Consider the following 69,630-nt stretch of genomic DNA (forward strand, 5'->3'; position numbering starts at 1 on the left):
ATCATGGATATGAACCACTGCACTGTGCTTCCGGTGTGCTTGCAATAAACATTAGACTCCTCCATGGCAGGTTTCCTGAAATGAGCTGGCCCTTCCCATCTCTGTGAGGCTGGATTCCCCTTATTTTCCACGGTTCATCTACCCTGGCCTTTGCAGGATTGCCTCTACCTGGAACCCCAAACCTTTGCACTGGGAACTCTTGGGGGATCTCAGCTCCAGGACCCCTTTCTCAGCAATGCCCTTCTTCATCTCCATGACTGGGGTCAGATCCCTCACTTGGTTTTCTAATGCCACATACTTAGCTGTTTATGGGCTATCAGGACTGTAATTACGGATCTGTTTGTAACATTCTTAGTTATTAATGGACCTCTGTTAAGCTAAGGACTACATCAAGTTTTGCCCACTTCAAAACAATCTCCAGGGCATGTGAGGTGACTGGGTAGGTAAAATGCCGGGGCGCAAACTTGGGGCCTTATCAACATGTTCCCAGTTCAGTGTATCTAGTTTGTTTGGTTTGGTTTTTCCAGACAGGGTTTCTGTGCCTTGGCTGTCCTAGAACCCGATCTGTAGACCGTGCTGGCCTGAACTCCCTATGTAGACCAGGCTAGCCCTGAACTCAGAGGACCACCTGCCTCTGCCTCTTTGTGCTGGGATTAAAGGTGTGCACACCAGTCCAATAACTTGTTCCTTTGACAACTGACTACATTGGTTGCCCACTTTCTCCTTATCTCCAGGGTAGGCCTGTGGCACTTTTTTTGTCTGAACCTTGATGACCCCTTCTTGCCTCCTGGTATATAATTCACCCGTTGATCAGTTCCCTCCTCAGAAGTCAAGAGTATTCTAATGACTCTCTAATTTTATGTCACCATCCTTACTCAACAGTGGGTCCTTGGGGTCCTGGGTATAAAACCTAAGGCCTTTCAAGGCCTGACCTGTATGGTTCCCCTCACAGCAGCTCCTTTTTTTTTTTTTTTTAAATTTACTTATTTACTATATATAAGTACACTGTTGCTGTCTTCAGACACACCAGAAGAGGGCATCGGATCCCATTACAGATGGTTGTGAGCCACCATGTGGTTGCTGGGATTTGAACTCAGGACCTCTGGAAGAGCAGTCAGTGCTCTTAACCACTGAGCCATCTCTCCAGCCCACAGCAGCTCCTTCTTAAGGATCTTGTCTAACTCAACAAATAGAGTGCCTGCTCTGCTGGGCACTGGGTACTGCTTTCATGGGAAAACCCCAGACCCCACTATCATATTTATCCCCAGTCATGTGGATACAGTCATGCAGCCATTTCCCACCCAGCCCTTATGCTTGCCTTGCCTAGAAAGCTCACCTTTCTCCTTTCCACCTCCCTGGCCTTGCCAGTCAACACCCAGTCCCCCAGGTGAAATCCACCAGGCTTACTGGCCTTCTGGGACACGCCCTGCTGCTCTGAGTTCTCACAGCACTGACCACACACTTCACTCTTTCATTTGTGTGTGTGCTTGTCTGATTAATGTCTGCCTCCCCTTTCAGGAAGCTTAGGAGTGTCTGGGCCTGGTTTCTGCTTAACCACCGTATCTCTCTGGCACTTACCAGGTGCTCTGCCATTTACTGACTGAACAAATGAATAAATGCTTTCCTAAGAGTACTCAGAGGGCACTGCCTTTCAGGGAGATGTGAGCTGCTCTGCCTCGGCTGGGAAGAACTTCCATTGTGGCCCAGAATGGCTAACCGCTTCCTGGTGTCTGTGTCCCCCTCTCCCCCTCATGTCATGCCTGTGACTTGCACCTTGCGGCCTGCCCATCTCCTCAGCACTTTGTAGCTACTCTCTGGAGCACTGTTCACAGCTCTCACCGAGCCAGCTCCTGCAGGCACCCACGGAGCATCCCACATGCTGACTCCTGCTTCCTAGGCAGGCTGTGCCAGCTCTGACCTTTGAAGCCTCCTTCCTCAGCTTCCTAAGTGCTAGGATTAAGGCCAGGCCAACATGCCCGCAATTCCTTAGTTTCTTTTTTTTTTTTTTTTTTTTTTTTTTTTTTTTGGTTCTTTTTTTTTCGGAGCTGGGGACCGAACCCAGGGCCTTGCGCTTCCTAGGTAAGCGCTCTACCACTGAGCTAAATCCCCAGCCCCCAATTCCTTAGTTTCTTAAAAGGGAAGGAAACTCACATATTTGTTTATTTTATGTGTCCCCAGATGAGTTAGAAGCTGAGCCACATAGAAAATTCACTTTGCATTGGCTTAAACAGTGAGGGAAATCATTTAGAGATGTGTGCTTTAACAGCAATTTTTGGCTTTGAATTTATTATTGTGTGCATGATATATGTGTGGGCACATGGAGGTTAGAGGCCAACTCCGTGGAGAGAGGCCCCCTTTACCTGTTGTGGTTGGTTAATTCAGTGGTTGGTGTTCAAAGACTTAGGTTTCTGGGGCTGCAGCTCAGCGTTAGATTTGCCTGACATGCATGCACCCCAGATCCAATCCCCAGCACTAAACACAAAGGATAGAAAGAACGGCCTCCCAGCATTCATCGGCTTCGGCTCTGAACACCGTCGTCTTTGCTATGGGCTGATTTCAGGCTGGTTAGTGGGGTGTGAACCACTCTTCAGCCTCACAGCGAGATTTTACATCACAGAAGCAGGGCGTCTCTCCTTATGGTGCTACCATAGCATGGCAAACAACCACAGAACAGCAGTTTAAATTGCTTCACGTTTTGAGGTGGCTGAACTAGCTGTTTCCAGCTGTGGTGTTCTATAAGGAGATGGTCACACTGTCGTTGGCCAGGCCTAAGGTCATCTGAAGGCTGGACTGAGGTTGAAGCATCCGTTTCCAAGTGTAGTCTCTTTTTTTTTTTTTTTTTTTTTTGGTTCTTTTTTTCGGAGTTGGGGACCGAACCCAGGGCCTTGCGCTTCCTAGGCAAGCGCTCTAACCACTGAGCTAAATCCCCAACCCCCCAAGTGTAGTCTCATAATCACTGGCAGGGGCTTCAGTTTCTGGGTGTACAGGGCTCTTAGAAGGGCTCTGACTTTAACCCAGCGTAAGTGACCCAAGAGCAGGAAGGCAACTGAGACAGAGGCCTTGGCTGAGCAAAAACCATGCTTGCTGCTGTATTCCACTGGCTAGGTAGGCCAACCCAGTTACAGCTCAGGAGGAGACTACAAGAGTGTGAACACAGGGGATGCTGGGAGGTCACCTCAAAACTATCTGCCACACAGGGTTCCTTTACAAGTCTTCAGGAGACAGACTTCCCTTCATGCCTGCTTGCCAGAACTGTCACATGCACAATGCAAGCCAATCAATTACCCACAGGACCATCATTTTTGGATCACCACAACCATGATTCACTGCCCAGAGGTGGGCTGGGAGCCACCTTTGCTGAAGTGAGTTAGTGCTATAGAAGACCCTGGCTACCTGCAGAGTTCAGGGTTGTAGTGGACAAGAAGAAGGGGCAATGGAGGGATACCAAGCAGAAAGCACAGTATCTGTGACGCTCACTGTTTGAGTGGAAACTCCACAAACACACAGGCTGTGCCTTTTCCTACTACTGTACATCCAGGTTATGTACAGCAATTAATATCTGTTGGAGAAATAAATGAAGGAATTCATAACTAAACTAGAAAAACATAGGGCAAGGGAGGCTAAAACTGCTACCACCAATTAAGGGTGGACAGGCCCAAGCCCTAGGCTCCTTAGGTCACCTACCTGTTCCTTCCCCCTGACTCCTCGTCCCCCGGACACACAGGTTTGGCAGAATTATTCTCACTTTATTTCTGGAGATGTTTGATCAGATGTAATAACACTGATTCCAGGCCAGGACAGAGGGTATTGCCCCTGAAGCAACCAGTATTCTGTGGCCCAAGGTGCCCCTCCGTTCCCAGACCTGAGTTCCCCGTCGGTTAGTTAAATAGAGGGAGATCTTCCCAGGGAGTCTTGGGAGGAGGGTCCGAGTCCTGTACCCGCCTCGTCCACGCAGAGGTGTCTGAGCACAAGCTATTTACAGTATTCACATCCACTGTACCCCACCAAACCAAGGCAAATACTACAAGTGGTCCTTCCCCGTGGGGGGAGGCCAGAGAGGCTATGAGTGTATGTGTGTACGGGGAAGGTGGGTGTCCGAGCGTGTGAGCACATGAACGTGCTGAGGGACAGGACCTGCTTTCAGCCAAAGACATCATCAGTCTGTAAGGTGCAGATTGAAAACAAAGAGGAGCTCTGCCTCCGGGAGCCCAGGCTGCGTCCATCTTTGTTCTGTCTCTTTCTCTTCTAGACACCCACGAGCCGACACGAGGAACCTTCACAGCTGCACCCGGGTCCAAGGCAATGCTTAAAGAACTTCTACAGGAAAGGAAGGAGAGGTGGTAGAAGTCAAGGCTGGGGAGTCCCAGGTAGGGATGGGTGGGGTGCAGCTGGGTCCAAGAGCCAGGGTCCCTACAGTCCCCACCTGTGACTTGTGGAGGCTGCACCACCGCTTTCTTGAGAAACGCGTCTGCCTCTGCGAATGGGAGGAGTCCCTCTGCTGCTCGACCCAGACTCTTGTCCCCGGCAGTTCCCTTTGCGGGGAAGCCGTTCTCCTGGTGCGCTGGGAGAGGCTGCAGGCCATTTACCAGGGACCCTGGCATCTCCTTGCTTGGCAGGCTGTAGATGTAGGGGTTCAGGGTTAGCACCTCACCTCCCTGAGAAGCCCCGAGGGGTCCAAAGCTCCAGGCTGCAGCTGCCTGCCTGGAGTCCCTGGGGTTGGGAGCTGGTACCTCCACTGTGGCTCCTGGGGGGCCAGCTCCTCTTTCTGCATAGAATCCTTCTGTAGCCCAGAGGGCCGAGTTTCTACAGCTTTCACAGGGTCTATCACAGCAAAGAAATGGCCATCAGTTAGGGGCTGGTGAAGGGTGGGACTGGAGCGCAGGGGTGACCAGGGCACAGGACGTGAGTGATGGCTTTACCTGGGCCAGAATTGTTAGCCATGGTCTCCTTTCCATCCTGCTTCTGTTTTGAAAAGGAAGAGCCATCAGGTGCCAGCTATGTGGACCGGTTTACCTCAGTACTGAATTCCCTCTTGGCCCAGACACAGGAAAAGCCCCCCGCACCGCATTCTTCCTCGGCTCTGGAGGCTTTTCTGCAGCCTCCTTTCTTCCCCCATCTCCCACTCCCCAACCTGAGAATCCTGACCTTGGTTTCTGCGGCTTCTGACTTCCGAGTCCTCTTCATTATCTCCTCCAGCCGCTGTGTGGAGGAGGCCCCACATCAGTTAGGCCCAAACCCAGACCTAATTCTCAACTTCCCACCCGCTGGCCCTATTCTAGAGCTCAGTTCCCTCCCGACCCACACCAGTCCTTCCTTATCTTATCTTCTACAAATCCAAGCCTGGGCCCACTGGTTCACTGATACAATCTGCAGGAACTTGAACTGGAGCCAGGGCCAGGCCCCGCCCCCTGGCCCCATCTGCCCTGCACACCTTTCTTCGCTCTTGTCTCTCCTGTTCCTCCTTCTGAAAGTGCTTTTCCCGCTCCAGGCGCTGGCGCTCAGCTTCTTCCCGGGACCGAGCTTCGGCTTCCTCTTTCTGTCAAAGACCTCCATAAGTTTTGGGCTCTCTGCTTCAGCCTTCCCACCCTGCCAAACCCACCTAGAGCCAGTCAAGCTCTGCCCGCCTGCCCTGGCACCTGCTTCTGCAGCCGCTCCTGCTCCTCCTGCTCAGCCTGCGCCTTCTCTCGAGCCTCTTGCTCCTCCCTTCTCCGGGCCTCAGCCTCACGTTCAGCCCGGGCTTCAGCCTCCCGGGCCAGCTGCTCCTCCCGCATTCGCCTGGAGGACCCAGGAAACTCAAGTTTGATCTGTGTCTCTTCTTCAGGCACTACAGGGGCCCTCAGTTCCTGAGGTCACACTTACTTGTCCCTTTCAGCCTGTAGCTTCCGCTCCTGTTCTTCCCGTTCCCTCTGTTCCCGAGCCTGGCGCCGCTTCTCTGCCAGGAGCCGAGTGGCTTCTTCTCGGTCTGTGGTGCCGGCCATGGGTTTGCTAGGGGTCACCGAGGGAGCAGCGGTAGGAGGGGCAGTCGGGAAAGTAGGGACAGTGGGGACAGCCGGGACAGCGGTGTCTGGAGAAAGATCCAAGACCAGGAGTTAGTGTACACCAGTACAGGCCCCTCCATCAGCCCTGCACGCCCCATCCCCCGCCACACTTTCTGGACTTCCGCGATCCACTCATTCAGTTCAGTTGTTGCCATCCCGGTGTCGGAGACTTGGGCAGGAGATCCCTCTTCTATTGGTCCACTCCCAGACACAGGAAAAGACTGCACTTCTGCCCTGCCCACTCTCACTTCCTGTGTACCTGGAGGGATCTGTGTGGAGGACTGCTCCTTCTGAGGCTGGGCTGGGGTGGGTGAGGGCACTGGGGAGGGCGCCGGTGAAGCTGGGGCAGCTGGCTCCTTCTCCTCAGCGGTTCTGCTCTTGCTGTGGTTCTTATCCTCCGGTCCCGATGGGCTGGGGCTCTCTTTTGCCTCCTCCTTCCTCCGAATCCGCCCCTTGGGTGATGCAGTGGTGCCTCGGGGAGATGGTGGTTTTGGAGGAAGGGTATGGCCTGGTCCTGGGCTGGGGCAGGGGGAGGCAGGTCTGTGCCAGGTTGTAGAGGGAGAGGTTGGCCGGGCCTTGGACTTAGTGCTAAGAGAGAAGAAAAGGGTTAGAAAGGAAGGCAGAGCACCTGGGCAGGCACTCCCCTCCCCCAACATGTTACTTCTTTGGGGAAGTGTTCCCTTAGGGGAAAAAAAGGCTATCTGTTATTTAATTTCTTTCTTTCTTTCTTTCTTTCTTTCTTTCTTTCTTTCTTTCTTCGGAGCTGGGGACCGAACCCAGGATCTTGGGCTTGCTAGGCAAGCGCTCTACCATTGAGCTAAATCCCCAGCCCCCCGTGTATGAACTCTTGTATGCAACAGCACCTGTGTGGAGGTCAGAGGACAACTTTTGGGAATTGATTCTCTCCTAGCGTGTAAGTTCTAGGAGTCAAACTCAGGTTATCAGACTTGGTAATTCCTGCCTTTGCATACTGAGTTATTTTGCAGGCCCAAGTACATATTTTCTCAGTCTCTCTGTCTCTCTGTCTCTGTCCCTCTGTCTCCCCCCCCCTCTCGTGTGTGTGTGTGTGTGTGTGTGTGTGTGTGTGTGTGTGTGTGTGTCTCCAGGGCTTCTCTGTGTAGCCCTGGCTATCCTGGAACTCACACTGTAGACCAGGCTAGCCTCAAACTCAGCCTTATCTGCCTGCCTCTGCCTCCTGAGTACTAGAATTAACAGTATGTGCCACCACTGCCCGGCTTACATTTTTTTTCTTTTCTTTTCTTTTTTTTTCGGAGCTGGGGACCGAACCCAGGGCCTTGCGCTTGCTAGGCAAGCGCTCTACCGCTGAGCTAAATCCCCAACCTGCTATCTGTTGTTATTGTGTGACGTGTGCATGTGTGAGCAAGCGTGTGGAAGCAACTCTGTGGAAGTGGTTCTTTCTTTCCATCTTTCCATGGACTCCAGGGACCTAACTCAGGTCGTACTGTGTGCATGGCGAGCACAGCCAAGGCCTGCCTTTGCTCACTGAGCCTCTCACCAGCCTCAGCCTCCCTCCACATGCTGCCTTCTGCAGGCTGGGTGGGAGCCACCTGCTCACTCAGTGTTACCACTTCCTCTTGGTGCATATATCCCGGTTTGCAATTACAAACTCATCACTGAGAGATTTTGATTAACAGCTGCCTCCCCCTTGGCATGTACACTTGGTAGAGCAAACACCAGGCCTGCTTTGGCCCACCAAAGTATTCGAAGCACCTAGAAGACCACCCGGTGAGTTGTTCACTTATGCACTGAGTTTTATGTGTTACTGTTTCAGGAGCTGGGGGCTTCCATTACCTTTAAAATGAAAGGGAAAAGGGGGGTGGAAGATGAGAAAGAGAAGTAAAAAGAAGTGAAAGCTAGGGGTTTGTGGCTAGCCCAGGCAGTACAATTAGTTCCAGGGCATCCTGGCCTACATAATGAGATCTTGCTTCCTAAAAGCAAAAAAACAACAAGAGGTACTGTTGACATGTTTTTGTAGAATGTTTCTCAGTTGGTAGCATGTTTGCTGGGCAGGCACACAGGTCCCTAATGCCAGCACTTGGGAGGTCGAGGCAGAAGGATCATAAATTCAAGCTCATCATTGGCTACATAAATTCAAGCTCATCATTGGCTACAGAGCTAATTAAAAGCCAGTCTAGGATGTTAAGATATTCCTACTCAACAAAAAAGGACCAGTGAGATGGCTCAGCGAGGACAGGCGCTTGCTACCAAGCCTGACAACCTGAGTTCAATCTCTGGACCTACACGGCGGAATGAGAGCTGATCCCTCTCACCTATGCATGCACACACACTCTGAGAAAGAATGGTAACACATAGGTCTGTTGTAACCCCAGCTACCTTAGGAGAATCACAGATTCAAGGCTGGGCAACTTACTGAAAAGAGGGGAAGGGAGGGTGGCACAGGACTTTAATACCAGCGCTTGGGAGGCAAGGGCAGTCACATCTCGTGAGTTCCAGGCTAGCCTGGTCCACAGCAGAGTTCAAGGGCAGCCAAGGGTACAAAGAAAAACCCTGTCTCGAAAAAACAAACAAACCCAAAATACAAAAAGGACTGGGTACATCGCTCAGTGATGTGGGTGCTTGCCTAGCACGCAGGAGGCCGGAGAATCTATTTCTAGTACTGAGCTCATGTAAGTAAGAATATGGTGGAGGCTCAAGAGTTGGAGACCATCTCAAAGGGAAAAAAAAATTAAAAAATGAGAACCGAGGAGACAAGAAAACAGAAAAACCTGCCCTCCAGTAACTCAAAAATATCTGTGAATGATTGATGAGTGAATGTCCAGGTGAAGCACGAAGCCCCGCCCACCTGAGCTCAGCGCCTGTGGAGATCCGGGGTCTGATGGATGCTGGCAGCGACTGGCGCTTCTTGAGGTTCCGTTCACGGGCCAGGGCGCTCTTTTCCTTCTCGTTTTCCCGCTCCTTGTCCTTCTTCTCCTTTTTCTGCACCTGGAGGGAAGGGATGGGAGGGAGGGAGGGAGGGAGGGAGGAGGAGGAGGAGGAGGAGGAGGAGGAGGAGGAGGAGGAGGAGGAGGAGGAGGAGAGGAGGTTAGCAGTGCCTGCACTCCAGCCTAGAAGCAACCTCTTCCCATCCGAGCTGTGGCCACTCACCGGCGTGGCTTCCAGCCGGCGACGCACCAGTGCGGGGCTGCCACCGGCGCCGGGCTTGCGCCGTTCTGGGCGCTCCCCGGACGGGGTGCAGCGGTGCGCGCTCCGAGGGGCGCTACAAGGCGTCAGGGGGCTGGCGGAGGCCGAGCGCGGGCACACTGGCACGGCTGCAGAGGGATGAGTGCGGTCGGGGTGTGGCCCGGGCGCGAGGCTGGCCCCTGCCCGGGCCCTTGTGGGGCGTCTCCCAGGGCCGCTGCCCCTACCCTGGTCCCTGCCGTTGCGGGGCAGTGTGACCGCGCTGCGACTCCGAGCCAGGAAGGAGAGGGTGGGCGTCATCAGACGATCCACAATGCTGCTCTCCCATGCGCTCAGCTGCAGGCTGCGATCTGGGGGGAGAACACCAGACAGAGCAGGTCAACGCAAGCAGGGGCACAGGTGGAGGAGACTAGGCACTGAACCCACGATGAGCCCAAGGACTCTCAAGAGGACTGTTACCCCCACCCCAAGTCACGCGGGGTCACGCTTATTTTTTCCTAAGATCTGGTGCTCCTTTTGCAGACACAGGCGACAACACACTGCGCAAGGGACTGGGACTATATCTCAGAGGTAGAGCGCTTGGCTGTCATGCAAGAGGCCCTAGGTTCAATTCCCAATACCAAAAAAAATAAAAACCCTAGGCCAACACCTACTGCATTTACTTTAGGAGTGCCTCCTACCAGTGTCCCCCCGTGAGAGGGCTCAAAATTCTGAGCAAAGGAAAGAGCTGTAAATAGGTTCTAAGGAAGACCCGACTGCCCTCTCCCAGGTCCCACAGTAGGGCCTGCCTCTCCTGTTTTCATCATGCTGTCCTGGGGGAGGCATGCTTCTTGGATTTGGGGCAGTGAGGTCCTTTTGCTCCTCCAACCAGCCGTTAGGAGTATGAGACAGAGGCAGCTAGAGGGCCTGGCTGCCCTAGGCCACCCTGCTCTGTCCCTTCAGCTGCTGGGTTATTTTTAAGCTTCAGTCAGGTGGGGTTGGTACAGCAGCTGATTTGGTTGCTAGGCAACAGAGCAACCAAATAAAAGCTAGAGAAACTTTATAAATAACTTTAACCATGGTTCTTTCATATGTAAGCACCGGGGCATGGTGGGAACGCAGGAGCTGTGCCACCTTGGTTGGTCCCAACTTCGGACCCAGCCAAGGCCAAAGCAGGTGCTCTAAGGGCAGAGATGGCAGGGTTGCATGGCCCTCCAGGGTGGAGCCAGAATACCCACGCCCTAGGATCCAGGCTTGCCTGACACATGGGGGCACAGCCACCTGTCTAAGGTTGGCTCAAGCCAGCTAGCTGTGGTTGGAGAGAAAGCTGATTACCTGATGACACCCCAGCCCCGAGCCTAACCTTCTCTTGAGGTCACTGCCAGGCTTTCTGTCCTCTAGGCCACTGTCCCTGTCTCTGTTCTGTCCTACAGGACACTACTATGCCCTGGAGGTCCAGACCCAAATGCTGGCTCCCCGAAAGGGCACAGAGCCCTCTGTGGAATAGAGCAGGGCTGGACCTGGAGTACTGTGGAAGGGCTCCAGGGATGAGTACTTTTGCTGAGCTCTGGAGGGGGCTGGCTACGAGGGGCTCTGGAGGGGGAAGGCTGAGCCTTCTCTTACTTCTACTGGGGGAGTTCCAGAGCGTGGCAGAGGACTTTGAGAGCCGCTTGTTGATTATAGAGTCCACGTGTTTGGGCAGGTTTACTGCCGACACGGAGCACCTGCTCCCACCTGGAGGGGAAAAGACACGGCATTAGGGCCGGGCCAGACGGGAGCCAGGGGGGGCACTGAGGCCTTCCATGCAGGATGCTCTGAGGGCAGGGTGGGAGAGGAAGGAGCGGGCAGGCTAGGATGGGGAAGAGGCTTGATTTGGCCCTGGGAGAGGGAAGGGGACAAGGGAGATGATCAGAAACAACCTTGATTGAAGGAGCCAATGGAAAAGGAGCAGAGGGAGGAAATGGTGGAAAACTAGAACTACAGCCTTCTTGGCCAGACCAAAGGAAGCCATTGCCTAGAGCTGGGTGCTGCAACCCCTCCCCACAACCATCCAACACTGGCACTTGCTGACACTGCCCAGCCAAGGCGCTATGGATACAACACCTACATACTGGGACAATGCAAAAAAAAAAAAAAATGCTCCTAAACAGAAGACCCACACAGTTCACAGTTGCTTGCACAAATCCACATACCCACGTATTTATCCAGACACACAGAGACAAAGACATGCACACACAGGCATTCACAGTGATGGAGATTTATGCATGCACACATGTATGTAGACATGCACAGACAAACACAGGTAATATGCACCCAGGCAGGAAACATGAAGTAACCTAACATGACAGTTGATGACAGCTTACCATGGGCCAGGCACTGTGCTGGGCACCACATACATGTCACCTCACTTGATCCTCCAAACATCTACCTACAACCTTGGGGGCAAGCAGTGCTGTGATCCCCATTTTACACATGAAGAAAGTGAGGTTTGAGAAGTTAAAGGTCATACAAGGTCAGAGTTTGAACCTAAGTCTGACTTAGGAGTGAGCCCTCACTGAGGTATGCAAATCCCAAACACAGCCTCACAGAGGGGGCTACACGACACATCTATGAGCACACACAGCAGGCAAGATACATGAAATACAGAACCTTGTCATTGTAGAAAGACAGCCAAGCACAGTGGTATATACATGCCAGCAAGGAAGCAGACCAAAATCCAGAACGTGCCTATTAAGAAAACTCAGACAAAAAAAAAAAAAACAAAAAAAAAAAAAAAAAAAAAAAAAAAAAAACAAAAAACAAAAAAACAAACAAACTACCTTCCAAAACAGAGGGCAGCAATTCTCTTTAAGTATCCAGGTCTGCTGGGCATTAAAGTCATATATACAGATATATGACTTTTCATATCATATATATATATATATATATATATATATATATATATATATATATATATATATATCATCAACAAACAGTAACCAACTGGAGCAAAGCATTTAGCAATTCCTAAGACAACAGGTTTGAGGAGCAAACCGAGTTGAGAGAATCCATTTCTGGTTTGATAGTGGAGGTCCTTAGGACAGGATGAGTTGGCTTACAGACCATTCCAGAAGATACAAGTCACACGAAGCAAGACACACCTGCTGCGAACGCCTTGTGTACAGTGTTCCTTTCCCAGCCCTGCCCGCCCACCCGCCAGCACTGCCAGCCCACTCACTGGTCTTACGTCCAGGGGAGTTGTGGTGCAGGGCCCCTGCCCAGGACCAGCGCTGTTGCCGGATCTCAGCCCATGTCTTCTTCACTGACCGCTGGATTGCTGCTTCATAGCGCTCCTGGGGGCCAATGAGGAAAAGGTCTGGGCTCAGGATCAGCCACCATACCTGGAGAAAGTCCTCCTTAACTAATCCCAAGCTCTTCCTGACTCACTACAGGCACCCAAGTTACTGACTTGGTTGTGATTCAAGCCCATGTGTGATAGATCCCTATCCACATTTTTGGAGACTTTTTCCCCCATGGGTTGAGTCACTTCCTGGGTGTATGAGCTGCTTCTCTGATGACAGATGGGACTCTCCTTGCCTGGGATTCCTGGGCACGGTCATGTCTCCCTAGTACTGAGGGTCCTGATCTTGGGGCTTTTTCTTCTTGGCTGAGGCTACCAGACGGGACTAGGCTATCATGTCTTTCAAAGCCTCAACAATGCTCAAGCTATGGTCTACATGTATAGATGTAGGGATGTTCACAGACACGCATCTACACACATAGAACAGACTCTGGGACCTGTCACAGGCACGTGTGGGAGCAAATGCATCTGTATGGACACTGTCACACAGGGACGGAGTCACAGAGGAAAATGCAGTTGGGGTTGTCTAGAACACGTGGGGACATGTGTGGGCATGGATGTGCACTTCACTACTGCACAGTCCCTGGGCACAGTGCAGGCGGACCTGTGGGAACTCTGTTGAGATTGCTAGGACCATACCTTGTTTTTCTCAAGCTTCTGTCTCTGCCGCTCCTCCAGGGCAGCCCGGCGCTGTTCCGCTTTAAGCCTCTGCTCCTCCAGCCGTCGGCGACGCTCCTGGAGTTGCTTTTCCCGGAGCGCCTTGGCCTTCTCCTCCTTCTCCAGCCACACTGCTTTCTTGGCGGCTAAGGTGGGGATGAAGGGGCATGACCTGAGAGGTTCTGCGGCAGGCCTGGGCCTGGGCCTGAAGCCACTCCCAGCAGTGGTGTCCTACCTCAGGCCTGGGCCATCCCTCCCCTGCCTGTCTCTGTGAAGCCTCCACTCTCAAGATGCCCCATTCATATTTCAGGGCTTCGGTGGAGATAGACCTAGGGAAATCTCTCCACCATTGGCTGGAGGATAAATGAGTTCATCAGCGTGACACCCCACCCCTCCACAGGATTTGGAAGCCAACTGGACAGATTTCAATACATGGTTAAAAGAACAGTGTGGCTCTCAACTTTCCCAAGGCTGCGACACCTCATGTTGTGGTGACTCCCTGACCATAAAATTATTTCATTGCTACTTCAAAATTATACTTTTGCTACTCTCATGAATCATAACGTGAAATATCTGATATACAGGATATCCAATATGTGACCCCCCCCCCCAGGTTGAAAGCCATGAGCACAATGCATGGGTCTGAGGTAAGTCTGAATCTCAGCTGTTCACTAGCTCTTAGGCAAATGATGTCATCTTTTTCCAACCCGATTCTTCCTCAAAATGTGCTGAGTGGATTAAGTGAGATCAGCGCACACATGGTATTCCAGAAGGGTCTGTACTGTTGACCCACAGGAGGCTGGGGAGCGTTGAGCCGATAACATCGCTACACAAACACTCACCCAGGTACTTGGCCCGCTCTTCTCGGCGCTCTTTGGCAAGCTTGTGTCTCTCTCCTGCCTTCTTTACGTCTAAGTAGAGGGTAGAAGAGAGTCAAAAGGTTTCCATGGGGCAACTGGCTTCAGGCTTCCTTTTCAGGCCTCACCCCCACCCCACCTTCTTGTCCTCACCCTTCACGGCAAGGACAACTCAAAGTGAGCAACCCACATGGTCTGACCCTGGGGACGTCACATACCTTGCTTGGCAGAAGGGCTGTCAGAGGCTGGCACTGCTGTTGGGGATGGTTGGCTGCTCCTTTGAGAAGGCTTGGCATCCCGTGGTCCTGTGGCTGTGGGGGTGGGTCCCCTGCTCTTTGCTTCTGAGGATGGGCATTCATCCTGTGGGGGAGCTGGCTGAGGTGAGACCTGCCCAGTGGGACTCACTGGTTCCAGGGGGAGCTGCTGAGGGGTAGAGGCATTCTTCATGGCAGGAGGGGTGTCCGGGGGAGTGTCAGGAACCAAGGCTGACATCGGTGTTGGTGGCGGTGGAGGGGAAGGGTCACCTTCTGGAGAGGGTCTTGGCTCTTGGGGGATCCTGGCTAACACAGCTGAAAGATGAGAACAAGAGAGGAGAGAGGGTCAGAGTTTACACATGCACTGTCAGTTTATACAGCAATCTGCCCTGTCAGTGGACTCATTCACTCATTCATTCACTCATTCATTCATGGATATTCTATCCATGTGCCAGGTCTAGTGTATTCCAGATATTAAAGGCATAATGGTAGGCGGCAGTCAGGATTCCTGCTTCCAGGGAGCTCAGCCTCTAGGAGGGCAGACACAGGGCAGCAGAGAGGCAGAACACACAGCCTTTCACATGGTTAACCCGAACACTGACAAGTCTCAGCTAAGCTATGGTCTGAAGGTGAGCTGGGGCTGGCAGAGCAAGGAAGACGCCTGGCAGAGAAGAGCTGTTGCGAAGGGACAGACGGAGCATGGTGTGTTGGAAAAATAGACAGCGAGTTTACAGCACTAAGTGGACCTCTCCTTCTCTTCCCTTTTAAAACAAAATGACATTTATTCATTTATGTGTCTGTGGGTGTGGGTATGTATGAGGAGACCTGCCACGGCGTGTGTGGAGGTGGGAGAACTTGGGAGAGTTAGCTCTCTCCTTGCGTTGTGTGGATCCTGGGGACAGAACTCAGGTCACCAGGCTCTGAGACTGGTGCTCTACCCACTGAGCCATCTTGTTGCCCATCCATTCTCTGCCTCCAGTCACACTCTCCAACCCGAGGTCTGGTTCACATGGGGCCAGTCACAAGGAAAGGCAAAGGCGTGGTCCTGTGGGATATGTGCACTGCCAAAGTCATCGGTGGGGTAGACAGCCAGTTATAGATGTCTGTCTGTGTGCACCCTTTTCTCCCTACTCACCCTTAGATTTAGTCTTTAAAGATAGGAATATTTGAGGCTGGAGAGATGGCTCAGTGGTTAAGAGCACTTGCTGCTCTTGCAGAGGACCTGCCAGAACTCACATGGTAGCTCACAGCCGTCTCTAATCCAGCAGTCGCAGGGTATCTGATACTCTGTCTGGTCTCCACAGCCACCAGACACCCATGTAGTATACATTGATAGACAAAATATTCAAACACACAAGAAAATAAATCTTAAAAAAAGAGAAATGAATAAGGTATGAATATCGGAGCTGGGCGGTGGGCAGTGGTGGCGCACACCTTTAATCCCAGTACTCAGGAGGCAGAGGCAGGTGGATGTCTGTGAGTTTGAGGCCAGCCTGGTTTACAGAGCAATCCAGGACAGCCAGGACTACACAGAGAAATCCTGTCTCCAAAACAAAACAAAACAAACAGAAAAAGAAACCCCACATATGAATATTGCTAAACAATGCGGTGGCACACACCTTTAATATTAGGAAAGCTAAGACAGGAGGACTGCCGTGAGTTCAAGGCCAGCTTGACTACATAATGAGTTTGAAGTAAGCCTGTGTTAAATTCACACACCCATGCATGGTGTCATAGAATTATAACTCTGGCACTTGGAAGGCTGAGGGAGAAGTGTTGCAAACAGGTCAGCCTAGCTACACAATGAGCTGCAGACCAGCCTGTCACAGAAAGAGGACTTGTTAAACGTTACACCAAGGGATAGGTTAAAAACGTGTTAGTCCTGTTCTAATTTTTGCTGTCTCAAGGCAGAGGGGTAAGCTATTCACATTCCAAGCCTCTGTTTTCCCATGTGTGAAGTGGGTCCAAGGAACCCAGGAAGGTCAAGGCTACTTCTGTCTCTTTGTAGGTTATGTCACTTCCAGTCTTCCCAGAGAGAATTCTCTTCAGGTTGAGCCCTTATGTCATCTGCAGGAACCCTTTGGCTACTTGGGGAGTTAGTGAAGACACAGTACTGACAGATGGGGAACTTTTTTATTCTTCCTGGGGACCCCTGCCACACTAAGTCCTCTGTTCTAGGAACTCCGGCTCTCTCAGCACATGTAAACTCCTTATCCCTGGGACAAATGTTCACAGGGAGGAGACACCCCAGGGAGCTGCCTTCAGGATTCTGGAGATCCTCATCTAAGAGGTAGGCATTTAACCTTTGGGCTCAAAGCCAGATACAAACAGGGATCCTGGCTCTCCTGAGGACTGAGTGACTGAATTGTTGCAAACCTGCTGTGTGCTACAGCTGCTCTTCCACAAACCATGGGTACTACGTACATCACAGCATTGTGAGATTAGCCACCAAGATTCACACATGCATGAAAATATGTACACACACACACACACACACACACACACACACACACACACACACACACACACTGAGAACAGGTCTCTATCCAGCCTGGCTGTTCTGGAACTTGCTAGCTATGTAGACCAGGCTGGCCCTAAACGTACAGAGATCTTCCTACCTCTGCCTCCAAAGTGCTAAGACTAAAAACACAGACCATCAAGGATTTTTTTTTTTTAAGATTTATTTATTTTATTTATAAGAGTACACTGTAGCTGTCTTCAGACACACCAGAACCAGAAGAGGGCATCAGACTCCATTATAGATGGTTGTGAGCCATCATGTGGTTGCTGGGATTTGAACTCAGGACCTCTGGAAGAGCAATCAGTGCTCTTAACCACTGAGCCATCTCTCCAGCCCATACACCACCATCAATATTCATTAATACTCCTGTTTTACTGAGTGCTTCCTACATGTAAAGCTGTACTCTCTTTACATGCCCTGGTTCTAACCTCGCTGTTTATGAAGAAGGTGTTAACATCTCTTTCACAAAGACAGAGAAAATAAAGCCCAGACTGGGAAGAGTCCTTTTAGTTTCCTTTGAGACAGGGTCTCACTACGAGGTCTAGCCTGGTCTAATGAGAATTGCTGTCCTCTGGCCTCCTGTTTTTCAGTGCTGGGATTCCAAACATATGCTAACACATCCAACTTTGATATCACGTGGCTAGTAAGGGACTCAATATGGATTTGAACCTAGTAGTGTCACTGGCAGAGTCTAGGCCAGCAGTTCTCAAACTATGGGTTGTGACGCCCATAGGGATCACATATCAGATATTTACATTACGATTCATAACTAGCACAATTATAGTTATGAAGTAGCAATGAAATAATCTTATTATTAATAAAATAATTATTAATTATAATGGGGGGGTACTACAACATGAAGAACTGTTAAAAGGTCCCAGCGTTAGAAGGGTGAGAAGTGCTGGTCTTGGCCCTTCTGCACAGACATCTCGCATCAGTGTAAAACAGTGTGAGGAATGGATGTTAGGCACACGCTACCATCCCAGTTTCTACTTTCCTCACTCTTCCCTCTCCCCCTTCCTGGGCTGCAGGCAAGAGCCCTAGCTCAAGCAATGTCTTCCCTCATAACCTTCAATCCTGCCAGCCCCACAGCAGGTGACCCAGCCCTTCATACCAGCCCGAGATGTGCCTGGTCACTTCCTAGGCAGCTGCAAATCTCTTAACTAACTTCACCACACAGCACTAGTGGCATTCACTCAGGGAAGCCGTGCTGCTCATTCCATGAGGCAAGCAAAGGTCCTCCCATGAAAGGATTTGCTCAGGGCTGTAAAAGTCATATTTACGGGAAGGAGGGGGAGGAGGATTTGAACCCGGGGCTGTCTGAGGCCAAAGCTTGGGTGGGTGAGTCTAGGCTTAAAGGCCGAGGGTGAGGCTTATGTAGTAGCCTTCCTCAAGCACCTGGATGTGCTAACAGGTGTTGCAAGGACATTGGTAGGCAGGCGTTTTGTCTACACCCAGGCAGATCATACCCACCAGGTAGGACTCAAAGTGGGGCCCAAATCCTGAGAGGCAGAGAAGCCGGGAGGAGTGGGGCATCAGTTGTAGTCAAGGTTTCTGGCTGCAGAGTCGACAGGCTAACTGATCCCTTTGTGTGGGAACCCTGAACCTATCTGAGCCTCTGTGTCCTCACTGAGTTGCTGGTACAAATGCTAACTGCGGACACCATCTCTGCCTCCTCAAGCAGCACCTGTCCTGAAGAACTTCCCCTCTGCCAGCCCTCCTCCAGGTCAGGCTTCACCCAGGGCCTTGACCCTGTTCTCTGAGAGGTCAGCGGGCACCTCCAGGACATTAAGTCACTGGTTACTTGTCTCATTCTTACTTGCCACAGACACAGCAGGGTTGGGCTTTCCTACTGCTTTGCTGGCTGGGACTTGTGTCTCTGTCTGGCCCCTCCCTGACTTCCTAACCTTTCCATGCTGCTGTGTGCCCCAGGGCTGTCAGGAGCTTACCTTTTCTGTCCCCACACTCTAAGGTGATGTCATCCCACATCATCCCTGTGCTGACAGCAACCAAATTTGTTTCTCCAGCCCAGACTTCTCCCCAGAGGACCAGTTTCAGTCCTGTAACTCCCTACCTGACACCCTGGATGTTTCATAGATGCCCCACATTTAACCACGTCAGTTCTTCCCAGCTCAGCTACTGAAGCTTCTCAGATCTGGGAGTCATTTCAGACCGTCTAATCTCAGCAATCTTTTGGGCTTTTATTTTCAAAATGTACCCCAAATTCAATCACTTATCACAGTCTCGTTCCATTCCTTGCCCCACCCCCTTGCTCTTGTCTCAACACAGCAGCAAGAGAGATCAATTAACAGTAAATCAGATCACATCACACCTTCCCTGAAATCCCCGAACACACCCCATCTGGTGAAAATGAGAACCCCACGTGGCCGCTCCAGTTTATGGCGCTCTAGGACAACACCCCCCCAGCCTGTTACTTCTTAGCCACCATCCCCTTTCCCCTTTTCCTGAAGTTCAGACCCTCTGGCCACAGTCCCTTATGCCCCTCTGCCTTGGGGCTGCAACTTGCAAGCCCTCTGTAGCAGAGTCTTTGCTCCCAGATGCAACCAGGCTCATTCCGTATCCACCTCCATGTCTCATGTGTTACTGAGATATGCCTTGATTTAAAACTACAAATGGAGGGCCAGTGGGATAGCTCAGTGGGTAAATACACTGCTGAGCAAACCTGGTAGGTAACCTGGGTTTCGTCCCTGGATCCCACAGAATGCTATGTCAGTGCACACACAAGTGAGCGAGCGCATGCGCGCGCACGTGCACACACACACCAATAATAATAATAATAATAATAATAATAATAATAATAATAATAATAATAATAAATGTGTTCTACGTAAGCATTAAGTGCAGTTTTGTTTGTCTTTCAGTTCTGGGCTTGAACCCAGAGCCTCTGACACACTGAGCAAGTACTCTATTACTGCACTGTCTTCGGATTTTTGTGACTTTTATCTTGAGACAGAGTCTCACTAACTTGCCCAGCCTGAGTTTTGAACTCACTCTAGAGCCCAGACGAGCCTTGAGATTTTGAGAGGTCTGCTCCAGACAGATGAGTAACTGGCGTTCCAAGCCTGTGGCATCGAGAGAGAGAGAGAGAGAGAGAGAGAGAGAGAGAGAGAGAGAGAGAGAGAGAGAGATATCCACATAGGCCATAAGAACGCACTGGAACTCCTGGAGCTAGAGTTTCCCGGCAGTTGTGTGCCGGCTGACAAGGGTGCTGGGACCAAACTCTGGTCCTCTAGGAGAGCAGCCAGGAGAATTTTCCACTGAGCCATCTCTCCAGTCCTGTTTCCTTTCTTTATATCTGTCTGTTATTTTGTGGTAAAGTCATTTATTCCGAGGCATGAAGGTGGGAAGGAGCAGAGGTCAGTGAGATCTGACGTCCCTGGCAAACAGGATTTTCTAGAACTGGTCACCACAGAAAGCCTTTCTTAGATACAGGGCCCTGATAGGTTGCCTGGGCTGGTGTCACCCTTGGCGGTTCCAGCCACCCTCGTGCCTTAGCCTCCTGACAACCTGGGACAACAGGTGAGCGCCAATGCATTTGACGAACAGCATTTTAACAATATCCCCACTGCTACCTATGAGCCTCAGGGGGACAACTGTCTAATCTCCAGTACCAACAGAGCTGGGGACCTAAACGCTCAATAAACACTTAGGAAGTGAAGGAGCCCCACCCTGGCAGACAGCATCGCCATTTCTTACCTGGAGGAGGAGCTCAGAGTCCCGCTCTACCTCACCCATCCCTGCCCTGTTCCCCACTGAACATTTGCAACTTCAGTGGTGTCCTACTGCTCTGAGGACACAGGTGAGATGCTGAGGCTGATCCCCCAAGTCTGAAGTCTGAAGACCAGCTCCCTCTCGGCCATCCCTTTAAATCTCTACCTTCCCCACCCCTGCTTGTCCGCTGAACTCTGCCTACAGACCTCTCTTTAAAGTCTGGTAACTATCCAAGCTCCTTCTGGCCACAGGGCCTTTGAGCCTGTGCTCTTTCCCTTCTTTTCATTGTTAACCCTTCCCTCTCCTCGGGTTGAATTGCCATTCCCTCGAGAGGTGCTCCCTGGCTTCTCTCATCAGTACAAATTCCTTTATTTCGTACAGCTGTGGCTTCATGGCTTTCCTTTGGAGCGCTGTCAGTCAGGCTTTGCTGTGTGGTTCTGCCCTCCTAGCCTGTGAGGAGCCACATCTGCTTTGCATTGGCAGCAGCTACAACAATGCCACGTTCGAGGAGACAGTCACAAGTGTGCTTTGAATGACAATGAAATGCCACACCAGGCAGCCACCCTAGCCTAGAGCAGGTGCACATGAAGGAAACATGTTTCTCTCACAAAGAACAGATCTGCTGGATGTGGTAGCATCTGCCTGCCTTTCCTCTCAGCACTCCGGAGGATCTCTGCGAGTTCAAGGCCAGACTGGTCTACATAGCAAATTCCAGGATAGCCAGGAGAACTACATAGCAAGTTCACGACAGCCAGAGTTATAGAATAGCCCAGACAAAAGAAAGAGAAGAAAACAAACAAAAACCAAACAAAAGCCAAACAGACCCGTGGCTATGTATTTTGAAATGATAAATGTTGAAAGGACCCCCACCATAACAGAGTTTGGCCGGCTCCCCGGACAGAGGCACTCAGGTAGACTTTCACAAAAATAATGAATGTTTACTCCAGCAGCTGAACAAGAAAAACTTCTCAAGAGGCAAACAGGACACTTGGAACTACTTTCGTGACCTGGCAGGCTACTAACCCTGAATACAAATATTCCCTCAGAATTCTGCCAACTCTGACAAAATGTCACCAGGATGGCATTATCTGGACCGACTTGTGGTAGGCCAAATTAATTCCCGGGTTAATTATCTATACAATATAGTCGATTCTTTTCCGATTATTCACCTCAATCAAATATGATCTTAGGTTACTTAACTTTATCTTGCTTTTGGACTGTGCCAGGCTGGGAGGTTTCAGCCACTGCCAGCTTTCTTCTGCTATGTTGATAGCCACCAGAAGTATTTGCTAAGAACTGGATAAGCAGTAGATAATTTGTATTTATTTCTTGGCACACAGAATATTTGCAGGGCAAAGGTGCAAGACCTGGTTTTGTGACGATGTCAGAAGGTCCTTCTTTCCAGGAGCCCGCCGACCCTCTGACACCATCGGGGTCGGCTGAGAGATGGAGGTGGAGTCCCCAGTGGGCCTGCACATGTGTGAGGTGCTACCTACTCACAGCCCTTTCGGAGAGGTTTCTCTCTCACTGGTCCTTCACAGCTCTGGTAGCTCAGCTTCATTTGCCTGCCTGCCTGCCCTCTCCACCCTGTCAGTGGAAAAACTCACTCACAGGCTGAGCCTTAGTTCTTTCTGTAGCACAAACAGGACATGCCCGACATATAGTAGGAACCCTGGGTCTGACCAATGAACACCATTGATGGACAGACAGACAGATGGAAGGATGGATGGACACACACATAGGAAACTACATGTACAGTGTATAGTCAAGCCAGGCAGAGTAGCACATGCCTATAGTCCCAGTACTTGGTAGGTGAAGGCAGGTGACTCAAGTGTTCAAAGCCAGCCTCAGCTCCAAGAGACCCTGTCTTAAAAAATAAAGCAAATGCAGAGCGGTGGTGGCCCACACCTTTGATCCTAGCACTCAGGAGGCAGAAGCAAGGGGATCTCTGAGTTCAAGGCCAGCCTGGTCTACAGAATGATTTCCAGGACAGCCAGAGCTACACAGAGAACCACTGACTCTAAAAACAAAACAATAACAACAGAAACCCAACCAACCAACATCCCAAGCAGACAGACAAACGAAAAGCAAAAAGGAAAGTAGACAGTAAGACCTCCGAGGTACTTTCAGGCATAGATGTCTCTCTAAATCCTACATGTCATGGTTGTTTCAGGGCCCTGCTGTCCTCTGCCAAGTCCTAAGCCATGTTCTCCTATGTCACTCAATTCTCGTAACTACCCTAAAGGGAAAGTGCGAAATACTCCTCCTTCCTTCACAGGTAAGTTAACTGTTAGTCATACTAAACAGTGTGTCCGTGTCAGGGGCAGGGTTTGAACCCTGTGTTGCCTGATGACAAGATCCTATGTCATACTGTTCCTGCCCTGTGTCGTGACATCCTTCCCTAAGAAGGAAGGGACTCTGCTGGCTCCCCCAGGGAGGTTCCCCCACAGAAGTGAAGGGTGCAGGTGGGGCATGCAGGCCCTGAGCTAAGAGCTCAGGAATGCAGGGTAGGCAGGCTCCTGCCCAGGCTGGCCAACGGGAGGCAGGGAGTGAGGCCCCAGACCAAGGAGTGGAAGGGAGGTCCATCTCCATGGCGGAGCAGTTTGTCAGGTGAGAGCTGAGGGAAGCAGCTAGATCCTGGGAGGGGAACAGCAGGGAGGCAGGAGCATGATGCAGACAAAGGAGACAGGATAGACAGCTAAGAACCTCCAGGTCTTGCAATGGCTTCTGAGGTGTCAGCATGAGACCTGACAGATGAGGACAGGAGGACAGGCAGGGAGAGAGCAAAGACAAACAGGGAAGGACAGATATACACATCAGAGAGAGACAGACAGACAGAGAGAGGCAGAGGACAGAGACAGAGAGAACCCAAGAGAGAAAGTGACAACACAAACAAGGGTACACACAGTGATGGTCAGGACACACTTGTGTCTCCCTCAGGTAAGAGACTTGGGATTCAGAACTTCACACACACAGAAACATACACAAGGCTGTGTCACGTCCAGCTATGTATAGAACTTCATTAGTTCATTCTAGCTTTGTTTCCATCCTGGGGGGAGGGTACACTATTACCCCGCTTTACAAACCAGAAAAGCAGATTCTGAGAGTTGAGACACTTGCTAAAGCCACACGGCTGGTGAAGGGTAAAAGGTGGGGTTTGCACAGTCAGGTTAACTGTCTCCAGCTAACCTCCCTGCTATGGGGGACAGGAGGGAGAGTGTACCAGGTTTCTACTCCTGGAGAGATCTGGGCTGGAAGAACAGGATGCTAGGAAGTACAAAGCCTGAAGGGTGTCTGGCTGCTGGGCTAGGCCAGGTGTTTCTTAAGAGCAGTATTAGCTTGGACTGGAGGAACTAGGCAGTTGGAAGCAGTACACTGGGAAAGGCCAGCCTCCCCCCAGAGGTAGGAGGCAGGGTCCTGAAGCTAGGCTGATGCTTCTGTAGCTTTAGTGAGACAGGCTCTGAAGGAGCTCTCTGGCAGGACTGGCGGCCATTGTTTTCTAGCCTCCAATCAGGAGCACCCACTTCCTGTTATTTTAGGCGGCAGGAAATGACCCCATCCAGCAGCCCGGGGCTCCACCATGTCCCTTCCTCAGCCCCGGCTCACGGCCTGGAGTACTGAGTCTTTTAGCTCATTCCCCAACTTGAGGCCAATTTGCTCAGTCTCCAACCTGACAGGATTCACAGGGAACCCATGAGCTACCAGTGTCTGCAAGAGAAAATGACCAGCGGTGCCGTGGGCCACAAGGCCCACAGAAGTATGTTTTGGAAAAGAAGTGGGCCAGGCCCTCTCACTGGCTTGCTTGGTCCTGATAATTCTGTAGAGATTTGGTGCTGAAACTTCAAATCCCGCGGCTCCGAGTTCCTAGCTATGTGGCTTTGGGCTCATCTGGGTCTCATCTATAAAATGGGTCTCATCTATAAAATGGGAATAAAATTAGTCCCTCCTCACCGGATTGTCGTGAGGAACAAGTGAGAGAGGACACTGCCTGGCACAGAGAAGGTCATGAACAAAAGGTGGGTGATGGGTCAGGAACAAGAAATGGGAGTTTGGAGATCCGAGGAATCACCTCCTTCCCTAGGTCCACGTCTCCCCTGACAACTGGGGAGGAACAGCAATATCATGCTCCCTACTCCGACCTCCCCATCTCCCTTGGGGAAGAGCTGCAGCTGAGCAGTGATGGAGGAAACACTGGAGGCTGTGCCCCGGGGTGCCAAGCAGAGCTACCACCGCCAACAAAGCTACATTATCTAAGCCTGCCTCTCTGACTCCCTCCCTGGCCCTGAGGGGACCCAAGGACATGATTCCTAGCTGCTTACGGCCTCTGCTCAGCTCAGTCGAACTTGAGACCTGCACTAACCACTCTGAGTGCCTCCACTCTGGTCTGGGGCCCTGCTCTCAGCTTCCCGTTCCTCTGCTCACCTCTGCCCCCATTAATAGCCAGTGGCCATCTTTAGGGGGAAAAGGGCTAAGCTGGCCTAGTGCCCTTATTCCTCATTTGCATATGCGTGACTGCACATTAGAGGCTCATTAAAGACCTCATTACCGAGCCCACCAGTCCAGTGAGAGGGACTGTCCAGCAGCGGGAGGTGTCAACCATGGTTGGCTGTCGCATGGAAATCTGTGGTCATTGGGCTGGTCGTCTACGGGGCCTGCTGCAAACAAAGCCCACACTCTGCAGTACTGACTAAGCTGGCAGACAACTGTAGTGTTTGTCCTTCAGAGAACACATCTGCTCCCCTACTAAGTCAGAGAAGGTACCGACTGAGTTCACCACCTCAGCACAACCAGCACCCTGCTGTCATATCCTGGGGCCACAGGACAGTGTGTGAGACCCGACCAGTTTTCTCTCCTCCTGCCATGGCCCTATATTGGGTACAGCAGCCTCTCTCCTGTCCAGATGCCCTCCAGCTCCTCACATCAGTCTAGATGTCCCTCCCCTGGTATTCTGCCCTATTTATACTGTCTCTTGCCTCTGATTCTAATGATGTCCCATCTCTGGTCCTCAGACCTCTGACAGAACGAGAAATGATATCACTAAAACACAACCTAGGCTGGCATTTATTGAGTACTAACTGTGTGTTGGGAGCTAAGTTAAAGAGCCTGGTGCCTCTGAGGGGTCATTTCTAGTATTATTTTTACTTTATACACGGGAAAACTTGAGACTCGGGTTATGAACACACACATACCCCTGACCCCCAAAACACACATCATACAGTGGAGGTTAGTGCGTGGAACTCATAGATTCTAGCATCTACACTCTGAAACGATTCCCAATTCCCACTCTCCCCTCCCCCACAGTTCACGCCTCCCTGCTGGCACCAGTTGTAATGAGTCTAACCACAATAATGGTAATCACACTTTACCGAGGGTTTCTGGTGACTGCATGCCAGCTTCCCTTAGGTTCATCATCTCCCGCCAACCACAAGAGGCTCATAGCACAAACCCTGCTCCCTGTTTTCCCAGGGGCGGAATGCCTGGGTCCCGTGCAGTAGCCAGGAAACAGCTGTCTGGGATTTCCATCCAGGCTTCTGACTCTAAAGTGGGTGCCACCCTTGTCCCCTACCCCATGCTGTCTGTTACAGCTCAGTGTACAACTAAGCATCCAAAGAGAGGAGGGTTATGTCACCAACACTCAGAGACTCAGACCATTGCCCCATATTCCCCTGGCACATGCTATGGGCCTGTCATTTATCCCCAGGAAGCCGTTGCTTCGGTCACTTTCAGATTCTCAATGTGTAGGGACAAGCCATGATCCTGACCCAGCTTCTCGTGTAACTCCACCTAGATCCCTGTGTACAGAAGAGTCTTCTCATCCCAGGCCTCTGCATCCCACTCAGCTAGGCCCTTAGTAGAGTCAAGCCTCTCATCCCTGCCCTCATACTCAGTCTGGGCCACCCACCTAAGTGCCCTAATTATAATCCAGCCACAGATAAGGCTGTGTCTCTGCCCTCATTCAGGCTCTTGTGCACACCCCAGTGCCAAGGACTCTCAGGTGCAAAGTACCAGTAAGCAGATGGCTAGACCAGGCTGAGCCTCCCTAGGTGTTCCCTCTCAGGCTCCGTAGAGCCAAGACAAACCCAACCACCCTCATTGCCAACACAGTCACCAAACCTCCAGAAGCCTACCACTCTTCTGTGTCCTCTTACAAGTCATAGGTCCCCTCCAAGCACCCAGACTGGCACAGGGAGGAGCCCACCCACAGCCAAGCAGCCCCACCTCATCCTGGGTGTTCTCCACACCTATAGATACTCTTTTATTCTGGGCCCCACACCCCAGGGGGCAGGGAAGTGACAGGATTAGGCTGGGAACTCTTTGGGGGTGTGGGGATGACTGTGTCAGTGGATCAGGACTTGGGTCTTCATAATCATGCTTTTCCCTCCCCTTCCAGGAAGAAAGAGTCCTCCCTCCAACACCAGGCCCAACCAGAATTCTGTCCCCACCCCCTCATCAGCTGCTCCCAGATCGAATGGGATTTGCAGAAGTCCAGGACACTGGTGGTTGGTGGGGTGAGGGGTGGAAAGGAGAGCTTTGGTGGTCTAGCACATTGAGACAGTTTGTGTGTGTGTGTGTGTGTGTGTGTGTGTGTGTGTGTGTGTGTGTGTGTGTGTAAGCATCCAAAAACCTCAGTCTGGGGGAATGATGTGGCACGTCGGGGGTGCCATCCTTGAGCGTTCACCTCATTCTACAGACTCCAGCCCAGAAAAGTGACGTGGTGCCGGCAGGACCTCTGTCACTCCTGTCCCAAATCAGACTGGGTGGGCTCTGAAGTAGGCCTGGCTTTTGGGAAGGCGGCCCACTCCCCAGCTCCCGCCCGCGCCCCAAACAATACCGCCTCCCCCTCCCCCTCGCCTTTATCCGGCGGGTTACTTGGCAGCCACCGCTAGAGACCTCCCCCTCGTCTCCCTCCCCTCCCGGTCGGCCCGCAACAGCAACAGGCCCTTTGCGCGGCAGCTGGACGGATGGGGTGGGGGCGAGGTCTGGGCCAGGGCCTGGGCGTGGGGGTACGAGGGCCTAGCTTCGGTATGCATGGTTCCAGACCTGAGAATCTGGTCCCCTAACACACACAGTAAGGCTAAGGTCACACGTGCCCACGGAGGATGGAGAAGACAGCAGTTCCAGCTCAGTAAAAGAGGATCTTCAGTCTGGGGTGGATCTCGAAGGAGAGTGGGGGTGGGGAAGAGAGGATGGCACCGGGCTGCGGCAGAAGGGTCACCCCATCGATTCCCTAACCGGTTCCCACGGATCCCGATGCCCCGTGCGTCCCGGCGCGGAGGATGGGGGGAGGAGGCAGCTGTCAGAAGATGCGTCCGTGGCCCCGAGCCTCGGCGGCCGCCGCAGCCTTTATTTTTAAACTTCTAAGTGGTCAGAGGGCGCGGCGGGGGAGGGGTCCCCGCCCAGCCGCCAGCCTCATCCTTGGCCGCCCCGCGGCTACTCGGCCTCCCTCCCGTTCTCTTGTGTGGCTCCCGGCTTACCTGCGGGTGCGCCCGGGCCGGGCTCCACACGCGGGCCACTCTCCATGGCTGCGGCGTCACAGGAGGTTTTGGGGGAGGGGGGGTCTCAGCCGCGGCGGCGGCGACGGCCGGAGGCCAGGACCGGGGTCCCGCGGCGCATCCCGCCCGGCCCGCCCTGCGGGCAACGACTCAGAGGCGGCCGCGCTCGGAGTGGGAGAGGTCGAGGCCGGTAGCTAGTAAAGCTCAGAGTAGCCGGCTACCCGGGGCCGGTCCTCCGCGACCGCGATTCTGCTGCTTTGCCCCGCGCCGGCCGAGTCCTCGTCGCGGCCCAACCCTATTGTACCGCCCGGGCTGGGCCTGGCCTCTCCGAATGTACCAAGTGCGCGGGGGACGACCGCCCCCGCAGTTATGGAGTACGGAGCCACAGCGGGCAGCACCAGAGGGCTCCGACTCCGCCCTGCGATGCAGCACGGAGAAACTCGGGACGCTCCTTCTGTGGTCGCCGCAGGGCAGACGCCGAGCTGGGGGCACGCTGCCGGCCACGCTGCCTCCCCCTGCGGCCGCGGGTTGGTACGTGCCGCGCGCCTGAAGACTATGTAGGGAGCTCTCGGGTGACTCACCGGCCGCTGGGACTGGGGGAGTGGGGAGCTGGGTTGGGATCCCCCATTCTCTGGATGCTGGAGGCTTCAGCGTCAAGTCTAAATTCTCTCCCAAGCCTGCCTCAGACAAAATCTTCCTGGGGGACGTTGCAACGCCTGAAGAACGGTCTCATGGAGACTCCTAAATGGGCTATCCTTTCTCTTTATTGGTGATAGCTGCAAAGGCGCTTTTCCTCTTGCACCCTAGGGTTGGTGTCTTCTCTGTTTCTCTGGGAGTAATTACAACTCTGTAAGGCTCTTTTACTCAGGTCTCTAATCTGTTGGGGCCCTCCCTGCTCCAAACTGGGTGGTCCTAGCCTTGAACCTCCCTTACCTTCATCAGAAGACCCCACCCCACCCCCATATCTCCCCAGAAGGATTTTCTTTCCAATGGCACATCGCGATAAACAGTAGTGAGCCTGTCACCTTCCTCCCCCAAAATATTACAGCTCTGTGCTCTGGAGTGGGCTCTCCTATCTCCTGGTTCTATGCCCGCTGAGGTGAGGGCCTCGAGCCAAGTCAGGCTTGGCCTGGGACAGGGTGCGGGGAGCTTGCTGGGAAAGTGGATCGATAGTGGAGGTGCTGGTGCAGAGAGGACCAGACTGGAGGGAGGGAGGAGGGGCCGCTGGGCTTTGCCTATCCTGGCCCTGCTCTTTGTCCTGACCTGGAGGTCAGTTCTCTCGTTGTCCACAGATTAGGGCCAGTGAGGCACTGTCTCCCTGCCCCTCCTTCCCCTTCCAAACTACTGGACCCGCCTTCCTTAGAGCACCTCCACAGAACAGTCATTCAAAGGGAGAGGGCAGAGAGTAAGATGGCAGAGGTTTCAGGCAACCTAGAAGCCGTCTCTATCCTAAGAAGTGTAGTAGGTAACTGGAGCTTTGAACCCTGTGGGAGTTGGGAAGCTTGGACAGGACTGGAGGCCGAGTGACTTTAGAAAAGGGTGGGGCTAAAAGGCCGGCAACTAGCGCTAACGGGTGACAAATCTCCTGAAACTAAAGTTGATAAAATAAGAGGAGTGGGGCTGGGGGGTGGAGTTCTGTCCACTGGAGTGGGGCTGGGGGGTGGAGTTCGGTCCACAGGAGTGGCGCTGGGGGGGTGGAGTTCGGTCCACAGGAGTGGCGCTGGGGGGTGGAGTTCGGTCCACAGGAGTGGGGCTGGAGGTGGAGTTCGGTCCACAGGAGTGGGGATGGGGGTGGAGTTCAGTCCACAGTGCCTGCCTAGCATGCATAAGCCCTGGGCTTGATTTGCAGCGCCACATCAAGCAGGCATGATGGCACAGTCAGGCCTGCAATCCCTGCACTTGGAAGGCGGAGGCAGGAGGAGCAGAAGTTCAAGAGACGCTTCAGGGAAATGGCTTGTTGGGTAAAGGTGCTTTCAGCCAAACTCAATGATCTGAATTGGATTCCTGGGGCCCACGCGGTAGAAGAGAACGAATTTCTGCAAGTTATTCTCTAATCTCTGCACTCATATTAGAATTAAGAATATAGTACATCTCGGGACGCAGAGGTAGGCAGATCTTTGAGTTCGAGGCTAACCTGGTCTACAGATGGACTTCCAAGACAGCCAGGGCTACACGGAGAAACCCTGTCTTGAAAAACAAAACAAACAAAAGAAAAAAATATATATATTTAGACAGGATAGTCCCGGCTGGCCTGGCACTCATTCTGTAGACCAGGCTGGCCTTGAATTCACAGAGTTCTGCCTGTCTTTGCCTCCCAAGTGCTGGGATTAAAGGCATGCACCACCTTGCCAGACAATGCGTCCAGTTTTTAGAAGTAAAGAATAGGGGTTGGGGATTTAGCTCAGTGGTAGAGAGCTTGCCTAGCAAGCACAAGGCCCTGGGTTCGGTCCCCAGCTCCGAAAAAAAGAAAAAAGAGAAAAAAAAAGAAGTAAAGAATATAAGAAAATCCCTTGAAATAGTACTATAATAAATAAAAATCCCTGGCTATGAGGCAATTATGAGGGCAACTGGGATGTATGAGATGTGCTTCACAATAAATAAATAGTGCCAGGAAATATTTTGAGGGTCGTTGTAAAGACCAAGTAAGACAATGCAAATGGAGTGCTTAACATAGAGCCTGGTATACAGGAACTGCTGTGTAAAATGATGATGATGGTGGTGGTGGTGGTGGTGGTGGTGGTGGTGGTGGTGGTGGTTTTGATGACGTGGGAATTCAGATGTAAAAGAAGATTAAGATGACCTTCCATATTTGCTGTTAGTCATCCCATCTGCAGGATGAGGTGTTCATATGGATGCTAGAGTCTGTGACCGTCCTTTGTGAAGCCAGTGGTCTAAGGCCTGCATTGTCCAGAGCTGGACATAGGCTCACGCTGACAGTTTATATTGAATACTTCCGGAGCAGGACCCTGCAAGGGGCCAGCCCTCTGGGGTGGTTCTTCTCCTACCTCCCAGTCCTGGGATGAAGATGGGAGCCATAAGAGTCCCACAGGGGCGAGAGTTCAGGAATAAAGAAGGACAGTGGATTTAAATGGGTCGAAGAACAAGAGGTTCCAAGCTGGGGAAGATATGAGAACTGGAAATGTGTGCTTGTATCTGATCATCTAGGATTGACTTAGGGAGTTCTCTGAACTGGGCAGGGGTAGCTCAGGTGTGTGGTGTCAGGCTGCATCAACGGCCCTCCACCAGTCACCTCTGCATTCACACAGACACTCTGAAAGGCATCTGTCAGTGTTTAAGGACACTTTGATTGTTACAGCTGAAGGCGCTGTTGGCATCCAGGGAATGCAAGACAAGACTTAAAAATCCCACAGCCCTGTCTGTCACAACAACAACAACAAAAAAAAAATCCACGGGCACAGAACGTTTGAGGTGCCAAAGTTGAGCCCTCGCCTCCTGAACTTCTTCGCAACCTTTAATACTGCAGACTAGCTGGGCATCTGAGAGTTAGCCAATGGGAGGGTAGGTTTCCTGGCCAGCAACAGCTAGAGAGTTCTGGCACAGCTGAAGGGCTTATAAGGACCCTGGGAGGATGCCTTGGGGAGCCAGGGCAGTGTTACAGCCTATGATGAGTTTCGGGTAGGCAGGTGGAGTAAACACTTCTCTTTTCTTTTCTCCCTGTAACTGACCAGCACCCCAAGCCCAGCAATTGAGAATTAACAGATTTACGAGGGCTGGAGAGATGGCTCAGTGGTCAAGAGCACTGACTGCTCTTCCAGAGGTCCTGAGTTCAATTCCCAGCAACCACATGGTGGCTCACAACCATCTGTACCTCTTCTGGTGTGTCTGAAGACAGCATAAATAAAACAAACAAAAATAAGAGAATTAACAGATTATTCGTCTGCTTATTTAGAAAAGACTGGTACCGTTATGTTTGGGGTTATGTGGGGGCTCCACATGCCTTCTCACAGAAAGTGCAATCATGGGTATGTGTAACATCTGGGTCTGAAGCCCCAAGAGGATATCCTGCTCGGTCCTCGTGAGGCAGGGAACTTTGTCGCCTCAGCTGCCCAGGGCAGTCTCCTCCCCCTCCACGGAAATAGACAAGAGCGAGTGAATCTTTAGTATCTCCACGAGGCTGGGCTGGGGCTGGGGCAAATCCCTGTTTGGAAGATCAGGACGATGTCCTCTTGCAGTCATCCTAGGAGGAAGGCTAGAGTAAAAGCACTCCCAATCGCCTAGGTTTGATGGGGCAGAGCCCAGGGTGAACCCACCCACCCAGCACTGAAGAAAACGGCCTGGAGATGTGACTCAGATACAAATCTCAGGACTAGGGCCTGGGACGCTGCCTCCACCCCCACAAAGTAGGAAGTGGGAGGAGCCTTTTGGGGGGCAGCGGAAAGTACAGCTACCAGATTCTCACTCCCGCTCCACCCCCACCGCACAGCACAAAGAAGAGGAGGGGCTGTGACTTAGCCTCTCCTAAGGAGCCTTAGCCTCCAGGGCCCACCGCTTGAGACTGGGACTGGGAAAAGTCCTTCAGGGTAGTGGTGACCAGCTGCTTCCCTCCAGCTCTTGAGGAGGAGGAAGGGAAAGGCAGCGGTTTAGAGACAGGAGGAACTAAAATTCAGCACTACAGAGGTCAAGCCTTTGGGTCCCTTAGAGGAAGTCTGTTTAAGGTCCTACCAGGGATAAGACACTAACTACTCTTGGAGTCTCTTTCGTCTCTTCTCTTTTCTTTTTTTTTCTTTTCTCTTCTCTTTCTTTTTCTTTTTTCTCTCTTTCTTTCTTTCTTTCTTTCTTTTTTTTTTTTTTTTTGTGGATACAGGGCCTCTCATAGCCCAGGCTGGACTTTTACATGATGTGTGGCTGAGGATGACCTTAAGTTTCTTCCATTCCACCCCTATTGCCTTCTTTTCTAGGGAACAGGAGATGAGGGTAGGGAGGGGTATCTGGTTTCCTAAATGTCTTAACTCCCTACAGGTGGTAGAGAGGGAGGGATTGGAGTTCAAAACTGACGGGAGGAGTACTGAGTTCTTGGGACCTGCTGTGTAGGGAGTTCTGTTTTGTTTGTGCTGGAGATGAAACCCAGGGCCTTGCCCATACCAAGCACGTACTCTACTCCTGAGCCTTAACAGGCAACCCAAGGAGTTCTTAGGTTTCAGTCTGAGCAAGGATGAGAACTTATAGATCAATACATGTGCCCCACCCCCACCCTTAATTCAAAACTGATGACTCTGAGAAGGACAGTCCCAAAGAGAAGGCTGGGCCAAGTTTGGGAATCACAGCAGAGAAGGGAATAATCAGGCTGTGAGAAGGCAAGGAGAGGCTCCACCTCCAGTCTGTCCAGAACCGCCCTGCCTGACAGCAGGCTGGGTGGGGTCAAGCAGCAGGCTGTGACTGTGACTCAGGTTTCTGTGGGCAGCCAAGGCAGCCGGCAGGGAGGAGCCCAGACCCAGAGACTGGCTGGCCAACTGCTGTTTTCACCTCAGCTGTCCCTTCTCCTGGGAATGTAGGAGGCTCTTGACTAGCCTCATGCTCTCCCAAGGCTACAGACCTCTGTTTTCCTCTACTCCCTTTTACAGACCCTCATTGCAGTCTCCTGAGGTCATGCCACAGGATGGAGAATCATCGATCTCTGCCTCTAGGGAGGCCTCAGAATGTCCATGCTACAGGGAGAAGACTATAAGAATGGTTGGTGCTATTATACCCTCAGGGAGAGACTGGAAGAAATCCTTGGCCCCTCCAGCCTTCTCCCAGCCTAGCTGGCTCAATATCTGGACAGACCAGTTGTCATGGTGAAGGCGGGGTGGTACACTATAGTTCATAGTAGCTGTAGAATCAGGCAAGCAGGCCGAAGTGAGAAGACCTTAATTCCAAGCACAGTGCCCACAGGGCTGACCACTAAGGAGAGACGGTGGGAGCCAAATCCAAAGGGCTGTGGTCACTGATGACAGGGCTTTGCCTCGGTTGATGGGTAAGAAGGGATTGGTCAGCTAGCACATTCCTCAACGATTGTTGGGCTGTGTTTTGATTTGTTGAGCTGTCTTGATAATGTAGCTCGAAGGGAATCACATTTACTCTGTGCCCAGTGTCTCGTTAATATTTACAGCCACTGAAAGGACTCTAGCACCTGGCCTCAGATGACAAGCCTGGGATTAGAACCCAGTACTGACTGCCACCACAGCTGGCATCTTTGTTTTTCTGGGAACTAGGCAGTATAGCTGTTCTGGGGGAGGGAGGGTAAGAGAGTGACAAGTGACTTGGATTTGTTTAAAAGGCCCGGTGGTAGGATGCAGGGCCTGGCTGTGTTTGGGGTTTGGCAGTTGGGAGAGAAAGCAGTTAACTAGCCTGACACAGAGTATGTGGTCATTCAGACTTTTTATAATAAACTTTAGACCTCTATGTGAGCCATTGCTAGTTTTCCTGGACATCCAACGAGCTTCTGGAGCTGAGCTACAGTAACAGAAGACAGATCAAAAGAGGGACTTTCAGGCTGGAGAGATGGCTCAGTGGTTAAGAACACTGACTGCTCTTCCAGAGGTCCTGAGTTCAATTCCCAGCAACCACATGATGGTTCACAACCATCTGTAACGGGATCCGATGCCCTCTCTGGTGTGTCTAAGTCCGAAAACAGCTACAATGTACTCATAAATAAAATTTAAAAAATTATTATTTTTTAAAAAGTTTTTTTTAAAAATGGGGATTTTCCATACCAATCCGGGAGAGAAGAATTTCACAGAGCATCATAGGTCGTGGGGGAGGAAAATAAGGACAGTCTGTGGACAATATAGAACTACCACAAGGTGCGGATGCCACCTAGCGGCCAGAATGGTGAAAGCAGCCTGGCGCTCGTCGCACTCCGGACCTGCAGCTCTCGCTGAACAACGGGTGGGACTTCCGGTGGAACAACCGGATGCTGTAGTCTGATTTTGGTCGGCGGAACCACAAGACCCGTGGTCCTTCGCGCCACACCGCGCAGGCGCAACGAGGCGGGGCCGGTCAGTCCTAGACTCTGAGGGGCCGCGGCTGGGTTGAATCGGCTTCTCCCGGGGTCTGGGATCTGGGTTGTGAGGAGGTGAGGTGAGGCAGCACTGAGCGGTGGGCACCATGTCGAGGCAGGCGAACCGTGGCACCGAGAGCAAGAAAATGGTAACTGAGCGCGTGACCCGGCGGGCCGGGCGGAATTGAAGCTTCCTGGGAAGGGGCCTGGTGCTGGCGCTCCAAGTGATTGTCAAAAGAGTCCTGCTGTGAGCTGTGGGATGGGGAAGTCCCAAAGTGGGTCAGTCCCTAGACGTCCGGCGCTGGGGCAGGTTGAGGGACCCCTGAGTTGCCTCCCCCGCCCCGCTACGCCCGGGTCTCTCGAGGTCAAGTGCATCTCTGTGCTAGACCAATAATAGTGACGGTAGTCAGTAATAGTAACAACCATTTACTGATCTCTTACTGTGTTTGTACTAAGCTATTGCTTCCGTTATGTCATTATTAGAAGGTGGATACTGTTTTGGCATCTTACAGCTCAGCGAAGCTTATGTGATCCAGATTTACACTTAGGAAGAGTTAGGATTTGAACCCATGCCTCTCTCCATTTCCAGAATGAATATTTCAGACAACTGACTATTGTGAGTATTGTGAGACTAACTTAGATAGTGGTCCTGTTAGAAGGAACTTGCCATCTAACATTAAGGAGTGAGCCTGCCTAAGTCCTCAGTTGCCCTTATAATAGTTGAGAGGGTAACTGTGGTTCCTTTCCTTACCTGGGAGTAGTCGGTCCGGAGAGTCAGATCGATGTCAGTTTTCTCCAAATCCCAAGGAAAGAGGCTTTCTTGTCAGGTGTTTCTTCTTTGTGGTTTGGGTTTTTTTTTTTTTTTTCCTTTAGTATATTCTTTTGCAGAATACCCATGCTTTATGCCTTTGTTTAGGAACTTAAAACTGAACATCTGGAGTGGAGATGTAGCTCAGGTTGGTAGAGTGTCTGCCTAGCATGCACAGGACCCTGAGTTTAATTCCCAGTGCCACATAAACTAGGTCATGCACGCCTGTAATCCCAGCCCTTGGTGGTAGAGAAAAAGGGTCAGGAATTAATGTTTGTCCTTGGCTCGTGATTAAATAGAGGCCAACCTGGGCTACTTGAAACAATTTTTAACACAGAGTGTTGTGGGGTGGGGTGGGGTGGGGTGGGGGGTGGCTGTGCCTCAGGTTGGGGATGTCACTCAGTGGCAGAACGCATATGCAGAGTACTCTGAATTCAGATGTGACCAAACACCAAGCAGACCAATCTGAGGTTGGGCTCTGACTAGATCTCGACTCTGGACAGGATGATAAGACTTTCCTCACCTTTGTGTCTTATACCAGGAAGAGGCAGCGTAAACAGAAACCCTGTTGTTCCAGGCTAGTTTTTTTTTTTTTTTCCTTTTCTTTTTTTCAGAGCTGGGGCCCGAACCCAGGGCCTTGCGCTTGCTAGGCAAGCGCTCTACCACTGAGCTAAATCCCCAACCCCTCCAGGCTAGTTCTTAATAATCCTTTTTCTCTCAGACCACTTTTTAAGACACTGATGACAGCAATGATTCATCTCTACACAAATATTAAAATACACAAACACAAACTTAGTAACCAAAGTTGGGTTTGATCCCAGCACCACAAACACAAAATGCAAAATACCTACATCATACACATACATTGGTTTGCATTTTCCAGGGATTTGTGGGCCTCAACATACTCTGGGGATGACAAGAACTACTTTTGGGGGACTGAAGATGTGACTGAGAAGTACACACATGCATAGTACACATCACACACACACACACACACACACACACACACACACACACACACATCCATACCCATGATGGGGGAGATTTCTGGAAGAAATAACAATAGTGGAGAATGTTGTGCTAGAAAACGTTATCTAGAAGAAAATACATGTTCCTTGGCATTTTCAAGTGACTATAAGTTTCTTTAGCTACGAAATGGGGGCAGTGGTACCCAAGATTAGAGGAAAGAGTGTTAACTCCTTGGTGATAGGAGTAGACACCTATTCCTTAGGCTTTGTTTCCTATTATCAATATTTGTTTGATTTCTCTTGGAATCAGTATTGACGTTGTTTGTGTGAGCCAAGGTCTCTCTACATTGCCCTGACTGACCTTGCTCTGTAGACCAGGCTAACCTGGAAACCAGAGATCCCCCTGTCTCTGCCTCCCAAGTGCTGGGATGAAAGCAGTGCACCGGGGTTGGGGATTTAGTTCAGTGGTAGAGCGCTTGCCTAGTAAACACAAGGCCCTGGGTTCCGTCTCCAGCTCCGAAAAAAAAAAAGAAAAAAAAAGAAAGCAGTGCACCATCATACCTGGCCGTTTTGAAGTATTATATTTTGTTTGTTCTTGTCTAAGATGTATTAGTGTGTGTGTGTGTGTGTGTGTGTGTGTGTGTGTGTGTGTGTGTGTGCTCGCCGCGCCTGCATGAATTTATGTACATCATGTGAGTGCAGGTGCCCTTGGGGCCAAGGATTTATTGGATTCCCTTCCATGACAGGAAGTTATGAGTCGCCTGATGGGGTTCTGGGAACCGAACCTGGGTTCTCTGCAAGAGCAGTAAGGATTCTTAACTTCTGAACCATCTGTCTAGCACCAGTATTGAAGTCTGTAGCATCCCTTGGGTATGAACCTGCAGTCACCCCTTCTAGTATTCTTGTGTGGTAACTAGGGAGGTCAGAAGCTCCTGCTCTCAGAGCTACAGCCGCTGCTGTCTCTGACTGGAAGAGCCTTCCCCTAGGTCCTCATGCAGTGCACGCCTTCGTTCACACGTGCTCAGATCTGACGCCCTGCGAGAGGCCTTCCCTGGACAACTGACTGGTTCCGCATATCACTGTCTTCTTCATTTTTTTTTTTTTTTTTGGAGCTGGGGACTGAACCCAGGGCCTTGCGCTCGCTAGGCAAGCGCTCTACTGCTGAGCTAAATCCCCAACCCCTGTCTTCTTCATTTTAAATACCTCATTATAAATTATGTGTTTCCTTTTGAATGGGGGAGGGTTCGAGTTTTCAAGACAGGGTTTCTCTGTGTAACCCTGACCGTATAGACCAGGCAGGCCTTGAACTCAGCGATCCACCTGTCTCTACCCCAAGCTCTTAGACTAAAGGCATGCTCCCCACAACTCCCAAGCTAATTTTGTTTAGTCAGTCCTATGAGAATGGAACTCATGCGGGGCGAGGGTTTGTCCCTTCCAGCCCTCCAGTCCTAGCGTCTAGAACAATGCCTGCCACGGACAGTCTGTCTGTTGAGTGAATGAAATTAGGGACTGCATTTCTTTTTTTTTTTTTTTTTTTTTGGTTCTTTTTTTTCGGAGTTGGGGATCGAACCCAGGGCCTTGCGCTTCCTAGGCAAGCGCTCTACCACTGAGCTAAATCCCCAACCTGGGGACTGCATTTCTTACTCAGTTCCTGCTGATACTACTCTGGGCTTGCCATATCGTTCTCCCTGTGGTCACCTCTGTGTGTTTGAGACAAGGTTTTTCTAATTATCCAAGGCTCACTTCCAACTCCTATTTCTCCTGCCTGTTTCCCCAGTGCTGGGGTTACAGGCATGCCTAGCTATTACCTTTTTTCCTTACATAGATTTACTTATTTATTGGGGGTGGGGTATCTTAGTTAGGTTACTGTTGCTGTGATGAGACACCGTGACCAAAAGCAACTTGGGGAGGACAGGTTTATTTCATTCTCAGTTCATCATCAAAAGAACTGTGGGCAGGAACTCCAGCAGGACAGGGACCCGGAAGCAGGTACTGATACAGAGGTCACGGAGGGGTGCTACTTACTGGCTTGCTCATCGTGTCTTGCAAAGCCTGCATCTTATAGAACCTATGATCACCGGCCGAGGACTGGCATCCCCTACAACAGGCTGAGCCCTCCACCAGTCATTAGTCAAGAAAATGCCCTACAGTCTTATGGAGCCATTTTCCCAACTAAGATTCCTTCCTTTAAGAAGACTCCAGCTTGTATCAAGTTGATAGAAAACTAGCTAGTACAGGGAAGATACACCACAGTATTTGTGGAAGTCAGAGGACAACTTGGAGGGGTCCGTTCTCTCTTCCCACCATGTGGGTCCTGGGATCTAACCTAGGTTATCAAACATAGCAACATAGGCACCTCTGCCTCCTGAGCCAGTGCCTGCTCTGACTCTTTCCCTTCCGCTGTTTGGGAACAATGCCCTCTAGTGGCCCTCTTCCAGGTAGCCCAGCCTTGAGCACACAATTACTGCATTTCACATAAACCTTCCAACACCTAAAGGGTCAATGCACCCAAGTTATCTGATGCCTATTTTTTTAGTTCCTGCCAAGCAGTCCTACAGCAGTCCATCTGTCCAACACACTCTACCTGAGCCCCAGCTATGTGCAGAGCTCCCTGGAGTTCCAGCCTATATGCTGTGGTAAACGCAGAGATGGAGTCCTTGACTGTACCTGTTCCCAACAACAGGGATATTGTACTGACTGGGACTGGGGCCTGTTTTATTGCTTCTTTACTGACACCCCCTTCCCCTCATTGCTGGGGATTGAACTTAGGGCCTAGGCACGTGCTGGGCTAGTGGCTACCACCGAGCCCCATCTTCAGTTTCTCCATTGTTCCAAACACCAGCCAGCCTCAGCATCTTTTGAAATTTTCCTGACCTTAGTAAGGTAGTGGCAGTAGATATGACATTATAGGGCTGTGGAGGAGTAATTGAAAATGTATGTCAAGCTGGCAGCGTACTGGTAACACTGTCAGCCGGCCTCCTTAGGAGCATTATTAATCTTTCCCTACATTCAGGTACAATATCAGTGAGCCTTCCTGACATTTGTTCTTTGTTTTTCCTACCTCATAGCTCCACTTCTATTTATTTCATGTGTGTGTGAGTGTTTTGCCAGCATGTTTGTCTGTATACCGTGTGTGTATCTGGAGGAGGCCAGAAGAGGGCATTGTATCCCCTGGGACTGGAGTTACAGACAGTTGTAAGCCTTCAAGCCTTCATGTGGGAATCGAACCCAGGGCCTCTGGAATAGCCGCCAGTGTTCTTAACCACTGAACCATCTCTCCAGCCACACACTAATTCTGTTTTAAAAGTATGAAGACTTTTAAGTTATATATTCAAATTGTTCTAAAGAGGCTGGGTTCATAACAGGCTGGAGACAGTCTTGTGTATTAATAGAACATGTGGAGAACCTGAGTCAGGAACCCCATTCCCAGGTCCCAGGCATGTCTGTTTTGTGGCACTGAGCACAGTTGTCCAGAACCCTGCCTTTTCTTACTGGTGCCCTGGGGGCTGCACGTGCAAGGAGCTGCTAACATTGTGATTTGCATATAATTTGGCAGTCATGTGGGCGGAGGCTCCTGGAGTCTTCATCCAAGGACTCATTAATAATGGAAGGAAAACTCTCCTGACTTAACGCTCTCGTGCCAGCTTCCCCGACTGGTAACTGCTGGATTGTCTCCATCCATTCATGCTCAGGCTGTTCCAGTGCCAAACCCCTGACTTTAGTAAAGAACGGTTCCCTCCTTAATAGCCTCCTTTCAGTTGGCGTATCTGGCAAATGGTCTCTTGGAGATACCCAGGTCTGACTGTTTTAGTTGCGTTCAGAGAGCTTCCTGCTCCCAGCATTGATTTTCTTTGACTCTAGTGCAGCGAAGATTTGTTTTAATTGAGGGGGCTTATTAATATTGCAGTTGTGGGGTAGAGTGGACACGCTGAGCATTGCCTGGGAAACATTTGGGTTTTGTTCCCCCCCAGAGTACTTTTTCAGGTCTTAGTTGTTTAACCTTGAGCTGATCACTCCTCAATCCGGTCTTAGTGTCTCTTCTGGATTGATGCCTGCCTGTGGTTTACTGAGTTCTTATGGGCTACGAAATGAGATAAAGAAGCGTCCTGTTCTGGTGAGGCATGGTGGGGGATCCTTTTAATCCTAGCACTTAGGAGGCAGAAGAGGTGGCTCTCTGTGACATCATGGCGTGTCTGATCTACAGAACAAATTTCAGGTCAGCTAGGATTGCACAATGAGACCATCTAGGAAAAAAAAAAGAAAGAAAGAAAAAGAGAGCATTGTTCTTGCAGTGACCCCACCACAAGGCATGTGATGTGGGAGAACACAGGGTTGTAAGGTCTTAGGCCTTAATGCTTTAGTTTTTTTTTTTTTGTTTTTTTTGTTTTTTTTTTTTTTCTTGGAAGTCTTATACAAGCCTCTATTCAATGGCAGGGAGTAGAGGGAATAGCTCCAAGGCAGTCTTTTTTTTTTTTTTTTTTTTTTTTTTTTTTTTTTAGGAGCTGGGGACCGAACCCAGGGCCTTGCGCTTGCTAGGCAAGCGCTCTACCACTGAGCTAAATCCCCAACCCCTCCAAGGCAGTCTTGATCAATGACTCACAACACCTGTAACTCCAGCTCCAGGGGAATCCAAGACCTCTGGCCTCCTTGGGCACCTACACTCAACTCACATAGACATAGCCACCAAAGACAGACACACATACACATAATTTAGGGAGGGAGGAGGAGAGAGAGAATATCATGCCAGGACTGGGTACTTTACTGCAGTCCATAGAGTACTGAGTTTGTTCCATAGCAACACATGCACACACAATAAAAATAGAAAAATGGGGTCAGCAAGATGGCCCAGAGGGTAAACACCCTTGCCAATAAGCCTGATGATCTGGTTTGATCCTTTGGCTCCACATGATGGAGGGAGAGAGTGAATCCTGCAAACTATATTCTGACTCTCACAACAGGCACCATGGCACATGCGTATGCACATAAACTAAATAAATAAACAAATAAATGTAAAACACACACACACTCACACACACACACACACACACACACACACACACACACACACACACACACACACACACACACACTGCAGTTACATGAAACAGAAGTGAAAGAAACTGCAGGTACTAAGACCAAGAATAAAAATACCAAGTCTGTGGCAGTAGAAAAGACGCCATTGGAGTTAGACTGAGGAATGTTTTCTGGTGCTGAGGATCAAACCCAGGGCACTGGGCACGCCAGGTGGGTTTTCTGCCACTGAGGTACATCCCCAGCCCTCAGAGACAAACATGTTAACAGCACATTCAGTCCAGTGGATTCCCTCAGAAATGGCCCATTTTAGCTTCTGAATAGAGACAAAGAGACCTGTCGTTTTTTTGTTTTTTGTTTTTTCCCTGGAGCTGGGGACCAAACCCAGGGCCTTGAGCTTGCTAGGCAAGCGCTCTACCACTGAGCTAAATCCCCAACCCCTGAGACCTGTCGTTTTTATTAACAAGCTGCAAGCACTAAGCTGGACAGGTCTGAGTTGTTCTATGTCTGTAAGGCTGCCCCTTTCCCAGCCGCGTGGTCCTTTCTCTTCAACCTGAGTCTTGCCCTGGCTCAGTCTGGTCCATGTGTGTCCTCGTGGCTGCTCTCTCATTGTGATCTCCTGGGGAATCCTGGTCCCCTCACACGGTCTCTCCACACCTCCTTCTCGTGGTCTTTCTCTATTTCTGTGGTCTCTCTGGAACCCCCTCACTGGAATTGGAAGTCTTTCTATTCTTTTCTGCTCAGCTAATTGGCTGATCAGCTCTTTAGTAAACCAACTGGGAGAGAGAAGAATTTGTATATAACTCTGAGACAGGTGCTGCTAAATAACAATGTTAGGGTCTGCCCTGTCCTCAGGCTCCATCCAGAAAGCAGCGTTTGGATAATGCACAGACCGCCTTTACACGGTGCACAAACCATCCCCAACACGTCCTCCTTTTAGTCCAATGATCTCTTATACTGATCAACTATATACAATAGTAACAATCATGAAAACTTGTCGAGTAAAATTACATTCAGAACGTCTAGTCCATTTGTATTTGGTAACCTTTGAAAGAGTACTCGATTATCTATCCTATCTTGGTGAGCTTAGAGTTCTGAACTTAAAACATTTTCTATCAAAACTTGTATGTATAAATCTAAGAATAGCTTCTTAGACCTTAAAACATTTTCTCAAATCCAAAACAATTTAAGGCTGATTGTGAGACTATAACTACTATAACTGTCTAGTCTTCAACTCCATCAGAGACCTGAGAAAGAATAACTATTCCCTGAGTGCGCAGGAAGTACAGGCAAGCAGCTTATAAACTACAGAAATGACAGGGAGCTGGCTGCCTGGACAGTCACCTACTTTTTTTTTTGTCATTGGAGCATCTATCTTCGGCCTTCTGGCCCGGAATATAAAAGACTTTTTTGTGAAGCAGGAATATTGAAGGACTTTCCCACCTTGTCCTTGCAAAGTTCAGCAGCCAGCTTCCCTGCATTCTGTTTGTCCAGTTTGGACAGCATTCTGTGTGCAGTTGAAGCAAGGGCAGTCTTGCTCAGTGGCTAGCAAACTCATAAGGAGGTTCTTCTCCTCATCTTCTTAGAAGTAGTGTCAGGGTACTGCCAGGGGCAGACGTCACTGTCATGAAAAGCCTTTTATTAAAACATCTTTAAATGCTATATTCTGTAGGTCTCTGAGGCTTTGGAAGAACATCTATCTGTCTGTGATATGTCTGAATTGTTTGTTTCTAACCATCTGGTTAACTTTGAAAACATCTATTGCAAGTTAAATGACGCTAGTTTCTGTAATTAACTAAACTAGTATCTAACATGACCATAAGTTTGATTGACTTGCATTTCTTATTTATGTTAAACAGTTTGTTAGGTTTGTTTTTTTTTTTTTTTTTTTTTTTTTGGTCTTTTTTTCGGAGCTGGGGACCGAACCCAGGGCCTTGTGCTTCCTAGGCAAGCGCTCTACCACTGAGCTAAATCCCCAGCCCCTGTTAAACAGTTTGTAAAGTAGCTTTCAAAAGGATTAGAATTTAACATTGCACTTTTAAGAAAGAGGTAAATTCCCAAAACAAGAGTGGAAACATATATAAACAGTGTGTTGTAACAAGATATAACCTTAAATCTGTATCAATTTACAAAGTCTGTACCAAGTGTAAAATATTTGGCTTATTAGTGTTTTTTGGTCTAGGAGTAGATTCAGTAATTTACCCTTTAACCAAGTCTGGCCTGCACCCACTCTTCCGGTCCAGAAAGCAGCATTTGGATAATACAAAGACAACCTTTACACAGCGCACAAACCCATCCCCCAACAAACCTCTGTGGTTTCTAACATGGTCGGTCTGTCACAGTGGGGCCTGACTCCCGCAGCTAACTCACTGTCCTGACGTGATGAAGACCCTCAGTAAACGGGTTTGGGGAGGAAATGGTCTGTTTGGCTTGCGTGATCCAATCACAGTCCAACATTGAGGGTAGTAAGAGAAGGAACATGGAGGCAGGAACTGAGGCACAGACCAAGGAGGATCAAATGCTGTTTCCTGGCTTGCTCTTCCAATACAGCCCAGGGCCACCTCAGTGTCACCACTGACAGTAGGCTAGCCTCTCCCTCATCAGTCATTAATCATTGCTGGAGAGAGAGCTCAGTGTGGCCTGGGTTCTATTTTCAGCTCCCATACAGTGGCCCACAGCCATCCCTAACTCCAGTTCCGGGGTTAGCGTTTGCCCTCTTTTGCCCCCATTGGCATCAGGTATGCACATGGCATCACATGCTACTCGTACATACAAATGCTCTTAAAAGGTTAAAAGTTATCGGTCAAGAAAACATCCCCACAGGCTTACCTACAGACAGTGTGAGGGAGGCACTTTCTCAGCCGAGGCTCCCTCCTCTCAGTTGACCCTACTGTGTGAGCAGCACAGTAATAGAAACCAGTTTGCATCCTTGTGTTCCAGGTATATGAAATGCGTGTTCTTGGCTACCGAGATGGATTAGTGGGTAGAGGCCCTTGCTGCTAAGTCTGACAGCTTGAGTTTGATCTCTGGGACCCACATAGTAGAAGGCAAGAACTTACTTTCAAAGGTTGTCTTCTTGGCCTGGAGAGATGGCTCAGCGGTTAAGAGCACTGACTGCTCTTCCAGAGGTCCTGAGTTCAATTCTCAGCAGCCATGCGGTGACTCACAACCATCTGTAATGGGATCTGATGCCCTCTTCTGGTGTGTCTGAAGACAGCGACAGTGTACTCACATATGATAAATAAATCTTAAAAAAAAAAAAGTTGTCGGGGTTGGGGATTTAGCTTAGTGGTAGAGCGCTTGCCTAGCAAGCACAAGGGCCTGGGTTCGGTCCCCAGCTCCAGGAAAAAAAAAAAAGTTGTCTTCTGACCTCCATACACAACCCTGGCACACGTGTCCTCATGGACATGTGTGTGCACACACACAAATGTGATTAAAATTTTTAATTTTTATTATTTTTACCTTCTTTAGTTTTCCAAGACAGTTTCTCTTTGTAGTCTTGGCTGCCCTGGAATTTGCTCTGCAGACCAGATAGACCTCAGACTGCCTGCCTCTGCCTCCCAAGTGCTGGGATTAAAGCCTGCGCCACCTCCGTCTATCTTTATTGCTTTATTTTTGAAGAGTATGTGTTGCTGTCCTGTGTAAGGTCTGCATGAGTCTGTGTGTACCATGTGTCTACAGGCGCCTGCTGAGGCCAGGGGCTTGTTGACTCCCTGGAAATGGAGTCATAGGCAGTGCAAGCCACCAGATGTGGGTTCTAGGAACTAAACTCAGGCGCTCTGGAAAAGCAGTAAGAACCCTTAACCAATGAACTATCCTGCCCCCAATATTGTATTCTTAGATCTACCCATTTTTTTCAGACAAATACCAATGTATCAAAAGGATCATTAATTCTTTTCCCCTATATTGTTGACTTTGAAGAGAAGTTGCCCTTAGGGTAATGGGCTCTCTGGATCTTTTTCTGCCAACCCAGGTTCTCCCAGAGTTGATAACTCCTCCCATGAGCAACAGAGATCCTAGGCCTTGGGAGTACAGCCTAAGTCCATGTCAGGCCCCTCTGTGAGGTTAGGGGAAGCCATTGATCACACCTGCCCTGAAGCAGAAGTTGGCATGACTGACCCCAGTTATTGGCTGTTCCTCCCACTCCAAGTTCAGGTGACCCAAGCTGGCAGCTGTGGCAGTGACTGGGTAGGCAGAGGTCGCTGCTGTCTTTCGCAGACATCTTTAGATGACTTCAGGGTGCCTGATGTGCCTTCTATGACCAATTCACAGTGGGTGTGGCTGCAGTCCTGTCTGCCTGCTGCTCCACGGGGGGGGGGGGGGGGGGGGTGGGGTGGCCTTCCTGGAATCACAGGGGTTGTAGCCAGGCTGATCCAGACCTGCCCTGAACCTTTTGTGCTGCTTGGTCCTAATTGCCTTCTGCCTCTCTTTCAGAGTTCAGAGCTGTTCACGCTGACCTATGGGGCACTTGTCACCCAGCTGTGTAAGGACTATGAAAATGACGAGGACGTGAATAAGCAGCTGGACAGAATGTGAGTGAGCTCCTCTCTCACAAGAGGCAGCAGGAGCAGCAGGCTCCCAGCATACTGCATCTGTGCAGTTCTGTGAAGCTAACATTTGGGGTACACTTAGGAGGCTATGGGGGTATTGTCCCCATCTCCTCCTTTAGCTGACAACAACCTCATGTTTAGATATGAGATGTTTTGACCTTGTAATGGCCTCTTCTCTGGTTTCTTTCCAAGGGGCTATAACATTGGAGTCCGACTGATTGAAGATTTTTTGGCAAGGTCAAATGTTGGAAGATGTCATGACTTTCGGGAAACTGCTGATGTCATTGCTAAGGTCATTTACCTGGCCACCTGATCTCCTGAAGTTTGTAATTGCTGACCAATGTCACTGTCTCCCTTAATCTCCCCAAAGACAGATTAGGCAGCTCTTTGGAGCAAAGCAACCTTCTCGGTGGTTTGGGAGTAACCCCCAGGCAAGAGTGGCTGGGCTCGCTCTTGTGTGTTAGGGTCTCACTATAGCTGAGTGTAATGGCGTGTGCTGCAGTCCCCACACTTGGGAGGAAAACTGCAGAGTCCCAGCAAGTCTGTGGTCAGTCTAGTCTATTTGTGAATTCTAGTCAGCCATGGCTACATAGCAAGGTCCTACCTACAGACAGACAAAGCTAGCGGGCGTGTCTACCCCAGTGAAAGTAAAGCCCAATTTCATCCCCCTTGGAAGTGTAGCAGAGTGCTGTAGCAGAGGTTTGAGAGTTCGAATTTTGGGCAGTCGAGGCTCAGACCTACAATTCCAGCACTCGGAAGACAATGGTGGGACAGTTGCTGCAATGTCACGGCCAGTGCAGGCAGCCCGAGCTACAGAAAAAAGTAAAGCAAAAATAACCCTCCTGGGTCAGACTTCAGTTCAAGGCAGCTGCCCTCCAGTGGGGCAGGCAAGCAGTGAGTTAGTGCTTAGTTGTGTGGTGCCTGAAGGAGAAAGAGGAGTCCTCATGGGTGCCCTTTCCCAGATCTCTAAAGATCTGGGGCCACAGTTTTGTTCTGAGCCCTTCGCAATGGCATAGTGCTCACTGTTCTCCATTCTGTTCTCCCGACAGGTGGCGTTCAAGATGTACCTGGGCATCACTCCAAGCATCACCAACTGGAGCCCAGCTGGAGATGAGTTCTCCCTCATCTTGGAAAATAACCCCTTGGTGGACTTTGTGGAGCTCCCCGATAACCACTCAGCCCTCATTTACTCCAATCTCCTGTGTGGGGTGTTGCGGGGAGCCCTGGAGATGGTGAGTAGCGCTTTCTGCCTCCCACGGCATCTGAGCTCGCTGGCAGTGTGGTAAATGTGTGGCTGAATGGAGGAGAGAAAAGGGCTTTGGCTCACCCAGCCTCTTACTGTCCAAGGGAATCCTGCTGCTGAGACAAGATCCAAGTCAGACTCCTCTGCCTAGTCACAGTCCCTCCTTCCTGACACGCCTGAGACAGTGCTGCTCCCTGTGAACAGTGGACAGCAGCCCCGTCCTACACTAGTTACCTGGACCACAGTCTAAATGGATTGAGGCCTCTCTCTCTCCCTCTCTCTCTCTCTGTCTCTCCCTCTCTCTCCCTCTCCCTGCCTCTCTTCCTCTCCCTCTCCCTATCTCCCTCCCTCCTGCTCCCCTCTCTCTCTCCATGGGCATTTCTGATCTAGCCTCATGGAGGGGTTCCCCAGAGGCTGTGGTTTGGCATCTGTCCATTCTATTCCTCAGGTCCAGATGGCTGTGGAGGCCAAGTTTGTCCAGGACACTCTGAAGGGAGATGGCGTGACAGAAATCAGGATGAGGTTCATCAGGCGGATTGAAGACAATCTCCCAGCTGGAGAAGAGTAAGCATCTCTAGGACTTGGGCAGCCAAGAGGAGCGCCTGCAGGGATGAGAACAGCAGGCGCTCGCCTCCTCTGCCCCTGGAGCTCAGTGACTTTTAAACTGGTGTTATATATTCTTCTAACCGTATTTCCATCCTCCACGCTAATAAAGAGCAGGCTGACAGTCTGTTTGCCCCACAAGTATGTACCTCAGAAGGGGGGTTCTTTGTTCCGTTTCCCTTCAGAAGGGCAGGATTACTTGCCCTTGGTTGGACTAAAAGAGCTCAAATCATTTTACATTCCTGTGAATTTTCCAAAGCCAACCCACTTTGACCCCATTAAGGGACAAGCCTGATACATCTGCGCCTTCATGACGCCATTGGCAAATGGCTGTAGGGAGTCTTGGGTTGTGGAGGGGAGGGAGAGCGCTGGGAAGGGGTGGATAAGAATTGTTGGCTGTAGTGACACACTGTAGTCTTGCCAGGCCACGGAAGCCAGTCATGCCGGAAACACCGGCTTCTGGGAAGCCGCCCAGGTCTCATTCCTCCCTGCTGTTTGGAGGCAGCATCTCCTCTTTTTATGGAGGGCCCGTCCTTTTTTCTTACAAATTCTTCAATAAAGACACATTCTTGAGTGAAGTCCCAGTCCTGTCATGTTTTCCTTCTGCTCAGCATGTGAAGTTTGACTAGAGCTGAGCGTGTGAGCCGTGGGGCCCAGTCCTGCTTACCGCACACAGCAGATGCCGGATTGAGTCTATCTGGTTGATGGTTCTGTTTTCATTGGAGAAAGCCAAGGTCCAGCCACCTGAGGCCATGAAGCTGTCAAGTGGAGGAGACAGCAGGCTTTGAAAGACACACAAACCCCGGTTCTTAACTAAAGTTCTGAAGGCTGATTAGCACCTAGGGTCACTCTCCAGCCTTGGGATAGCTTTGCCTTGGGAGCAGGGGATGAAGCGGAGGTCTCAAACATAGTAAGCAAGCACTCTGCACTGTGCTCACTCCCAGTTCCCCATACACCTTTGCTGATCTCTCGAGCACACCTTTAGTCCCAGTACTTGGGAAGCAGATGCATGCAGATCTCTGAGTTCAAGGCCAGGTTGGTCTACAGAGTGAGTTCCAGTACAGCCAGGATTGCACAGAAACCCTGTATTGGAAAAAAAAAAAAAAAACAAACAAACAAAAAACTAAGAAACGGAACAACAAAAACTTTCATTTCTTTATAATAGGATTAAATTCTCTAGGCTGGCCTTGAACTTGCAATCTTGCTGAAGCTGGATATAGATCCTTTTCACCAGAGCTAGACAGATGGTTAAAATGATACAGAGTGTGTGTGTGCGTGTGTGTGTGTGTGTGCGCACGCGCGAGGGTGGGGTGGCTCTCATATTCCCACATACTGTGGCCTGCTGACTCAGCCTCTGCCACCCCATGTGTTCTGAGGTCAAACTTGGGTAGTTAGGGGTGGTAGCAGGTGCCTTTACTCCAAGCCTTCTTGCTAGCCACAAGTAGGCTTTTTTTTTTTTTTTTTTTTTTTTTGGTTCTTTTTTTCGGAGCTGGGGACCGAACCCAGGGCCTTGTGCTTCCTAGGTAAGCGCTCTACCACTGAGCTAAATCCCCAGCCCCCACAAGTAGGCTTTTAAAAAAATGTTCTAAAATTAATTTCTGTGTCTGCATGTGAGCTACTCTGGGTTCTGGGAATCAAACTGCAGGCCTCTGGAACAACACTCAGTTGTCCTAACCACTAAGCTATCTCTCCAGACTCCAGAGAGCTCTTAAAGAGAGGAGACAAAGGTTGTCTCAGGCCCATTCTTTAGGACAACCTTGAATTTGGCCAAGTTCTTGGGAAACTGGACTGAGGTTTTCCCTGGTGAACATGCCTGAGAAGAGCTGGCTGCATCGTGCTGGAAACATGGCTTGATCATGAGGATGGGACCAGGGTTCCCAGGGCTCAGGAACATGGTGGTTTGCACAAGACTTCCCTCAGCTGTGGTAGACCACTGAGGAATAACGTCACATTTATTTCCCCAGGTAGAGGGAGGTGACCCTGTAGGATCCTATCCTTGGAGCCTCTTTCCCTCTTCCTGCAGATACATTCTGGGGCTCCATGGAAGACACTTTGTTTTGGCCAACTGGAGTTGGGTTGGGACCCAGTATAATGCAATTATCCTGTCATACCAGATTTGAAGGAAGGAAGGAGGGAGGGAGGGAAGGAAGAAAGGAAGGAAGGAGGGAAGGAATGAAGGAAGGAAGGAAGGAGGGAAGGAGGGAAGGAATGAAGGAAGGAGGGAAGGAAGGAGGGAGGGAGGGAAGGAAGGAAGGAGGGAAGGAAGGAAGGAGGAAGGGAAGGAAGGAAGGGGGAAGGAAGGAAGGAGGGAGGGAAGGAAGGAGGGAGGGAAGGAAGGAAGGGGGAAGGAAGGAAGGAGGGAAGGAAGGAAGGAAGGAGGGAAGGAAGGAGGGAGGGAAGGAAGGAAGGAGGGAAGGAAGGAGGGAGGGAAGGAAGGAGGGAAGGAAGGAGGGAGGGAAGGAGGGAGGGAAGGAAGGAGGGAGGGAAGGAAGGAAGGAGGGAGGGAAGGAAGGAGGGAAGGAAGGAAGGAGGGAGGGAAGGAAGGAGGGAGGGAAGGAAGGAAGGAGGGAAGGAAGGAGGGAGGGAAGGAAGGAAGGGAGAAGGAAGGAAGGAGGGAAGGAAGGAAGGAGGGAAGGAGGGAAGGAAGGAAGGAAGGAGGGAAGGAAGGAGGGAAGGGGAGGAGGGAAGGAAGGAGGGAAGGAAGGAAGGAGGGAAGGAAGGAGGGAGGGAAGGAAGGAAGGAAGGAATGAGGAGATGACTATTAGGACTCACAAGAAAAGCTCTGTGTAGTATGTGTGAACCCTGTCAAAAATCAACTGCACTTCACTGTAAGGGTTCTTCTTTCTCCCTCTCTGTGTACCACATTTTACTTCCCAGCAGCCATTTTGGCATGAGGTTTTTGAGATCTCCTTTCCCAGAAATGACTTTAAGCATCATGGGAGTTCCAAAACATGGAAACAAGACCTCCTTTGTTGTTTTTTTTTCCCCACCTACAGCCCCACAGTTGAGAGGTGTGCACATTGGGGGTACTAAAGGACAGAGAGTGGCTGCCCCAGCACCCTAGTTAGGTGCTATCTCTCCAGATCCTATCCCTCCCCACCTTGTGTTCACCCTGTAGTTAATGAAAGGTAGTCCAGGCACCCCCTCAGCCCTTCCCCACCCTCCCTGTACACCATACACTCTGTTCCAGCAAGATGAAGCACCATAGGCAATCTCTTACAGGAAATGCTGACTAGTGGGGAGCGATTCTGGGGACCCTTAGCCGGTGACTGAGTTCTGGGGCTAAAGGACAGCCTTTAGGTCAGGCTAGTTGGGCCGAGCTCTGGAGAAGTCACATTTTACAGCCTTTAGCCACCAGAGGTCTCCAGGTCACCAGCAGATCATCCAGGAAATTGACAGTTGGGACTTCTTTCTTTCTTTCTTCCTTCCTTCCTTTCTTTCTTTCTTGTTGTTTTTTCTTTGTTTTTGTTTTTTTTTTTTTGGTTGGGACTTCGGTTGTTTTTTGTTTTTGTTTTTAAATTTGCTCAAAGATGCACCTGATGAGGTAAATCTTAGAAGCTTGTTAAGGCATGGAGTATCCTCTAATTACCCCCACGAGACCCAACAGCGAAGCTCACACGGCCACCAGGCTCGGTGTCTCCCTGTTACACTCAAGGCATTGGAAGAATCTATTGGCCAGGCCCTCTGGCATCACACACTCCAAAGTGAGCCTAGCCTTCTGAGCTACACAAGCTAACTCTGAGTCCTCCCTTAACCAGTCCCCCTTCCTGAGTGGAGTCCAGAGCTCCAGCCCCAGGACTGGACCCTGATGTAACTGTCCTCTTCCTGCCCCAGACCCCACCTTAGTGAAGTCTCCATATTCAGACTACACCTCCTGGAAGGTTGGCCTCCCTTGATGGGCATCCTGGTCCAAGAAGTGACGGCAGCAGAGGCCTTAGGAGCTGAAATCGCATTAAGTGAAATTAAAATAGTCTCCTAACAAGTGGTTCATTGTGGCGGTGAGAGGTGGGGGCTAGGAAAGCATCCTCCGTCCTCCGGGAGCTTAAGTGCTACCATGTGCTGTTCCTTGGAAGCCAGTGCTAGTGGGAGGGGAGGGTGGCGGCAGGCGGAGACGTGTAGTTACTGCTGTTACTGCTCCTGAGCCTTTGATGTGAGGCCAGGCCTGACCCCAGGACAGCCGCTGGCCACTGCTAGGGGGGCTGTGGGGTTCAGCACATTCCTGGGGGCAATTTACACTCTGGCAGGAGCAGAGGAAAGTTTCTACTGTGGGGAAGGGAAGGGGACAACAGCAGTAGAGGTTGGGGAGAAAGTGTTGTAAAGATCTGCAGAGGGAACCAAGGCACAAGGCTCCCTTGTACCTGGTTTGGGCGGAGGCCTCTGTTGGTGCTTAAATCACCTTCTTACCACACTGGCTAGTCCAAGTTAGCCCAGGGGATGCTGGGAACAGCTGTTCTTTCCTGATGGTTCTGGCTGGGAATGTCAGCTGAACCAGCATCTCCAACTGAGCTGGGCCAGAGGAAGGGCCGGGAGGAGAGATGTGCAGGGGCGAGAGAGCACGGGTGAGCACACACGTGGTGTGTAACAAGCACTAATATTTATGGCAGAGCCGCTGTCAGCCGGTACTGGAGAAGCAGCTCCCCCTGAGTGTTACAACCTAATCACTACTCTATGTTGCAAAAGAGGGACTGAGGTACCTGGGTAGTACTGGGTACGTGCCGGATTTGAACCCGAGTAATCAAGATGTGAGCATTTCACTCTGTCTTGTACATGTTGTGGATGAGTTTGTGTTTCCTTGTGCTTGTTTGTGTGTAAACCTTTTGACATTTTACGGTGGTAGGGTTTCATGTAGCCCAGGATGAGCTCAGGCCTCAAACTCATCTTGTCACAGAGGATGACCCTGAACTGATGCCTTTGTCTCCCAAGTGCTAGGATTACAGGCATGTGCCACCAGAGTTTGAATATTTTCTTTAATAAAAAAATGTAGGGGTTGGAGATTTAGCTCAGTGGTAGAGCGCTTGCCTAGGAAGCGCAAGGCCCTGGGTTCGGTCCCCAGCTCCGAAAAAAAAAGAAAAGAAAAGAAAAAAAATGTAAGCAGGGCAGTGGTGGCACATACTGTTAATTCTAGTACTCAGGAGGCAGAGGCAGGCAGATAAGGCTGAGTTTGAGGCTAGCCTGGTCTACAGTGTGAGTTCCAGGATAGCCAGGGCTACACAGAGAAGCCCTGGACACACACACACACACACACACACACACACACACACACACACGAGAGAGAGAGAGAGGGGGGGGGGGGACAGAGGGACGGAGACAGAGACAGAGAGACAGAGAGACTGAGAAAATATGTACTTGGGCCTGCAAAATAACTCAGTATGCAAAGGCAGGAATTACCAAGTCTGATAACCTGAGTTTGACTCCTAGAACTTACACGCTAGGAGAGAATCAATTCCCAAAAGTTGTCCTCTGACCTCCACACATGTACTGTTGCATACAAGAGTTCATACACGGGGGGCTGGGGATTTAGCTCAGTGGTAGAGCGCTTGCCTAGCAAGCCCAAGACCCTGGGTTCGGTCCCCAGCTCCGAAAAAAAGAAAAAAAAAAAAAAGAGTTCATACACGGGCTGGAGAGATGGCTCAGCGGTTAAGAGCACCCGACTGCTCTTCTAGAGGTCCTGAGTTCAATTCCCAGCAACCACATGGTGGCTCACAACCATCTGTAAAGAGATCCGATGCCCTCTTCTGCTGTGTCTGAAGACAGCTACAGTATACTTATATATAATAGATGAATAAATCTTTAAAAAAGAAAAGAGTTCATACCTACATTTAAGAAATGTAAAAAGCAGAGGACTGGAGAGATGGTTCAGTGCTATAGAGCAGTGGCTGCTCTCCGGATCATCCTCACAGCAGCTCACAATGGGCTGTAACTCCTTTTCCAAGGAGACAGAAGCCCTCTTCTGGCATGCACAGGCACCAAATGTGCACACAGGACACAGATACTAATGTGTATGGCAAAACAACCATACACATTAGAAGAGAATACATTTTAGCGGGACAGTGGTAGTTCACACCTTTAATTCCAACACTTACGAGGCAGAGGCAGGTCGATTTCTGAGGTTGAGGCCAGCTTGGTCTACAGAGCTAGTTCCAGGACAGCCAGGGAACCCTGTCTCAAAATACAAACAAACAAACAAACAAACAAACAAACAATAGACCTATGCTAGCTGGCCTAGGTTCCGTCTTATGTGCCAGCAGTTTCTGCCCATTGCTAAAAGCAGTGTAAGGGGAAGAGAGGCTGAAAGTGAGAGGCAAGTGGTCCCAGCTCTGCCCTCAGTGGCTGCTGGACATCTGTTGTGGATGCTGAACCTGAGTTTTTAGGGAAAGCAATTTCAAAAACACTTGCTGATTGAAAGGTGCAACAAAAGAAGGTCAGTATGTCGACTTCTTAGCGTAGACAGAGTATTCCTTAATTGGCAGCTATAATTAATGTGGCTGTTACCGGGGAACTGTCTCGCAAAGCCACTGTATGGATATATGAGTGTGTGAGGGTTGTGGTAGGGTAGTCTTGTGAGGGTGTCAAATCAATGTCTCCCTAAGCACCTAGCATAGCTTTTCAGTGCAACAAGGAATGTGTTCTGTAAATGTTCACTGAGTGCTGACTGTCAGAGGTGGAGAGGCTCTTAGGAAGAGGAGGATGCGGGTAGGTTCCCAGGACCCCATGCACAGTAATCAAAAGACTCAGTACAAAATGGAAATGTGGAGCCAGGGGCGTGCAGCAGTAGGTAAGGTTCTCAGGTTTTCGTGGAGACTCCACAGGAATCCAGACACAGTGGCACAGGCCTGATAGTCTGATAGTCTGACGTAGGTTATGGCAAACAGGAGACCCTGTCTGAAACAAGATGGAAGGCAAGGGCTGAGACCAGAGGTGAGCATTGGACTTCCTCACCGTGGCATATGCATAGCCAAGTATACACAGACAGGGGGGCGGAGGACAGACAGAGACACAGAATCCTTAGAGAGAGAGGGAGAGAGAGACACAGAGAGAGAGAGAGAGAGACAGAGAGAGAGAGGCAGAGAGAGACAGATGAGACACAGAATCCTTAGAGACAGACAGACAGAGACACAGAATCCTTAGAGAGAGAGGGAGAGAGAGAGAGACACACAGAGAGAGAGGCAGAGAGAGAGACAGAGAGACAGAGAGAGAGAGGCAGAGAGAGAGACAGAGAGAGACAGATGAGACACAGAATCCTTAGAGACACAGACAGACACACAGAATCCTTAGAGAGAGAGGGGGAGAGAGAGAGACACACAGAGAGAGAGAGAGAGAGAGAGAGAGAGAGAGAGAGACAGAGACAGAGAGACAGAGAGAGAGAGGCAGAGAGAGAGAGACACAGAGAGACAGATGAGACACAGAATCCTTAGAGACACAGACAGAGACACAGAATCCTTAGAGACACAGACAGAGACACAGAATCCTTAGACAGACAGACAGACAGAGACACAGAACCCTTTGTTTAGAAATTGTTTTGAGGGGTTGGGGATTTAGCTCAGTGGTAGAGTGCTTGCTTAGCAAGTGCAAGGTCCTGGGTTCGGTCCCCAGCTCCGAAAAAAAGAAAAGTAAAAAAAAAAAAGAAATTGTTTTGAACTTAAAGATGACTAGCAGGGCTACATGCCCACATTAGTGGGGAGTCCTGGGGGAACCCCCATAGTCATCTCTGACTCCACCTGTCTGTAGCACATCATTATTCCTGGCTCTTCCCCAGGAACAATTGCCAACTTGTTGAGAGTAGAGGGCCCACCCCAGGGAGCGTGAAGACAGGAAGGCTGCTCAGTGTGGGCAGGTCAGCAGACAGCAGAAGACATCCAGTGGCCTTTAGATTCATAGCCCCCACGACCCCTCCCAGCCTCTGCCAGGAAGCCCCTCCAAAGCCAGGCTCATGCCTGAGGGCCTCTTGCTGTCCTCTAGCCCCCCAGCACTCACCTCCCACTGTCAAGCACACCACGGGGTGGTCTGGGCACATGTGGTCACATTTAGATGTTGATTGAAGCAAAATTGTTATAAGATTAGAACGGTTAAGGTAACTTTAATTTCCACTGCATTACTGGGATTTTTGAAGTTGGAGCTAAGAATCCCCTGGGGTGGAAGCTGTACAGGGAGGGTCTGCATTTTCCTCAGCTGTGGAGAAACAGGCCCTTGACAACCAACATGGCTGCAAGCAGGGCGCTAGAAGAGAGAAGAACTTCCTAGGAATCTCAGAACCAGGAGTCTGGTCCTCTAGCAGATGTAGGAGTTGGGACGGGCCCTGGTGGCACAGGAATTTGCCAACACCACCCCCCTCCCAGACTATTTGCATGCCCCGGGCCACACATCTGTGCAAACATCCCTTCCCTTGGTTTGCCAGACAGAGGGTGGCAAAGGGGGGTGTCTTATCCAGGGCCTCTACAGGCTCCAATGGGAGTGGCTGGAGATGGAGGGCTTGGGGGTGTGCTCTCCACTGGTAAAACAAAACAAATTTAGAAGGAATGGATAACCACGGTAACTAACGGAAATGAGGGTTACTAACATGAATTGTTATTAAATGTTGGTGCTAAAGATCCCTGACATTTATTATAATTCAATGCCTGGTGATTTCTGAGCCACTACTATTCACCAGACGTTTATTAAACCCTCTGTTATGATTCTCTCCACCTCTGGTTTGAACAGTGTTCACTTCTCACAGTTCTGAAGGTTGAAAGTCTGAGATCGGAATGCCAGAATGGTCAAATTCTTGGTGAGGCCTCCCAGGTTTATACTTAGACGGACTTTTGTGTCCTTAGGCAATTGGTATAGTCGCTGTCTTTTCGAAGAGACCCCCTGGCACAGGGAAAGCCCCTGGGGAAGCTAGTTCACTTCCTTCTTATCCGTGTGACCACCACAAATGAGCAGTTAACCCCTCTGAGCCTCAGTTTCTCCATTTGACTTCAAACATTAACACCAATGACCTCAGAGATTGTTGTTAAGAATTTAAATGAGTTGATACAGGCAAAGTGTGCACTGAGTGTCACAGTCATTAGGGACTGTCCTCCATGGTACCCTCCTTTATAGAGGAGAAACTTGAGACTTTAAGAAATAAGGTGGCTTGCCCCCAGTCACAGAGAGGTGGCACTGGACCACAAACCAAACCTGCTACCTGAATCAGGAAGCCCATACAAGTACTGCCAGAGGCTACATAAGGAAGGTTACCTACCTGGCCTGGTTCAGTTTAACCACCCAGGCATTTGGTACCTCTGCTCAGGACCACAGCAGTCTTTGAATCCTCACTGGCTAGCCTACAATTCTTTTAAAAAAATGTTTATTTTATATGTGTGGGTGTTTTCCCTGCGGGCACAGATATATGTACCACATGTACCAGGCCTGTCTCCAGCCCCCAGCCTAAAGCTATTTGTGTGTGTGTGTGGTGTGTGTGTGTGTGTGTGTTTGTGTGTGTCTGTCTGTCTGTCTGTCTGTCTGTAGGTCAGAGGCACTGGTTTTCTCCCTCCACCTTGCTTTAAGGCAGAGTTTCTTGTGCTACTGTCTCAAGGGGGGGGGGTGGTATTCATCCAATTTTTGTTTTTGTTTTTGTTTTTTGGGGGGGAAGGCAAGGTTCTTTGACTTGTTTTCGGAGAAATTTCCAGAAATGTTCATGCACTCAAAGCACACAACAACCTTCACTTCCCACCAGTCGTGTCTGCTTGGTCACAGTGGCTGCCAGTTGGCCCAGAGGATGGCTGAGGGGCACTAGGACCTGCCTCTCCACCAACTTCAGTAGCTTTTTTTTTCCCCTTAAATGTGGGTTTCAGGACTCGGCCTTGGACCATCAGTCTTACAAGGAAAGACTTTTTTACCCACAGACCTATCTTGCCAATCCCAGCTTCTGTTTTCTTTCTTTTGTATTCTTTAAAAAAATGTATTTAGGGCTGGAGAGATGGCTCAGTGGTTAAGAGCACCGACTGCTCTTCCAGAGGTCCTGAGTTCAAATCCCAGCAACCACATGGTGGCTCACAACCATCTGTAATGAGGTCTGATGCCCTCTTCTGGTGTGTCTGAAGACAGCTGCAGTGTACTCACATATAATAAATAAATCTTTAAAAAATGTATTTATTTATGTATGTATTTTATGTATGTGAGCACTCTATTGTGTGTATACCTGCAGGACAGAAGCGGGAAGCAGACAGAAGAGAACATTAGATCCCATTATATACAGTTGAGAGATGCCACGTGGGTTGCTGGGAATTGAACTCACCCAGTGCTCTTAACTACTGAGCCATCTCTTTGGAGACTCCCCCAGCTTCTGGGTTTAAGACAGGGGTTTCTCTGTGTCCTGGCTGTCCTGGAACTCACTCTGTAGATTTAGAACTCACAGAGATCCAAGTGCCTCTGCCTCTCTAATGCTGGATTAAAGGCATTTTGCCACCACCTGGCAGTTTCTGATTCTTGGGGATTTTTTTGTTTGTTTGTTTTTCCAGAGCTGAGGACCGAACCCAGGGCCTTGCGCTTGCTAGGCAAGTGTTCTACCACTGAGCTAAATCCCCAACCCCCAGTTTCTGATTCTTATAGTAGCTTCTAATTCAGAGAGGGTCATGGAGCAGATTGCCAGAGGCCAAGTTGACCACAGTTGTCCAATCACTACCAGAAGGAGCAAAAGTAGAAGCTTCTAGTCGCTGAGCTGCATAGTCTGGTCAGGAGTTTGGCCTAGCCCAGAGGCGAGCCTGGGGACTGTTCACTGCCTCTGGTTCATCTAGGACTTTTCTGGTCTTTCTGTTCTGAAAGGAGACCATAGCCATGAGGTCAGTGTGAGACTGTCTCAGTTTCTGGGCAGCAAACTGGTCAGGTAGCTAAAGCCCACCAGGGATATGGGGCTCTTAATGCTTAGTGAGCCCTAGGTGTACAGGGCCTGGCCGTTCCTGAGCTGGTTGCAGTATACTGGGCAAGGAAGAAGAAAGGGCCCACTAGGAACGGTGCGTGGCACTGTGACCAAGTCTGACGGGCTTGGGGGAAGTGGAGGGGGTATCAGGAGACTCAGGGTTGACATCTCAGCGCAGGGCCAGCTGGGTTTGCAGTTCAGTGCATAGGAGCCTCCTTCCCAGCCGCTTACCCCTTATCTGCCACATCACTCACACAACTGAGTGATCTACATGGATTAAGACACGAGACCCAACAGCTCGAGCTGTTGGAATGAGGAAATGGAGGCGCGAGAAGCCAAGGGGTTTGTTCAATGGTCCATAGCGATATGGTGGCACTTGGATTTGAACCCAGGCAGGCTAACTCCAGAATCCACGGTATCGGTATCGTTCTCAATCCCTGCCGCTTAGTTAGCTCCGTCTCCTCTCCCGAGTGCTCAACCCCAGACTGAGCCCCATCTAGGGCTTGCTTTTCACACTAGTGATGGGGGAAGGCCCCTGCTTCCCGTCGCTGCCGGTGTCCTCTCAGCTGCTCTGACGCCCAGTCACCTCTTCCTCAAGCAAGGCTCCAGCATGACTTTGCTGTACTTTCTCTGGGCTGGCTCAGGCCACAAAGCAAGACCCGAAGACCTCCCTGGTAGTCCCCCAGTTCGAGGGGTGGGGGAGAGTACACCCAGGCTTGGGGCTGGGTGGGTGGGGGTGAGAGGCCCTGCTGAATCGTGGTGGGGTTGCTGTATACCTTGGCAGGGGGACAGCTGAGTGGGAGGCCCTTGGAGGGCAGGCAGGAGGGGGAAGGGGTGAGACGGAAACAGCCCTGGGCTCTCTCTGTTCCTTGTGTTGTCCTGTGAATCCCTCAGCTCCTTCCAGCGCAGAGACACAGCGACCCACACCCAAACCTCTCCCCCCCCCCCCCTCGGTTCACCTAAAATCCTCCACTGCCTTTCTTGCTTCCACCTCTTTCCCTGGGATACTTCTTTAGATTCTGCAGCCTGGCTTCCAACCCTGTCCCTGATTCTAGCCACCTGCCTGTAGCTGAAAGGGCCACTTTTCTGTGAGACCTGCCTGGCACCGTGGGCCTCTTCAGCAGTCTAGAAAAACACTGGCTTTGGAAATGCTGCTGCCCTGGCTCTTAGTTTCCCGCCTCAGCTGAATCTCTCAGGGCTTTGCAGATCCCTCTTCGGTCTGGGTGGATGCAGCTGACCTATGTTGTGTCCTGTGGGTGGGGATGGGTTTGTGTCCCCCCACTTCTGCACAGCCCATAGTATCAAATGCTGGCAGCCCACAGGTCCTAGTTCCCTTTGGATCCTTCGAAGTGCCACAGACTCCCATCACCCCTCTTTTCCTGGGCCTTACCATTCCCAGGCCACTAACCAGAAACCCAGACACCTTTTCTTTTCTTTTCTTTTTTTTTTTTTTCCAGAGCTGGGGACCGAACCCAGGGCCTTGCACTTCCTAGGTAAGCACTCTACCACTGAGCTAAATCCCCAGCCCCCACCTTTTCTTTTTGAGACAGGATGTCTTTTACAGTGATGAAACACCGTGACCACGGCAACTTGGAGAGGGATAATTTTCATTTATATTTCCAGGGGACAGCCCATCACTGAAAGAAGTCAAGGCAGAAACTAACTCAAACAAGGCAGGAACCCGGAGACAGGAGCTGAGAGCACTGCTTATTGGTTTGCTCCCTAAGGTTTGCTCAGGCTTTTTTTTTTTTTTTCTTCTTTCTTTTTCTTTTTTTGTTTTGTTTTGTTTGTTTGTTTTTGTTTTACTAGACAGGGTTTCTCTGTGTAGTCCTGGCTATCCTGGAACTCTGTTGGCCAGGCTGGCCTTAACCTCACAGAGATCCGCCTGCCCCAGCCTCCTGCGTGCTGAGATTAAAGGCACGCCAATGCCAACGGTTTCAGCCTGCTTTCTTATAGAACCTAGGACCACCAGCCCAGGGACAGTCCCTACCACAATGGGCTGGACCCTCTACCAATCACTAATTAAGAAAATGCCTTACAGTTGGATCTTATGGAGGCATTTTGTCAATTAAGTTTCCCTCCTGTCACATAACCCCAGCTTGTGTCAAGTCGGCATACAAAACTAGCCGGTAGGGGTTGGGGATTTAGCTCAGTGGTAGAGCCCTTGCCTAGGAAGCGCAAGGCCCTGGGTTCGGTCCCCAGCTCCGGAAAAAAAGAACCAAAAAACAAAACAAACAAACAAAAAAACCTAGCCGGTAGTCTTAGCTTTCCTAGAACTCACCATGTAGACCATAACTGGTCTGGAACTCAGAGATCTGCCTGCCTCTGCCTCCTGAGTGCTGGGATGAAAGTCATGTGGTCGTCGTCCCCCCCACCCCCCCAACCACCTTTAAGACGCATCTCCTCAACACCCAAATCCTCTCATTTCACGGCTGCAGCTCCTCTCAGGGATGACCCTCCCTCCAGATTGATTGCATCAATTTGGACCATCCCAGTATTCCCCGTGGGCCCGTCATCTGTGCAGCAGCGACCTGGCTCTTTCAAGGCACACATGTGCTCATTCCAGAATTTTCCATGACTCCCCATTTCCCTAAGGGTGACATCTAACGAACTTCAGTAAGTAAGTAATGGACTTGCCTGTCTCTGTAACTACACCGGCTCAGCTCCCCAGACCATCGGACCATCGAGACCTCCTCTCCTTCCCCTGAGTCCTCCTGGCTCAACCTAGGTCCCGTGTTGGGGAGGAGTGGATTCCTTACGAATGGTGCCACACAGAACACTCCGTGCACCCCACCCTCTTTGCAGCGCCGGTGTTCCCTAGGCCAGCAGCCGTCTAGGGCAGAGGTCCGCGGAGCTCCGAGGCTGCTAGCCCGCTGCGCTGCGGGCGGGGCGCACACCCTTGGCTGTGGCTGTGGAAAGAGCAGGGCGGAGGCCCCGCCCCACCGCGCCCCTCCTGCCGCCCGCCCACTCGGCCGGGGCGCGGAGCAGCGGGCAGAGCGACGCGGAGCTCTGGCGGCGCGGACCCCGACGACGTCCCAGCCCAGAGCCTGCGCCATCCGGGTCCCCTTCGAGCGCTGGAGCGCCGCCCGGAGGCCGCCCTGCAGGTAAAGGTGGGCAGCGTTGCTGGGTTTGGGCTGGGGGATCCCCCGCGGGCCGGATGCAGCCAGGTGTCCAGCTCCGACGGGGCGCGGTGCCTCAGGCCCCAGTGCAAGGACAGGACGTAGAGGCGACTCGCACTGGGGGTTGGCCCAAGGATGAGGGAGTGCTCACCCGTCCCCTGGACGTAAGGAAGATAGAGCCCCCGTTTCCTCCCTCTCCAACACTGGACAGTAACTCCTGGTGTGTCAGTTCACTTTACCTGTAAAACGGGAACAGCAAAACTGCCTTCGAGGTGAGGTTGAGGAGAGAGGGGGAGGTGAAGGAAGATTTAACGTCGACCTTACGTTCTCTCCCCATCTTTCTGCCATTTCTGATTCTCCGGCGACCTCCAAGTTACTTGGGTTTTCTGTCTCTACCCCAAGTTCTTCCTATTTGGAGTAACCTGGCAAACTACACTGAAGACTGAGCTCTGAGGAATGTCCTTGCCCAGAGGCTCTGCACCCCCACTCCCATTGAGACTTGTAGGGATTGAGGGGGTTGTGTCTGACCAAAGGTGGCTGGGGTCCCAGGTCCTTAGAATAGCTTTCTGGTGTCTCTACCACACGGGTCCCGGGAGGCTCTGAGGGAGGGAATAGCCAGAAGACTTCTGGAGTTGCACCCGGGGATAGACTCCTCTGAGTTTGCTTGGAGTGTGTGTGTGTGTGTGTGTGTGTGTGTGTGTGTGTGTGTGTGTGTGTCTGTGTCTGCTAGAAACTTTGTCCGGGAGAACAGCCTAGATTCCTCACACAGAAGTGCATCTGACCTTTCAGGGTACCGTGACAGCCCAGAAGTCTTCCTTCACTTGCCTGCCTTAGAAGCTGGGGGGAGGGGAGGACAGAGAAGCTGGAGAGTGTGCAGATGGGGTCTCTCGATAGAGATAGAAGATCCTCACTGGCCTGGGCAAAGGGATGCACACACACACACACACACACACACACACACACACACACACACACTCCCCTACCCCTCACTCCCAGGAAGAGTCAGGGTCACAAAGAGAGCTGGCAGTCTTGGTGGGGAGTCTGGCCTCCCCTTGATCTGATGAACACAGATGGAGACATAGATACACAGAAGCCTCTAAAAAGATGTGACACACAGCCACGCTCCCTCCCACTGAGACTCACACGCAATCACACACCACTGAATAAAAGACTCACTAGACACCCACGACCACACTCTTACCACAAATGCGAAAACAATGACACGCGGTCTCCAACAGACACACAGCAAGCCCCCTGTGGCCAGCCAGACATACTTCCACGGGACATGGCAGAGTTGTACACACATGCACTGGTTCACACTCTACGTGCTCACTAGGGTCTCTCCGGTTTCACTTCGCCTACCCCAGTGAACATGAGCGTTTCCACTTTGGCCCAGAGGAAGGGAAAGGAAGGAGGGAAGGAAATGTGTCTCTTAGCAAGAGGGAGGGAACCAAACACGACTGTCAGCCCAAGCCCCCAAACCCCACTGCTTCCCTGCGCTGGGCCCCAGCCAGACCAAAGGATATGACCCCAACTTCCCTGCCCTGCTGGCCCGCAGCTTACTCCAGAGCGGCAGTGACAGGCCTGGGCCTCTTTGTAGGGAAGTAGGGCCTCAGATGAGCAGATCCTGAGGCTCTTACAGAGTTGGGTGGATGAACCAGAGACATCCACATCTCTCACGTGGAGCATGTCTGTGGGCTCTGGGTGCCTGTTGAGGTACATGAGGAGGGGAGGTGCAAGCCAGAATTCAGGGCTGAGAGTGGGGGAAGAAGGAACAGAGGGAACTCTGTGAGGCTTTCATGATAATGAGGGTTTTGTTACTTGGGTCACACAGTAGGGAGTTGAGGGACCATATGGGTTTGAAGTCAGGGTTCTTTTTTTTTTTTTTTTTTTCGGAGCTGGGGACCGAACCCAGGGCCTTGCGCTTCCTAGGTAAGCGCTCTACCACTGAGCTAAATCCCCAGCCCCATGAAGTCAGGGTTCTTAATTATTATCTGGAGACCCAGTTCTGACACGCTGCCTAGTGGTACAAACCGGGAGTGACTGGCAGTTCTGTGCTAAACATGAAAGGGACGCCTTCATCTTCCAGATCTTGGAGGAGGCCAGACAGTGTGAAGAGAACGGGATGACAGCTAAGTGAGTGGTTGCCATGAGGAAGAGAGGAGGGGTTGATGAAGATGTAGTCATCTTGAGGGGAGGGACAGCGGTGGTGCATGCCTGTAATCCCAGCATTTGGGAGGCAGAGGCAGGTGGATCTCTGTGAGTTGGAGGGCAATCTGGTCTACAGAGTTAGTTCTAAGTCAGCCAGAACAGAAAAGAACATACTCATCTGATTATGGGGTCAGTAGAGGTCAGGCTGGGAGCCTTGTATTGTAGCACTGTGACCTGTCCCCACAGGAGACACGAGACTGGCTTCCAGTCTCATAAACTATAGTGATGGGGCCTGGAGCTGAGTATGATCATAACTTGGGGGTTGTCTCTAAAAGGCACCGAGTGTGTACAGAAGCTGGGGTGCATCTAAAAGGCCAGAAAGCGCATTCACGTGTGCCCAGACATGAGCCATGGAATCCGTGCTCTCTGAGAGACAAGTTTAGCTCTCTCTGTTCTCTGGTCATTTCCAGACTAGGAAGGGGACAGACAGCAGATCTCCAGTGAAGAGAGCATATGCAGGTTCAAGAGTTGGCCCTGGGGGCTGGGGATTTAGCTCAGTGGTAGAGCGCTTACCTAGGAAGCGCAAGGCCCTGGGTTCGGTCCCCAGCTCCGGAAAAAAAAGAACCAAAAAAAAAAAAAAAAAAAAAAAAAAAGAGTTGGCCCTGGCACTGCCTGTCTCTGTGCCTCAGTTTCCCTATTGTCAAAATCCCTTTCTTTCTGGGACTACTTTTTTTTTTTACCTTGGAAAGGTGAGGGGGGTGCTCCCAGGTACCCTTGTCATACAAGCACCCCAGAACTTTCTGAACAGCACGCCTGCCGCCTCTCTGGTTAGATCATGGAGAATAGAAGTACTGACCTCACATCATCCATATTCTTAGGGAGCTTTGAGTGGGAGGTTAACCATTGCCCTAAGGAAGGATGGGTGTGCCTGTTCTTAGAGAGTAGAAAGGCTTGGGGGAGGGGTCAGGGAGCTGGTGAACACCTTAATGGGGAGAGCCAGGCCAGCATTACTGGCCATCTAGGGATGGGATTAGAGACTTAGGGATCATCTGAGGTCACAGAGCAACCAGAGACAGAAATGAGAGAAAGCAGAGGTCTGGGCTCAGGCCCTTCTCCACAGAGGCAGCCTTCTCTTATAGGCCTGTCAGGGAGCTGGGGAGGAGGGAAATCTCATCAAACTACCTTACACCCTCTAACCTTTTCCTTTATTGTTAAAAGTTTTTATTTATTGTGTAGATTTTTGCCGGAATGCGTGTCTGTGCACCACGTGCACGCAGTGCCCTTGGAAGCCGGAAGTGGATGTTGAACCCCATGAAACTTGAGTCACAGACAGTAGCCACCATGGGGGTCCTGGGATCTGATCCTGGGTCCTCTGGAAGAGCAGCTAGTGCTTTTAACCACTGAGCCATCTCTCCAGCCCAGACACCCTGTAATTTCAATCCCTCTTTCTGTCTCCTTGAGAAAGTGTAACAGTTAGGCGTTTGGTGCAGATTCATTGCTCGTTAGGCCCTCTGTTGAAATAGTTCTAATCCTGGAGCAACACTACGAGGCAGGGAAGGACAGCTCATGCAACAGAGATACCAGGGTAGGTCAGAAGCCAGCACACTTCTGTGATGACATCCACCTCTGGTCCTTCCCCTCAGCCTGATTCTCTTCACTTTGGGAGAGGAATGGACAACTGTCCGAGTCTTCATCATGCCACACATCTCCGTAACACAGTTTTCTTTTTTCCCAGAGAGGAAACAATGAAGTATGGTACGGTCAGGCCCACGGGGAGAGTTTGGCACAGAGAGAGCGGGGCTGTTGTTTTTTAGTATCTGAGACCTCTCAGTGGTCCCTGGCAGGGACACCTAACAGTAAGGGACACCCAGTTCCTTCAAATAAGGGCTCTGAGCCTAGCGTCTTGGCCTCACCTGTCAGCCCTGACTGTGAGACCTCAGTGGTGGTGTGTCCGAGATGGGCCAGTGATGCTAGCCTGGCTCACCCTGGAAACTGAGGGGTGGGAAGCCATTTCTCCTCTGCAATCTCCCAGAAGCCCGCTCCCCCCTCCCCCCCGTACCCCTGTGTATTCGGGCTGGCCTGGAACTCTCTGTGTAGCCTAGGCTGGCCATAAATTCACCATCCTCCTGCCCTAGCTTCTTGAGAGATAGAATTTCAGGCGTGAGCTACCACGCCTGGCTGAGGCCAACTTTTTGGCACCCACCCCTTCCAGCATCCCAGTCCTTAAGACCAGGAAATTCTCCCTTCTGTCTAGCCTCCTTCTCTCCCACTGTGCTGGCTGCTGCAAAGCTTGCGTGGGCCCTCCAGGCCACACTCCTGACAGGCGACCACGAGCTTATTAGTTCGTGGCAAACATTCTTTTCATAGTTCCTGGAGCACAGCAAATCCGACGCTTAGCCAGGAATGCAGAGCCCCTCCTGCAGTGGCAGCAGGGACTGGGGAGGGGGTGGAAACCCTGGGGGTTAGCCAAATTGGGGATGAGCTGAGGGGATGTGGCAGACACCCCCCTCCAGGAACACTCCGCCTCAGCTTGGGAGCAGGATGGAGGGTTACCTTCAGCAGCTTTGGACTTAGCCAACTTGGCCTCCAGCTCTGGGGACCATCCTCTACCGTCTTGCTGGTGAACTTGGGCAAGCGTGCACGGTGCTCAACTCAGCTTGGGGCTTCCTAGCAAGACCCTGCCTCAAGAAACAGATAATCAAAAAAGTCAGCTTCCCACCACATGGCTTGTTGGACAGGAAGATCAGGAGTTCAAGGTCATCCTTGGCTACGACTGAGTTGGAAGCCAGCTGGGTTAAGGAGACTGTATCTGAAAGGAAACGGAACAAAACCGCATGCACGGGTGCACGCATGCACCCATGCACGCTCTTGAGTGGTGAGTGGTTCTTGAACCCGTGATTTTTGAAAAATCAGACTCTTGGGTCTGGAGAGATGGCTCAGTGGTTAAGAGCACTTGTTGCTCTTGCAGAGAACCTGGATTGGGTCCCCAGCACCAATATGGCCTCTCACACTCACCCATAACTCAGTTCCAGGCCCAAACTCCCTCTTTTGACTTCTCTTGGCACCAGACATGCGTGTGGTGTGCATACATACCTCCAGGCAAAACATTCATACAGAAATAAATAACTCTGAACCAAAAATGTTTAAATTGGGACCGTAGCCTGGACCTGCCCACAGTAGGTGCTCTCTAGCCAGCACCACCCTGCAAGGAGCTCAGTTTTCTTCTCAAGGCCCTTGAGAGTCCTCAGGGTCTGTGTTTGGAATGCTGTGGTGAGAGCTGGACCGGACACCAGGCTAGCCCACTTGGTGACTTAGCAGCTCTAGGTAGGGATAAAGATTGTTCCCCTGATATCTGGTGTGGGATTTAGCTGTGCAAAGGGGCGATGTCACCAGAGGAGGGAGAGAATTAGGGCTTGGAGAACAGAGCCACATTGAAGAAAGTTCAGACAGGGCCCTGGTGTGCCCATCCACCCTGCTCTCTACTTTCTAGAATCTCAGGAGGGGGCTCCTGAGGCCCTCAGTAGAGGCTGTCCACCGTGCCCAGCGTTTTCTGTCTACAGTTGTGTTATCTGGGTTGAAGTGGCAGCTTGGGTAGGGTAGAGTGGATTTGGCAAACAGGACCCTAATCTGTCGGAAGCCCAAATATGGTGGCTGTGGCCACTTGAGGACTGGCCAGACCTACTTGCCTTCTTCAAGATAGACCTTGGAGGGTGGACCTCTGAACCTCCATGCTCTCCTCAAGGAAACTGGACAGGAGTTACAGCCTTGCAGGCCTGGGGGAGGTGGCAAAGTTATGCTGAGGGTGAGGGTTAAGGGGAGGTGAAGCGGCTTAGGGAGTAAAGAGGCTTTTCCTCCAAGCCTGGGGACCTGAGTTTGATCTCAAGATGCAGATGGTGGAAGGAGAGAAACAACTCTTGAAAAGTTTGTCCCATCACCAGAGGCGGTGGCTCATACCTTTGATCCCAGCACTCAGGCAACAGAGGCAGGTAGATCTCTGAGTTCGAGGCCAGCCTGGTCTACAGAGTGAGTTTCAGGACAACCAGGGATACACAGAGAAACCTTGTCTTAAAAAAAAAAAAGGAAAGAAAATAATTTTTGACCTGCCCATTGGTGAGCTGAGGCATGCGTAGCCCTCCCCCACAATAATAAAAAATGTAGTAAAAATGTTTTTACAGTTATGCCTGGGATGTGGCCAGTGCTGTTCTGTGCATAGTATTGATTTCAGGTTTATTATTTGTTCAGTGTTCGTGCTAGATGTTCTCGGGATTTAGACACTGTTATTAGACAAGCATGTGCAGCCAGCTTTGGGCTGGACCCAGGTCTCTTGACCCTGATACTCAAGGCCTTCCTCAGCAGAACCGAGGCAGCCCTCTCAAGTAAAGTCACCTGTTCGAAGCCTGGGCCAGCAAAATGGTTTAGCAGGTCCAAAGGGTTACAGTACAAGCCAGTGACCTGAGTTCGACACCCAGAACTCAGGATGGAAAGAGAGAATCAGTCCCTCCAAGTTGCCCTTTGACCTCAAGCACCTGTGTGTACACGATGGGTGCATGAGCAAAGATTTAAAGGGAGGGGGTCATTGGCTTAGTGGTTAAGACCACTTGGCCTTGAATCGCATCTGTCGGCCATGTAGCTGAAGATGACCTTGAATTTCTGACCCTCTGGCTTCTACCTCTTAGGAACTGGGATGATACGTGCTACCACGCTGAGTTTATGTAGGGTATGCAGTATTGGGGATTTGAGTTCAGGGCTTTGGAGCTAGGCAAACACTAATTGAACTGTGTCTCCAACACTCGTTTGTGTGTGTTTACATGTAGGTGTATGTTTACATGTCTGTGTATGTTATATGTAGGTGTATGTTTACATGTCTGTGTATGTTACATGTTTGTGTGATGCTAGGAATTGAACCTAATTGTATGCTTGGCCAGTGAGCACTATCCTATCTCCCTAGATTTTTTGTTTTGGTTCCCTTTGTCCCTTGTGAATGTTCAGGATTTTGACACACACCAGACCTTCAGTTCTCCTGGCCTGGATGGCCAGGCCTCACCTCCAAATTGCTCAAGTCATAATGGTAGCCAAAACTCAGATCCAGCTAAGATCAAATGCCCCAGCCCCACCCCCAGTGAGGAGGAGTTGGTGGGCAGGGGGTTTGCAATGAGAGGTAAAGACTGCCCATCCAGGCCACAGCAGCCAGGCCAGAAACTCAGAAAGTGCTCTCTGCTGGGGTTCTGGTGTTTACTGTAGCTAGGGTGTT

General features: G+C 50.7%; 3 protein-coding genes and 1 long non-coding RNA gene across 13 annotated transcripts in view; 3 read left to right on the top strand and 1 right to left on the bottom strand.

The window, feature by feature from the left end:
* The first annotated feature begins 976 nt into the window (after positions 1-976).
* LOC148006045 (uncharacterized) lies at positions 977-4,133 on the top strand. Its single transcript, XR_015621131.1, has 2 exons — positions 977-1,989; positions 2,127-4,133. It is a non-coding gene; the product is annotated as an uncharacterized LOC148006045 (long non-coding RNA).
* On the bottom strand, positions 3,726-28,310 carry Map7d1 (MAP7 domain containing 1). Of its 8 annotated transcripts, none has more exons than XM_087551011.1 (18): positions 28,013-28,303; positions 14,249-14,599; positions 14,016-14,084; positions 13,156-13,319; positions 12,403-12,508; positions 10,800-10,910; positions 9,425-9,547; positions 9,165-9,328; positions 8,863-9,002; positions 6,298-6,626; positions 5,860-6,064; positions 5,637-5,775; positions 5,432-5,536; positions 5,146-5,199; positions 4,920-4,962; positions 4,731-4,821; positions 4,424-4,617; positions 3,726-4,317 (listed from the first exon to the last, which is right to left on the bottom strand). In XM_087551011.1, exons 1-18 carry the CDS (start codon positions 28,056-28,058, stop codon positions 4,307-4,309), a joined length of 2,445 nt encoding a protein of 814 aa, XP_087407137.1. In that variant the 5' UTR covers positions 28,059-28,303; the 3' UTR covers positions 3,726-4,306.
* A 6,721-nt stretch (positions 28,311-35,031) lies between these two features.
* Positions 35,032-48,811, top strand: Trappc3 (trafficking protein particle complex subunit 3). 3 transcript variants are annotated; one of them, XM_087549983.1, is made up of 5 exons: positions 35,032-35,646; positions 46,272-46,369; positions 46,580-46,679; positions 47,437-47,619; positions 48,079-48,811. In XM_087549983.1, coding segments are annotated over exons 2-5 (405 nt in total). In that variant the 5' UTR covers positions 35,032-35,646; positions 46,272-46,367; the 3' UTR covers positions 48,199-48,811.
* A 13,291-nt stretch (positions 48,812-62,102) lies between these two features.
* Col8a2 (collagen type VIII alpha 2 chain) overlaps positions 62,103-69,630 on the top strand; it is a 26,782-nt gene continuing 19,254 nt past the window's right edge. Inside the window, 1 exon segment of the mRNA NM_001427371.1 lies at positions 62,103-62,213. The gene's annotated coding sequence lies outside the window, so the exon portion shown is untranslated.

This window comes from Rattus norvegicus, chromosome 5 (assembly GCF_021556685.1).
Source record: "Rattus norvegicus strain SHRSP/BbbUtx chromosome 5, alternate assembly SHRSP_T2T, whole genome shotgun sequence".
Taxonomy (NCBI): Eukaryota; Metazoa; Chordata; class Mammalia; order Rodentia; family Muridae; genus Rattus; species Rattus norvegicus.

What these genes read in the sequence shown, in the direction of transcription:
- Trappc3 (XM_087549983.1), top strand. An exon ending in CTGCTGATGTCATTGCTAAG is followed by an intron (nt 46,680 to 47,436) that starts GTCATTTACCTG and finishes TTCTCCCGACAG; the next exon opens with GTGGCGTTCAAGATGTACCT. An exon ending in TGCGGGGAGCCCTGGAGATG is followed by an intron (nt 47,620 to 48,078) that starts GTGAGTAGCGCT and finishes TCTATTCCTCAG; the next exon opens with GTCCAGATGGCTGTGGAGGC.
- Map7d1 (XM_087551009.1), bottom strand. Translation starts at nt 28,058, where the DNA reads ATGGAGAGTGGCCCGCGTGTGGAGCCCGGCCCGGGCGCACCCGCAG. An exon ending in CTACAGGCTGAAAGGGACAA is followed by an intron (nt 5,776 to 5,859) that starts GTAAGTGTGACC and finishes TGGGTCCTCCAG; the next exon opens with GCGAATGCGGGAGGAGCAGC. An exon ending in CCCCAGGAGCCACAGTGGAG is followed by an intron (nt 4,618 to 4,730) that starts GTACCAGCTCCC and finishes CTACATCTACAG; the next exon opens with CCTGCCAAGCAAGGAGATGC.